The 72,089-nt window shown below is 37.9% G+C and overlaps 2 protein-coding genes and 1 non-coding gene across 3 annotated transcripts; 1 reads left to right on the top strand and 2 right to left on the bottom strand.

The window, feature by feature from the left end:
* Positions 1 to 12,131: 12,131 nt before the first annotated feature.
* Positions 12,132 to 66,492, bottom strand: IL23R (interleukin 23 receptor). Its single transcript, XM_006735428.3, has 11 exons — positions 66,351 to 66,492; positions 64,927 to 65,029; positions 61,649 to 61,945; positions 56,606 to 56,729; positions 43,250 to 43,410; positions 38,851 to 38,996; positions 35,803 to 35,959; positions 23,216 to 23,305; positions 20,191 to 20,296; positions 17,410 to 17,500; positions 12,132 to 13,691 (listed from the first exon to the last, which is right to left on the bottom strand). Exons 2-11 carry the CDS (start codon positions 64,994 to 64,996, stop codon positions 13,038 to 13,040), a joined length of 1,896 nt encoding a protein of 631 aa, XP_006735491.1. The 5' UTR covers positions 64,997 to 65,029; positions 66,351 to 66,492; the 3' UTR covers positions 12,132 to 13,037.
* Positions 46,472 to 46,582, bottom strand: LOC115941620 (U6 spliceosomal RNA). The gene has a single exon (XR_004076358.1). It is a non-coding gene; the product is annotated as a U6 spliceosomal RNA (small nuclear RNA).
* Positions 48,208 to 48,809, top strand: LOC102741079 (large ribosomal subunit protein eL42-like). Its single transcript, XM_031030318.2, has one exon. It carries the CDS (start codon positions 48,325 to 48,327, stop codon positions 48,667 to 48,669), a length of 345 nt encoding a protein of 114 aa, XP_030886178.2. The 5' UTR covers positions 48,208 to 48,324; the 3' UTR covers positions 48,670 to 48,809.
* Positions 66,493 to 72,089: the final 5,597 nt, after the last annotated feature.

Raw genomic sequence — 72,089 nt, 5'->3', positions numbered from 1 at the left:
CCCTGTGCTGTGCCTTTTATTCCCATGACTTATTCATTCCATAACTGGAAGCCTGTTTGTTATAATTTCTTTCCTAAGCCATCTAAGAGAGGTTGTTTGCATATATTATGTCCCTTTAGCTATACTCCAGCGTGTTTTCATATAGATAAAGATACATTTTTAAGTATTCATATTACAGGTATCAAATGCAGGAAATTTAACATTGATACAGCATCTTAAAAATAATCTACAGTTTGTATTAAGATTTTGTTGAATGTTCTAATAATAATCTTGACAGCAAATCTCCCCTCTTACTTGCCTTTGATATAGGATTCAATTCAGGATCATCTGATGCATTTAGTGGTCAAGCCTAGATTTTAAATGATTATTATTGCTGAATCTGAAAATATTTCATGGGTGTGCCTTTTGTAATTCCTCTACTACACATATCTGCTGACTTTAATATATTCTTGGTGTAACTGCTATATTCTTTGTGCTGTACACATTATTATTACCAAGAAGATTCTAGCCTTGCATGGCAAATGTTAATTTAAAGAAACAATTTAAACAGCACCTCCCATATGTTGAGGAATTCATACTAGGACACAGTGCTAAATGAGGGACATGGTGGGAGTGAGGTGACCTATGTTCAGAAGCTAGATACAAGATGCAGGATCTCTCTGACTCAGTCTCCTCAGCTGTAAAATGGTGATGATAATGCCTCACAATTTGTTGGGAAGTTATGTAAGGCATGGGAAGCACCTGATATGAATTTGTAGAACTCACTTATGGCAGATACTTTTTTTCAGTTTGTGCACTGAGATTTAGTGTTATGGCAACTAGTAGCCCTTAAGTCTATTCACACTAGGAGACATGAGAGGTGACAGGTCATTTCTTCCCCAGTTTATGACAAAGTTACCTGGTTCCTGTGCAAACACAGATAAAGTGCTTTCTCTTTTATATGTTATACCACATAAAACTTGGTTCCGTGCAAAAGATTTTTGTTTATGTCGGCATAGAAAAGGAAATTTGCATCACTTCACTTGAACATTTTGGTTAGCCATGCTTTACTTACATTCTGAAATTCAGTCATGTAATTTATTTATTTATTTTATTTTTTTTTAAAGATTTTAAAATCTTTTTTTTTTTTTAAAGATTTTATTTATTTATTTGAGACAGAGAGAATGAGATAGAGAGAGCATGAGAGGGAGGAGGGTCAGAGGGAGAAGCAGACTCCCTGCCGAGCAGGGACCCGATGCGGGACTCGATCCCGGGACTCCAGGATCATGACCTGAGCTGAAGGCAGTCGCCCAACCGACTGAGCCACTCAGGCGCCCCTAAAATCTTTAAAAGAGGTAGAGAGAGCACAAGTAGGCGGAGAGGCAGGCAGAGGGAGAGGGAGAAGCAGGCTCTCAGCTGAGCAGGGAGCCCGACATGGGGCTCAATCCCAGGACCCGGGGACCATGACCTGAGCCAACTGAGCTACCCAGGTGCCCCTTAGTCATGTAATTTAAAGGGATTTTCCTCTTCTCAGATAACGTGCAATATCTTTATCGAGACATAATTATTGAGATGGAAAGATAACAATTATATACATTTATAAAAACAAAAACATTAGAACTTGGTTTCTATTTTAGTCTTCCAAATAGGATGCAAAATGAATTGATAATGCAATCTAGTGGTCCTTCATAGGCTTTTAAAATTTATGGTGTTTTCTTTCAGCTGAATTGCATTTATTGCCAATTCCTCTGTCTGTAATTGCAAAAAAATTGATGTAGCGAGAAGTTGTCAGGATAGCTTGAGATTTAACCCCAGTAACAATTTACTGAAAACAACATCAAATACATCTTTGTGTGATAGTCCCTATTCAATACCAGGTAAATTAGGATTCAAGATAAAACAAACGCCATCATTGCTAATCATCACTAAAAAAAGTGATATAGATTCTAGGAGCAAAATACAATGCTCTTTTCTTTTGAATTCTAGGGGATTATAATAGGACTCTCAATCATAAATAACAGAAATACAACTCTAGGAAGCTTAAGCAAAAAGACTGTATGATAAATGTTTCTCATATATTATAAGTCATGAAGATGATTGAACCTTATTAAAATTAAAACCAGGGATTCAGGTGCATTTAGGGTTCCCATTCCATCTCTCTTTGCCCTTTTCTGTTCATCAGTTTATTCTTTTTGCTCTGTCTGCAGACCATCCTCCTTTTATTCTGGCCACACAGAGAAGAACGTGACCGACAACAGCTTCTGAACTTTGCATCTAAAAGACTCTCTGTTTTTTTCCAAAATTCCTGAGGAGAGCCTTTGATTGGTCCAGCTTAGGTCAAGTGTGCACCTCTAGCCCAATTGTTATGACCAGAGGCAAGTCCTGGGGCAGGACTCATCCACACTGAATGAGGATACCTCATACCAATCAACTGCAGCCAGCTGACCAAGGTGACACCAAAGGAACACGTGGAGAAAGAAAGGGGTAGTTTCCAGAAAGGGGAACTGGGGATACAATATATGATCACCATAGGAGTATACTCCATCCATTCTTTGAAAAAATAGTTTTTGATGGCCTATTGCATCCATTATGATTAATTCAGATATGGATAGCAAGACCAACAATAATAGTCATTTAAAAACATTATTCTCAGGGTGCCTGGCTGGCTCAGTCTGAGGAGCATGTAACTTTTGACCTCGGGGTCATGAGTTTGAGCCCCATAGTCAGTGTAGAGATTACTTAAATAAATAAATCTGTAAACAAACAAACAAACAAACAAATAAAAATATTAGTCTCATCTAAAAGTAAGAGATAAGTGCTCCAGGACAGCTCCTCAAAATCATCTGGGACATGGCCTTCTTCCATCTTTCTGCTCCACTATCCCCAGTGCATGGCTTCTATCTCCAGGTCACCTTATGGTCCCAGATGGCTGCAGGAGCTCTAGCTATTATGCCCAATTTCCAGTCAGGAAGGAGAAAGGGGGAGGGAGAAGGGGGGTAAAGATTTATCCATTTGTCTCCCTCCCCCTTTAAAAAACCTTCTTGGAAATCCTTCTAACAGCTTCTATATATATTTCATTGAACAGAACTCAGTCACATGGCCACACCTAGTGGCAAAGGAGGCTGGAAAATGTATCTTTTAGGGGGGTGCATTGTTGCTTCATTACTGGAGGAGTTCTGTTAGTAAGAATGTGAGAATGGATGTTGAATAGACACTTCGAAGTCTCTACCACATTTACTATGAGACAGATACTGCTGAATGGGAACAAGATGAGTATGATATGTAAATCTATGCCCATAGCCAGTCCCTAAGGAGGCACAAGATGAGGGGAAGAGTCCAGTGCTAGGTGGAGACATCAGCCTGACCAGGGAACTATGTACCTCTTTTGTTTTATGGAACCAAAGGAGAGAAGATGGGTGAAAGCAAGTTTGTAGCTAGTGTATAGTGAGGTGTCTGATTGATCCACAATCTGTTGTGTCTGAGAAGAAGAGGTGATGGAAGAATCGCTGCTAAATAATAATGAACAAATGCAAAAAGTTCTTTTTATAAGAAGGAACAATTAAGTGGGTGGTTCTCAACCCTGGCAGCACATAAAATACCCCTGATGAAAAAGTATCAATGAGGATGGAATGGTGAGCAGGCTTTGGTAGTTTGCTGTTGTTGTTTTTGTTTTTTAAGTTCTCCAGGTGATTCTAATATTTAGGTAAATGAGAACCACTGGTCCATTTCTTTTTTTTTTTAAAGATTTTATTTATTTATTTGAGAGAGAGAATGAAAGCACAAGAGGGGGGAGGGTCAGAGGGAGAAGCAGACTCCCTGCTGAGCAGGGAGCCCGATGCGGGACTCGATCCAGGGACTCCAGGATCATGACCTGAGCCGAAGGCAGTCGCTCAACCAACTGAGCCACCCAGGCGCCCGACCACTGGCCCATTTCTAAACAGCTAATTTCCTGTAGGTTGTAAAAGAGATCTGGACTAGGAGTCAGGAAAGTGAGAATTGTCCCCTGCACACACCAAGCCAACCCCAGCTTCATTTAGAAAATGAAGATTTTCTAGATTGAAACACAATTACATGGCATTTGAAACAACAAATAAATGAATAGGTACATTCTATGCATTATCTCTACTTGGCTATTTTAGGTAGAATTTACTGACATTTCCTTAAGCCAAAGTCCCTATCAACTATGAGAATGCCCAGTCTTTTGGAATTCAGCTGTTGTTTTTTACGAGCAAGCTATTTAATTAATGTTCTGTAAGGTGAAACCCCTGTTTGCTCATTTTCTTTAATACATCACGCAATTCATCTGTCCCCGATTATCAGCCAGAGAGCTGTCTAATTAGTGTGGTGGCCTGAAACCTTTCCTCCTGAAGAAATGAAAGATACTGTTTGCTCACTGAGGTGTTGTTAACTCTGCCATATACATCTCTTTGAAATAACAGTTTCAGTCAAAAGTAAAAAAGGTGGTTGAAAAAACTGTCATGTTGAAATGATCTAAGGAATAAAAGAAAACTGCATAGTCGAAAGGAAAAATGCTTATGTTTACATCATATTATTGCTTTCTCATCAATTAACACAGTGGCAGTTTAGAGAGAAGCAACAATGATGGTGATAAAATAATAGAGTGTTATGGAAGAGCTTCAGAAAATACATTGAGGTCTGAAAGTTCTTGGACACCTTTGTGTAATATTGATTTCCTTCTCATGTGAAGCAGATGGAATTAATAGATTAGACCATTCTTAATTTATTTATTCTTTTAACAAACATTTGTTGAGCATCCCACTGCTTGGCAGGCACTGTTCTAAGCATTAAAGATTTATGGGGAGAAAAAGAAGACAAAATTCCTGCCCTCTTGGATCTTATATTGTAGGTGACAGTGAACAGATTAATGTCTAAAAAGTGCAGCGTACTTGATTTTAAGTGGTGGCGAGTGCTTTGATGAAGGAAAAGCAAAGGAAAATAGGAAATATGGGCTGGGGGGGTGGGGGGTTGCAATTTTAGATAAAAGTGACCAGGGAAGGCCTAAAGGTAGTGTGTTCATGAGCACTGCAACAATCTTGGGGAAGAGCATTCCAGGAAGAAGGAATAGCAAAAGCAAAGGCCCTGAGGTACTTGCTAGGTGGCCAGTGGGACAGACAGAGGTAAACTAGGTAGGGCCTCGTAGGTCACTATAGTGACTTAGACTGCTGTTGTTTATGGGATAGGAAGCTATTGGCAGGTTTTAAAAAGACAAGTGTTGTTTCAGCAGGATCATCTAGGTACCTACAGTTGTGCTATTGAAGATGGACTTTAGAAGACTTTTGCAATAACCCAGGCAAGGGATAATAGTGATTGAACTAGGGTGATCAAGTTGAGGTGGTAAGAAGTGATTTAATTTCTGGATATGTTTTGAAGGTAGGGTGGATAGGATTTCCTGACAGAATAGACATGAAGAATGAGAACAAAGTCAAGGATAATACCTAGATTTGTGAGCACTGGAAAAATGGCAATACTATTTACTGAGATGGGGATGTCTGTGAGAACAGAAGGCTTGGAAGGTCATCTCATATGGGTGTGAGGCCACGAGGATGTGCAAATGGATATGTCAGACAGACAGTTGAAGAGTCTGGAATTCAGAATAGAGGCCGTTCTAATCTGTTGTCATGATGTGTAGATAGATAGTGCTTAAAGCCACAGGAATTGATGAGGTCACCCAAGGAGAAAGTAAGGCCTGAGCTGTGGGGTCTCCAATGTTTATGTGACAGAGATACTAGGGGAAAGCAAGAAAGGAGGCTGAGAATGAGTAGTCAGAGGAAGAGGTCATGGGCTTGTGGTGTCCTTGGAGTGAAGTGAAGAAAGTATTGCAGGAGGCAGAGAGGGTCAGCTAATCGCATCTTTTTTAGCAAGGTACACCAAGGTCAGTATCCCTGTCCCAGAAAATTAGACAAGGAGAGAACACCTGAAACTCCAGTGATTGCCCAAAGTCACAGAGTTGGCATGGGGTAGATCTGAAATTCAAAAACCCTGATTGTTTGACCTTAATCCAAGGGAAAATAAAAGGAGAAAATAAAGGGAAAATAAAAGGAGAAGGTTTAGTCCAACTGCAGGTATATTTGTAGTTCTACATGTGTTTTTGCAAATTTTTTGCTAAATGAGGATTTCCATTGCTTAGTAAAACAAAAGAAACAAAGTGGAAATTTAAAAAAAACACAAGACTTTTAAAGAGGTTTTTAAAAATGAACATTTCATTGAAGTGCTGAAGATAGGTTGAATCTATCATGTATTGTGTTTCCAAAGCGCTTCTGGGTTTGTCTCCACCCCCCCACCCCCCCCACCCCTCTGCATTACAATTGCTTTTCTGCATTGCTCTGGGCTTTAGCACGCTCCCTCCCATCCCTCACAGGGTTCTGCATAGGCTGCCTGTGTTCAATCAAATGCAGTCTCCAAAGTAGCACATTGAAGGGAATGTGCAATGAATACTAAAAAAGGAAACATGAACCTGCAAATACGTGGCAAGCTGGCAGCTTCTTAAAATCCTAATCTCCTCATTTAATGAAATACAAGTGATTTTCAATTTCAACAACTAAGACAAAATAAATCTTCTACATTGACTACCAAAGTAAAATGAGGGCCGAACTTCATTTAAATCCAGATAAGAAGAGGTTTGGGATAAGTATCACATCATCTAGTATCCAGTGAATATCAAATTCTGCATGTTTACTAGGAAGTCCTGAACACAAGCAAGAGTAGGGTGGGAATTGAGGGTCAGTGCTATTTACTAGGTGGACAAGACTGGTCCTGCACTACCTAACAGTGCATCTTTGCAGGTTCTCTAGTGCTCTTTCCTCACCTCCTCTTTACTCCATACATCTACCGCCTACCAACATTCCCTGCTTCTTTCTCCTCTCGTGTACCTCATATTCCCATACTTGCTGCGTCCATTTAGGCAGCTATCCCTCCCCCCACCATTCTTATGTGTGTGTAAGGATCATCTATACAAAAGGAATTATTACAGGAATGGGTTTAATAATGAAAAATTGTAAACAATCTAAATGTCCGTAAACAGAATAGGAAAATATATTAAAACACATTTATTCTATGAAATACTATTTAACTGCTGAGAGGAATAAGATAAAGCTATATATAACAACAAATGAAGATTTCCAACACATATTGCTAGGTGAAAATAGCAAGTCACAGAGCAATACCATATGTTAACCATTTGGGTTAAAAAAAATGGGAAAGAAAGACATTAACTTGTTGAGAGTCACTACTTTAGATGATGGGGGTGAGGTACAGGAAGCAGCGGTGTGAAGAGGTACTGTCACTTTTCACTCCATTCACATTGGTATTACTTAGATTTTTTAAAGTGTTTTTTCATGAATTAGTGTGTAGCTTAAAAATTAACTTTAAAAACGTCAATGTTGTATTCTTTCTCACTTCTAATAATATTCTCAAGGAGGATATGAACAGAAAGAAAACAGTCAGGTTTATTGACTTCCGTATCTCACACTTGGGCTCCGTGTTTGACTAGGATTTCCTTCCTGTGCTCTGACAGTCACTAATTTTAGGTATGCCTTTATGGTTAGAAACTGCATTTTGTTTTGCTTGAATTTTTGAACCAGTAATCTCAGGAAAGAACTATGTTTCTGTAATACTTGTGTAGTATAGTGTTGTTTTTTTTTTCCTTTTCATAAAGCTAGGCCAGAATCCTCTTACCATCCCAAATAAAAAGAGACCATTTAAGAATAAGTTCCTGGGGCGCCTGGGTGGCTCAGTCGTTAAGCGTCTGCCTTCGGCTCAGGTCACGATCCCAGGGTCCTGGGATCGAGTTCCACATCGGGCTCCCTGCTCGGCAGGAAGCCTGCTTCTCGCTCTCCCACTCCCCCTGCTTGTGTTCCTGCTCTCGCTATCTCTCTCTCTGTCAAATAAATAAATAAAATCTTTAAAAAAAAAAAAAAAAAGAATAAGTTCCTAATTTGTCGTTAAATGCTAATTATGAGAATTAGACAATAAGTTGTTTTCCTGAATATAAGCATAAAGGAAATGCATCTTCAGAAAATTGATGGAAATACTAGATATAAAAGATGCAGAGTGTTTATCCTAAATTAAGTTGAAAAATGAAATTAGCAAAATGGCTAAAGGAGTTTTAACATGAAACATTAATTGGGATTTAATGGTATAATTTTAGCAGTGGGAAAGAGACATAATAACATTCTATCAATCCTTTGTTGGAGTTCCTTGTAATATTGCCTTAACTGGGGCACCTGGGTGGCTCAGTCGGTTAAGCGACTGCCTTCGGCTCAGGTCATGATCCCAGGGTCCTGGGATCGAGTCCCGCATCGGGCTCCCAGCTCTGCGGGGAGCCTGCTTCTCCTTCTCCCACTCCCCCTGCTTGTGTTCCCTCTCTCGCTGTGTCTCTCTCTGTCAAATAAATAAATAAAATCTTAAAAAAAAAAAAATATTGCCTTAACTGTAGCTTCCAAGAATATGTTACACAATCCACTCTATGAATCAGAATCCAATTATTTTATATTGGTTTTTCATGCTTTTACCCAAGAGAAGTTCATAAATTGTTTTTAATCACTTCTTTTATTTTAAATCAGTAGTGTCTGCCTAGTGGATAACATTTCCCATTAAAACATCACCTCCTATAATTGGTATAATTACTTTGTAAAAAGATAAACCGCAACACAATTTGACAATCTTTGGGTTTATAAAATCTAATTATGTTCACTACACAATATTTTATTCTCAGTGATCACAAAAAGAGCAAAATCTTGAACAAAACCCAAACATTTATGATAAAGTAATTGGAAAGAAACAAGTTAATTATTGCATATAGAACTGCCTCTATGAGCAGTCTTTGAGAGAGAGATCATTTTTATGCAGCTGTTCAGGAAGTAAGGAGGTTTGAGGGTGTTCTGGTCCCCTTCACCTGGGCTGACAGTCTTCTGGCTGGAGATGGAGGGTTTGGTACAATCCCCAAATACAGGTTTTTCAAGGAGGGCCAGGACCCAGGTCACGCAGGTTTGGAAGAGAGAATCCCCAGCCTGGGATTTTCATCCTGCAGGCATAGGCTGATGCAGAAGAGGGTTGTTGGAGACAGGCATGACCTTCAACATCTGTTTCAGCAATTGCTTTCATCTATTTTAAATTTTGGGCTTCTGCAACAGATTTCATTTGGAGAAAGGGTATCAGTTGCTAAAATTTATTTTTGAAAACCTCTGCTCTATGCCACGGTCACTTGCTGCCTCTATGTCAAAGGGAGAATGACTGGAAATATAAGAAAAGAAAAAAAGCTGGGAAAATGCTTTGATTGAACCAGGAGGGCAAACAGTAACCCACATTACATGAGAACCACATGCTAAAACTCATAAGCCTTTTTATATCATCAATTGTATATCTAACTCTGGTAAAAACACATTCCTAATTTAAAAAATGATAAAACACACACACACATACACCAAGAAAACAACCCCAAACTATACTTCACTTGTGCCTCCCCCTATTGCTTTTATATAAGAAAAGGGAGGTAAAGTGTGAGGAAGATTCTAGAACAGGAGGAAATTGGATGTCCCTTAATCAGCTTTAGTATTGTCTGGAACTGGGGTTCCATTTTCCTTCAGCATTACTGAAAATTAATCTGCTTTTCTGTTTTTGTATTTCTCTCCCCTTCTTCCCTTTCAGTGGTATGTTGAGAGACTTTTTCTGCCTCTTTCTTTCTTCCTCCTGCTCCTTAACCCATACCAATAAGCGTGACATCTCCATTTAGGAAGCGGCAACTTACAAACATTGTGAGACTCAGAGAAAGAAAGTTAATAATAAGCCAGATGGAAAGATAAAAAGATATACATTTGTCCCCAAAATCTACAGAAGATTCTGGCTGAGAATGGAGAGGTGGCAAGGGGGTGGAATTAGGGCCAACTTGTACAGGAGACAAAGAAGTAGAGATATTAGCCACTGGAGAATTTTTCAATAGAAGGAATTTAAAGTGGCAAGCTGATTCTCACACACTGGCTCCTACCTGTGATTCAGACGGCAACGTCAGTGTCCTTCCCTGGGAGAGAGCTTCCCTGACTGCCCAGCAAAAAGTGGCCATCAAATCACTCTCCACTATTTTACCTCATTTTACCTCTCTACACAACATTTATTATTATCTGGAATTTTTCTTCTTTATTTTTTCTGCCTCTCTCCAGCCCTATCCTTATCCCCTTCCCGACTAAAATGTAAGCTCCTTGAAGGGCATATATTGTCTGTTTCTTGCCCCTAGAATATAAGCCTCAAGGCTGCAGGGACTTGGCTGGTTTTGTTGACATCTGTTTTGCTCAAAGAGCCTTGCACATTCAATACTTCAGGGGATAGTTGTTGAATAAAAGAATCACGGAAAGAAAACCGTTTCTTACTGACAAGGTTGCATTGTGATGAAACAATTGAAACTTTCCCTGAGTTGGAGCAATGGCAGGTACGTTGCCTCCATTATAGGTATAGCCTCCGTGTTTAATCCATTGGGACCAACAAGGGCTAATGGCAGAGATGGAACTAGAAGTATCTTCTCTGTGCTAAACAGTGATGTGGGTATGGAAGAGACACCATAGGAAGAGAAAGGAACCTCCTTCTCACTCCAGGGGATAAGAAGAAGTTCTAAAGGAAGCGCTCACTACAGTGGAAGCATACGTAGATCAAATAATGCTGCAGTCCCTTAAGCTTGACAAAAGCTTTTTTGATGTGTGGCAGATTACAATTATACTGAAATACACTATGAAAATATTCTTCCTATGTTAACTGATGTCTTCATCAGGTTGGTAAACATCAAAGATTTGTCTCAGTCTTTTGCTATTTCTATCCCAAGTACGACCTGCCTTTTTGCTTCATTATATTCTCCCTTCGAAGAAGAATAAAGGAAAGGCATATGATCATTTACAAGTCATGCTTAATATTAGCATTTCATTAGTGATTTAAAATATATTCCTTTTAGAATATGTAAAGTACAACAAATATACACATATTTTAGGATAAATAGAATAGAAATTCATAGCAAGGGATACGTTTTTTACATTGTGAATAGTAATGTTCCATTTTGGAGCAAATGGCTTTAGTACATGATATAAAGTAAAAGAAAGATTGTCAATACAAAAAAAAGTGAATTATAACAAATTGCTTATATGCTGGACATTAAAGTATTCATAGACAGAGCAACCATATGATTTATCCTCCATATGGGATGCTTCTAAGAGTGAAAGGGTGCACTGGTCATAATTAACACTGGGGCAACAGACCATAAACCAGCATAAACCAGGGAGTATGGTCATCTTCCTCATGGGGACACTTAATGACAACACAACTGCTTTTAGGGTTTTTTTTTTAATTAAAAAAAAAGCCAAAACAAAACAAAATAGCTTGTTCATGTGCTAAACACACAGTAGGCAACTGGTCCTTTTTTTTGATTAACTGCTCAATTTGTTATAATAAAATTAAACTATTTAATCTGAATATAAATTTTTATTGTTGACAACTGTTTAGAAGAAAAAGAGAAACTCAGTGCATAATCTACCCTATTTTCAAATTACTCTGATCATTAGAACATTTTTTCCTTGGACCATAAAAATTAATCAGAATAGAGAAGTCTGCGGGAGGCCTGGGTGGCTCAATCCGTTAAGTGACCGACTCTTGACTTTGGCTCAGGTCATGATCTCAGCGTCTTGAGATTGAGCCCCATATTGGACTCCTCACTAAGTGTGGAGCCTGCTTGTGATTGTCTCTCTCCCTCTGTCCCTCCGCACCTTGCTCACGCACTCTCTTAAAAAAAAAAAAAAATAGAGAAGTCTGCTGAGTACCATTTTCCGCTGAAAATATGCATTTCATATTTTAAGATCACCTATCCCTCAGTATTGACCTGGGTGGCAGATACAGTTCACTTCCAGTCCTAGACCTTATTGAGTGTAGCTGTCAGGAGCACCATGTTGAGAGGATTCTGAGGTTACCTTAAGGCTTAGCAGAAAGGCTTGTGGTAATCAGTTAGTGATGTCTGCAGGAGACATGGGCTATGGGGCAATGGTAGGTGTGGCAAGAATTGCCATCCCAGATTTGGACAAATACTTGTTTTAACAATAATTTTCTGACATATATCTTATGTCATATAAGTTGACATATATATATATATATATATATATATATATAGTTGATTACAAAAGGAATAATTACACCTTGCTGATACTGCATCTGCTACTTCAGTTCTGCCATAGTGTAATTAATACACCAACTACACCACAGGACAACAGTGCCATCACGCTTAACTTGAATGAAGGCAACAGTTTCATCATGTCATCACATCATTGTTTTATAACTCTTAGTCCAAAATCAAAATAAAGAAAAATCAAATCCCTAATACCTGAAAAGAAAGTAGTAGAAAAAAATAATACAACAAACATGCTAATTAATGCTCTCTGATTCTATTCTTATTTTGTTGTTGGGGACTATATTTTTACCTACCCAAGAGAATTTTAAGCCATAAAATGAAAATTAAACTTGCTTTTCCCCTTGCAAACAAACACTAATGTCTCAATTTTTTTTTTAAAGATTTTATTTACTTATTTGACAGAGAGAGACATAGCAAGAGAGGGAACACAAGCAGGGGGAGTGGGAGAGGGAGAAGCAGGCTTCCCGCGGAGCAGGGAGCCCCATGTGGGGCTCGATCCCAGGACCCTGGGATCACGACCTGAGTCGAAGGCAGACACTTAACGACTGAGCCACCCAGGCACCCCATAATATCTCAATTTTTAAGAACAATTTTCAATGTTTATTTCACCACCACATATCTTGTATTATTTATACTTCGTACAATAGAGAGATCTGTTCTGTGCCTTGCAATGAGGGGAAATAAAAAGGATATAATTGTTGATACTTTTTTAAAAATACAGAAGGTGTACCTAATATTGGTGCTTCCTTTGTGACTATGAAGTATGTTCCATCTTTGGATCTTAACTCTCTAACTTTAAAAAGTAGGGCAGAATTAAACTAAAGAGGAGACCCAACTTCAGATTGCAAGGCAGCTTTCCTATATTAACTTTGACTATGCAGCTCTATTTTTCCAAGAGTGAAATCGTATTGAAGTGGTTTTCCAAAATATTTTGTGGAAAATAAGAATTAATAGATGGCAACTCCTCATTCATGACCCCCAAACAGGAAACAAATTCATCGGGCAACAGGGTCTGTTCTGGAATAGTTTCATCGGGTGAAGCATTTTCCAAAAGCATGGCAGTTTCTCCCTCAACTGAGTTTTGTATGTCCAGAGGACTGCATTCTCCTTGATTTAAAATGAGGCTTAATTCTTCAAGAAATAGTGTGTTGCTTAGCGAATTCCTACTTGAGACAGAAAAAGCAAAATTAGGGTATCTTTTAAACCTGGCATTTTCCCCCAGGTCTAAGGTATCAGCCGGTGGTTTGAGAGTTGAGGAAGATGTGTCATCATTTTTGCTGAGATGGTTTCCTCCAGTGAGAAAATTTGAAATCTGGGGTTTATACCCAGTGCTGAGACCAGGAATATACACAACTGTAGTGTTGGTGAGTAGTGACTTCTGCAGGCAGTCTCTTGTCTCCAGGGATCCCGTATTCTTTTCTGTCTTGTAGTCTGTCGGCTTGTTTTCTTCTGGGAGAAAGATTTCTATCTCTGTAATCACTGGATCAACATATAGGACCTGCTCGCTGGAATTATTATTCATAAATTCACTTTTTTCCTAGGAAGAAAGATTTTATTTTTATTTTACAAAAGGCATTTAAAGGAGCTAACTGGATAATTAAATAAGGACTGGACTCCTGCTTTCCCTCAGCTTTCCTTTCCCCTCCCTCTTCTGATATTGTTTCTCTTCCCATACAGTTTCCTCCTTTTGTTATCCTCCTCTATTCCAAGTCTTTATTAAATTCTCCCACGAAGAGACTGAAGAAAGGAATAATAAAAATAATCCCTGTTTTGCGCACATGTCTTGGTTTAAAAATTTTAAAGAGAAAGATGTATCTTGCATATTAACTTGCATATGATTTCAGGGCCTTTTAATATTTGGAAGTTTAATGTGTTGGAATATTTCTTAATATCATGGAGCATTACTACAAGAAAATATCTCGTTGCTTAAATAAAAGAAAGGAAGGTGGGAGAATCCTGTTTTGCTTCTATTTTCAAATAAGGTAGTAATAAATGCTTTGTGCTGAGGTTCTAAAGATGTGCAGCTACTTACAATTCAGACAGGAACAGGAGGGTCAGTGAAGAAGGTTTTCATTTGTGTAAAAGCCTGATGACTCTTCTGGGTAAGAAAATGACTCGAGGCCTCACACCTGATGGCTGGCTTCTGAAGGCAAATAACTCCCACCCAATGCTGTTATAAAATTATAGCCACTTGCTATCGACTGAATATTCATGTTCCTACAGAATTCATGTTGAAGCCCTAATCCCTAGTGTGATGATACTAAGGGGTGGGGCCTTTGGTGGGTAATTAGGTCATGAGTATGGAGCTCTCATGAATAGAATCAGTGCCCTTATAAGAAGAGACATGAGACTGTGATCTCTCCTTCTGCCCTGTGAGGATACTGCAAGATGGTGGCTATCTTCAGGAGAGCTCTTACCAGGAACTCAGCCTCCTGGTGTCTTAATCTTGGATTTACCAGCCTCCAGGTCTGTGAGAAATAATGTTTGTTGTTTAAGCCATCCAGTCTATGGTATTCTGTGATAGCATTGCAAGCTGAGTAGAACACTACCCCTTAGTCTTTTGGCAGAAAACAAAACTTCATCTGAAGGTTTCTTTCTAATTCCAGGAGCCCAGAATGGGAAGGAACTCTGGCAAAAAGAAAGACCTTGAATAAAGCAGCATGAAGTGTCATTCAAATTTTCTTCAGGCTCAGCCTCCTTAGGGAACATGCCAGGTTTGGGTTGGGAAGGGCAGACATGTAGTCAAAGGTCTGATGAAAGTCAAAGAAACTAGACATGCAATAAGAAACGAAGAATGCAAGGTGGCTGTGTTCCGTAGAAGGAGGTATTTTCCTTACTTCAGGCTGGCAACTGAGTGATGTGGGTGGGAGTCAGACTGTAGTGAAGGACACAGAAGAGCAACAGGGACCATTCCAGAATGAAGGCAATAAAGGAAGAAGAGGACCTGACCACAACAAGGTCAGGGACAATTCTCTGAGCCACAGAAAATCCGCAGTCCCCTTGGATAATAATTAGTGGAGGACAAGATAGAACTACCAAGTGGAAGGAATACAAGATTACAGTATTTATTATCTGTAGTTTGATGAACGTATGCTTGTCCTTCAGTTACTTGTTAACTATGTACTTCGTCACATATGTGGGTTCAATTGTTCTAAATCACCCCTCCACTATTAGGCAACATTACCTCCTTCAAAATCAGACATGTGCACACCCTTTCTCACCTTCAAGTATCCAGAGACAGGAATCCTCCCTTCTGCCTAAGGCGAACCTTTCCATCTCACCCCTTTAGACCATCCCCTCCCCTCCTCTTCACAGTCTTGTTTGATCAATATTCCCTCTTTCTCTGTAATAGTCCCTCTTAAGCCTGTCCAATTTAGTATAAACATGCTTCTGACTCACGTCCCTCTGAACCTACTGTTGTTCATTCACTGCACAAGGATATGAGAGCTGACCACGTGTCAGCATAGCTCCTTTCTCTACTCCCTTTTAGAAGATTGTCTTCATTCTCAACCTCTGCTTCTTCACTTCCTAATCACTTCTCAACTCACCAGTCCTCCCCCTTGCCACGTTCCATGGAATGTTATAGACCTTCTACAAAGTGGTCAGCACCATGGGTCCTTGCTTCTTGACGCTTTGCTCTTAACCTCATGATGCTCATTCTCTGACCTTCCTCTTCTGCTTCTCTCCTAGGACCTTGTCTATTCCAATGGAAAAGGCCTTAGTTACTCCTCATTGTCTTTAGCAGTAGTTTTCAACCCCTTAACAGTGTTCTCAACCTCAGCTGCATAGTGGAATCACTTGGGAAGCTTTGGATAATACTGATGCCTGGGTCTCTCCATGCCCTCCCTCTCTCGGAGATCCTGGGATGTAGCCCAGGCATCAGGATTCCAATATGTAACCAAGGCTGAAAACTACTACCTTGGGGACTTCTCTGGGGTTGGGTAAGGAGTTGATTAATGGGCTCATAAGAGTGCCAAACAAAGCCACTTTTATTTGTTTTATAAATACTTGTCGTCCTCACATCTTTAGAACAAACTGTTTCTAGGGGTGTTTGGGTGGCTCAGTCAGTTAAGTGTCCAACACTTGGTTTCGGCTCAGGTCATGATCTCAGGGTTGTGAGATCAAGCCCCGTGTTGGGATCTGTGCTGAGCATGGAGCCTGCTTAAGATTCTCTCCCTCTCTCAATCTCTCTCTCTCTGCCCCTCCCCCTCCACTCGTAAAAAAAGAAAGAAAAGAACAAAGGGTTTCTAGGGCAAAATTAATTTTTTTTTTAAAGTTTGAACGTTGTTGTCAACAGAATGAAGTCTGAGTTCTATAACAGGACCTTCTATGATCTGATCCGAGTCACCATTCCAGCAATATACCAACCACTCCTCACATCAAGCTTTTCAATAAAGCAACACCTAACAAGCTCTTCTCACTCTGTGCTTTTGTTCATGCTGTCCTCTCTATTTTGAATATTTTCTGTTTCTCCTAAGCAACTCCTTCTCATCTTTCCATGTGCTTCCTGTATACCCCCATCATGTTTGGTCTCATTTCTGTCACTGCACTTACGTCGATGCACTGCAATACTTGGATGATATGTCTGTCCCATCAGCTGGGTTTTGAGCCCCTTACTGGTGGAACCAGACTGCCAAAAAGTAGAAGGAGCACACATAGCAGAATCTTTTCCCTTCTCCATAATCAGCAGCAGTTCCTCCATAATTGGCAAAGTCCCCTATAGTCTCCGGGTCTTCCCAGCACACCTTTCTCTTCTTTTTGAGATGGAAACCTGGCCCAGCCCTGGTGACACCATCTCCCACAGTCCTCTCACATCTATTTTCTCAAATCCATTGGACCTCAGGAGTGAAGCGGATCTCACCTGCTTCTCCAATTTCATGTAAAACAGAAGCCTCTTTGTGTCTTTGAGCCTCATTTCATTGAGCTTTTCTACCCTTCTCCTTTTGTCCCCAAAGTCATCTATCAACTATTGGCCACCAGGTGACTGACACCTGGCCCACAAGCTTCCTCTTCTCTTTTCTCTTTTGAATAGCGTTGTTTCTTTCTTCCTTCTCTCTTTCCTTCCCCTAACTTCATGCCCTCATCTCTCTTAAGTATAATTTGAAATATGTATAATTCTGCCTTGACATACGTTTATACGATTATGCTAAAATGTACACACATTTATATATTTGAACAGAAATTCTATTCTAATTATTGGATTGCACTTTTACTCTTAGCCACCACTTAGTTTTTATTTGATGGTATTTGGTTACCTGTAGCATTTTTACAACATTACTGTTTTCCATATTAGGAATATCTTCATGAAGCCACTTTGGTATTAGCAATAAGATTCTTCTTTTAATTCTAGGAAATAAAAATGACACATTAGAAAAAGCATTTTACTTAAAGATTGGTGCAGGCCATCACATAGGAGTCCAGGAAATCAACTGGAATGGAATGCATAAAACTTCCTGATGCAGATTTCCATCTCCTACTTTAGAAAGTTAAGTGGGAAGTTGATTCAGTATCTTTTCAGATTTCCTCCTCCCTCTATTGCTCTGCTTTTCTCTAATGAGCCAGAACATTTCAAAACACTCATACTAGATTCAATAAGTGGGAGAACCACCCTGGAAGTAAAACTGTACGCATGTTAAATATGGTTAACCATTATAAGTAGATATCAGTGTGGAAAGGTTTGGAAAATGTAAGGGATATTTTGCAGAGCTTTCCAAGTTGACCATAGCCACAGAAAAATATTGAAGAAGAGAATGCTATATAATAAAAAGGTATAATTCTAGCTCCTCTAATTCTGAATTTGTACCGATTCCATATAGGGTTGAGGTGATAGGGGTGTGTCCAAACGTTGTTTATGTGGATAGAGTAGGAGGCTGAAGAAGTTGTCTTGCAGTTGTGTGGGACAGTGAGAACACTGGTTTTTCCTTGGGCTGTGTGCTTATTAAGGACCACTGGGGTGGGGTGATGGAAAGAAAAGGGAGAAGCTGTGAACACGCCACCTCTTCCCCAAGCTACCCTTGGCCCTGCCACTGTGTCAGAAGCACTTTCTGTATTTATAGTACAAATTGACTTGAGCGGAGGTTGCAACAGGAACTTAGACTAAACTGATCTCTAGCACATTTTTACCTGTAAACAAAGTACCTGTTAGCAACAGGTCAGACTTGTTTATCTGTTTCAGCAGGTTTTCTAAGGACTTCTACTGAGTAACAACCAAAATGCTGAATGAACTTTGCTCACTCGATTTGACCTTGAACTGTAGGGTACAAATAATTTCTTTACACATATTTATATAATGTTTTATGATTCAGCTTTTTTACTAGTTCACACTCTCTTTCTATACTTAAAATTAGAACAGATTAGTAAGTTCATGCTATTACAGAAAAGTTTTTATACAGCCTGCTGATAACAGTGAGAACATCTATATATATGTGTGTGTATATATACACACACACACACACACATACATACATATACACATATATATATTTACCCATTTTTGGTTTCAGTTTAAAATGTTTTCCAGTTTTGTTTCTGAAGTAAGGCTTTTATAAGTAATGTATAGTTATAGTAAATAACAGTGTCTGTTTATATATAAAATAGTTGTATTGAAATGGTCTCGTTTCATTTATCTTTTTAAAAGGAATACTTATTTAAATAATTAAATCAGCAAAGAATTGTCCTATTTTCTTATTTGTAATTGCCAACTGGAAATTAATTTTTAGGTTATTATAACAAGCTTAATGCTATTTAAAATTTCACAGTATCTTTGGACAATAACATAAATACTAATATTTTTATGTCATACAAGTTCAAACATTAAGAGGGGCTTTATAATCAAGTATGTTTTTAAAACTACCTGAAACAAAGTTTTATATTAGTTTGCCCACCTCATAATGATATCAGGGATATATTTATTAATGGGTAATTTAAATTTTGAAATATCACTAACTTCTGAAGAAAAGCCTACGTAAATTTAAAAAATCACAAGTGCACCTTACTTAGAATAGCTCATTCTAAATCTTCCTACTGCCTTTTGATTATAAATTTAAAAGAAAGAAAAATAATCTCATGAAGCAAGTGATGGCAAGAAAGATAAACTCAGTGCCATCAGTTAAAGAACATTCGTACGGTTAAAATTTGTGAGCTGTTAGCTGTACAGGGAGACTGCCACATCAAACAACTGTCTATTCACAGATTAGAAATACTCAACACATCTAGTAAAATTTAGAAAATGGAAGGCTTTGCTTTCCTCAAAGCCTCATTTATCCATAACTAGGCATTGATCTTTACTAATTCCATATTGGAAAACAGTGATTGAAGGCCAAGGAGAATGGTCATGGGAGCTGGTTGCTAACACACCAACACAACTGGTATCAAAGTGATGAATTCAGATGTTGCCACACTTCTCTTCACACTGATTCAGAGGATTTGTTTGGGTAGGATTTGAGGCAGGTTATGACCTAACCACTTTAAAGAATCCAGGCACAGTGAGCAGGCTGTGTAGCAAAGGAGAGAACGTGGGTTGTGATGTCAGCCGGGTCTGGGCTCTTGACTTAATGCTTAGTGACCTTGGGCCAACCACTTAACCTCTTGAAGCCTAAAGTTAGTGATCTGTAAAATAAGCCTTTGGGTTTTCCCAGCAGGGTCATCGTGAGGATTAAATGAATGACATGTGTCAAGAGTTTGGCATGGGTTGGTAATCATTAAACACTGCTCATTTTATTTTTTTCTTTCTCTGACTAAAAATGTTGATGGGTTGGGGCGCCTGGGTGGCTCAGTTGGTTAAGTGACTGCCTTCGGCTCAGGTCATGATCCTGGAGTCCTGGGATCGAGTCCCGCATCGGGCTCCCTGCTCGGCAGGGAGTCTGCTTCTCCCTCTGACCCTCCCCCCCTCCATGCTCTCTCTATCTCATTCTCTCTCTCAAATAAATAAATAAAATCTTAAAAAATGTTGATGGGTTTTCCTAGTAAATAACTGAATTGACTAGGTTTGCTATATATGGTCTAAATCAGAAAATAGAAATTCTACAGAAACCTACCCAGTTCGGAGTGATTTGTTAAATATCCCAATCAAAGAAAGAATTGACAACATAACAGCAAAGAAGACCATTCCTGATAAAAGTCCAATGTCTTGTTGCCTGTTGTCTGAAAGAAAGAAAAAATAACTTTAGCTAAGCATTAGTGTCCATGCGATGTCAGAATCATTGTTCTCTCTACTCTGTGCAAAGCAAAATTCATTGATCTCAAAGGAAAAAGGGAAGGGGAGAACAAAATTAACTTTTACCTTGGGCTGTGTGTATAGTGACTGTCCTTCCAAAATGCACGACAATACCTTTTTTTCTGAGAAAATTGGGCCGCACATATCTGGTATCAGTGGGTTTCTAGAAGTGCATCTCTGGCAGATGTGGTCAGCATTAGACATTTTTTCTGAGCTTGTGCATGCATATTTTATAAAAGGGTTTAGTGATGAACCTCATTTGTTTTGTCTGACACAAGTGAGAATTCCCAATTGCTGGTAACAGAGTCTAAAGCTGGCCACAATCACAACTGAGGTTTATTGGGTTTTCTTTTTAACCTTTCGAGCAAGACAGAAGTTACGTAGAACTTGTCACCATTCTTCAAAATGTATTGTTCATGAATTTTTTCTGCCGAGAAAGGACATTTGCTCTACTTAAAACAATATATGAGAAAGAAATTCAAGTTGCTATATATCTTGCGCTCACATTTTATCTTAAAAACAATGCTTTTCTTGCGTTTTGAAGCATTGCTTAATCACCCCAAATCTTTAAGTAATTAATATGATATATTCAACATACGTTACCTACTAGGCTCATCACATTTTCTCCCTAGTTTATAAAAAAAATCCTGTTTTCTATTTTTTTTTAAAGATTTTATTTATTTGTCAGAGATAGAGAGGGAGAGCACAAGCAGGGGGAGTAGAAGGCAGAGGGAGAAGCAGCCTCCCCGCTGAGCAAGGAGCCTGATGTGGGACTTGATCCCAGGACCCTGGGATCATGACCTGAGCTGAAGGCAGACGCTTAACCAACTGAGCCACCCAGGTGTTCCTTGTTTTCTATTTTCAAATATAAACTATCATTGAGACATGACTATCACACTGGAGTTCTGAGTGATGATGGATATTGGCCTCCTTTCCATCTCTCATTCCTTCCTTCCTCATTCCCTTTAGCAAATATTTATCAGATACTTACTATGTGGCAGACACTTCACTGGCCCTGCCCTCATTATTTCCCAGCTGCACCTGACATGCACCTGGGGGTCTCCAGGCTGCCTGGTCCCTCTCCTAAAGCCAACTGGTGAGCAGGGGCCAGGCCAGTATAGCTTAGCTTACTCCAAAGTCCTGGGGGTGGGGGTGGGGGATTCTGGGTGGCTCAGTCGGTTAAGCATCCGACTTTGGCTCAGGTCATGATCCCAGGGTCCTGGGATTGAGCACTGGGACCGTCCTGTGTTGGGCCCTGTACGGTGGGCTCCCTGCTCAGTGGGGAGTCGGCTTGAGGATTCTCTCTCGCCCTCTGCCCCTCCCCCAGCTTGCATGTGCACGTGCTCTCTCTCTCTCTCAAATAAATACGTCTTAAAAAAAACCAACAACAACCACCGCCCCCCCCCCCCGCCAAATCCCAAGGGAGATATGGAATTAGTGTTTTTCTTGGACTAAAACTCTATTGCTGAAGATTTCATACAACTAATGGAGCCACATACCTTTGGGCATTAGTGCCTGGGAGAGAATAAAGAAGTCCCACAATAAGTGGGGCCAGGCTGCCAGGCATAGGGGTCTAAGGATATAGCAGAGTCATCAAGAGACAACCGGAGGTATGTGGGTTCATATTGGGCTCTGCCTCTTACCAGCCCTGTAACCTCAAGGCATAATTATAAACTCACTGAAACTCAAGTGCTCTGTAACATAACTTCTGTAAAATAGGGATCATAACACCTATCTCTTCTGTAAAATAGGGATCATAACACCTATCTAATAGGGCTGCTGTGAGCTCCTGGCCTCCCCAGTTCCCACAGAAATATCAAGGTGCAGACCTGGTAGGTGTCTGTATGGGGCCTAAGCACTTTGCTCATTGATTTACATGTACACATTCAGAGTGGCCTCACCTTGCTTCATGTTTCTTTATAATACTCAACTGCCACCTGACTCTTCTCTTGTTGTTGTTCTGTTTATTGTTTTTCTCCCCATCTGTCCAAAATGGAAGCTCCATGAAGACAGGGCCTGTGTTCATTTTTTTTACTGCTGATTCCCTACCCAGGACAGTACCTGGCACATAGTAGTTGCTTAATGAATATTTGTTGACTAAGTGAATGAAAGTCCCAAGAATGTCAATGTAACCTGCAAAAATTCTCATACTATTCCTGCCAGATTTCTATGCAGGGAGATAAGTGGTCTACCAGTGGTCAGAGGTGAAATAGTTATGCCTAAAGTTTTTCAATTTGAAATTTCTATTTAGAGTTATATTTGTCCATTGCACAACCTGATCTCATAAATTTTTATGCCTAAAACATTTAGGTAAGCTAATCAAAGGAAAATACTGAGTCATACTAACAAAACGGGAGCTGGTTTATACAAGAGAAAGAGCACAGATTTCAGGATTTGAAAAATAGGATTTGAATTTTAGTGTCACTTAGTGTGACCTTGGACAAGTTCCTTAGCCTCTCTGAGCTCCAGTTTTCCCATCTATAAAATAGATATATGACACTTGTCACATCTGATTGTTTTGAAGATTGAATAAATGATTTATACAACCTCCTAGCACATGGTAGACACTCAAAAAATGTTTTTTTAAGAAGGAGTTTAGGGGTCTTGAGCCCCAGCACCCATTGAAATGAAAATGTATTCAACCCATAGCAAAAGCTGGCAAAGTCCGCCTAAATCATTCTTTAAATTCAGTTTTAAGTGGATCTTTATTGATTATTTTCCTATAGAAATCATATAGCATATCTTATAATCAAGAAATTTATGCCTGACACATGATTTTTCAGTTGGAGGATTCAAATGGATGATTAATAAAGACTACCCAAAAAACCCAAGTAGTATTTTCTTACCAGAAGTAAGGTGTCCTTTAAAGATGGACGCAATTAGATGCCCAGAATTCTGAGTATCATGTTGGAATGATTTCTGTGTGACCTGGGGAACTTCAATAAAACGAAAATAGGGTGAGCTTCTTACATTTTGCATTCACGTTACCCACATTCTTATAAGAGTTTCTTCACTTGTTTGGAGATGATTAAAGTACACTTTAATAGGCTTGAAAGTTGAATAAAAGCAAAGGCCTTCAAGTATGTGTTGTGTCTTTTCTTCTCCTTTTTATTTAACTGGGCAAATCCTAAAGAAGGAAACACTGAAAGGACAATAAAAACTACCTAGGGTTTATAAAACTTCAAGGTGTGTCCTCTAATTTCATGAGGCTTCTAGGCAACAAATACCAAGGAGCTTTATTTAGTTCACTGACCAAAAAATGCACAATAACTGGTCTCTACTTGATTCCTTCCAACAGATGATGCAATAAAGTTTAGGTTTACTAAAGAGACTCCAAGATGTGTCACTTTTGTCTTTGCACAATCTTTGACATACTGTTGGTGAACAGTATCTTGGCTCCATAGAAGAAGCCCAATTTTGATTAGCAGACACTTTGAGGTTATAACACAGGGGTGGAATGCTATTAATGACTTCCCTCTGCTCCTTTCCCACTGGCTAAGATCCTGGCCAGCCCTGTCTAGTCATAAAGACTGTCAGGACACGGCTAATGAAAGCTTCTGACTGGGGTGTGGTGAGCAGCCTTGGCAGCTAACTCACTTTCAGTCTGAACCCAAAAGAGTCCTGGAGCTTTCTTACTCATCTCCTCCCTCCTGAGAATTAAAAGCTTCCAGAGGTGACTTCAAGGACACTATTCTTCCAGCTGACAGAGACATTCCTGAAAATGGTTCTAAGCTCTGGATTCCCAAGAGTGCCTCAAGCCCTATTTATTCAGTTATTGTGATTTTAGTGTTCAGATTTTTCTTTTTGAAGAATTACTCATGGGGCCAGGGAGAAATCACAACTTGAGGCAGCTTTAACTGCCACCATGATATCACAGGCTTGTATAACAAGCTAAGTGGCCCAGACAGCTCTCTTTGAGAAAAATATCATGGAGTTTCAATAAAAAGATTCCTATGGTCTTTGGAAATTTTTGAAAAAGGTTGACCTGGGTGCAGGCACGGGCTCAGTAGTTTTCTAAGAACAATGGGTAGGGAATTTTAGAAGATGAAAACATCAGAAGAGCCAAAAGTTCTTTTCTGTGTTTTTATTCTGTCTTCTCTACAGTGAGAGGAAAATGTTGCACTGTGAATTGTGACAAATCAGAAATTCTTTTTGGCTTCTCAATGCTTCACTAAGTCTCTTTTGTTTCCAAGTATGCGGTTCCATCAAACTCTGGGAGCAAGGTTATGCCCCAATGGTCCCCAGCCAGGTTTATTCATCTAAATTAGTATTTTGTAGGCTGATGTTCAGTCTTCGGGAGCCCAAGCAGGAGTCTGCATCGACATTATTTTGAAATTTTAAGACTAGACATATTACATTAAAATGTAACGCAGTTTTCAACTTGGCAAGATCATGGGTTTATAGCATATGTTGCTAGATTATTTTTGTTTTCACTTTCATTATTTTATAATTAGCATTTTTATTTAAAAGTAATATGTGGTGCTGTGGCTTTTAATGCAGGTTAACTTAATTCTGTTGTATAAAGTACAGGTGATTATTTAGCAGTGAAACTTCAGTTATTAACTTGTTTCACATAAACATAATGTTCATATCTAACTAGGGATTTATTAGCCCTGATAGGTAGAATAAACACAATCATCCTTTAGGGTCTTTTTGTTATCATAGTTTCAAATCAACCAGGTGCATTCATTTAAATTAGATTAAAGTCATTTAAAAGAGATGATTAATTATCAGAGGGTAATTTCACAAAGAATCAGATATCTGAAGTAAGACAATTTACAAACAAGATTGTCAGAGAAGAAATCAAGCCAATGACATAATTTTTAAGCATAGGACTGAAATGAAGCTGTATATTGTATATTTTTCATGGTATACTGCCACCAAGTGGCTAGGGTCATTTCTTTTAAATCATACCTAATACTTAACATTATAAAAGCAGTAACCTTAATAGAAGAATTTTAAGAGGAAAAATAAAAGGGAGAGAAAAAGAACCATCCCTGATCCTATCCTCTTAATCCACTTGCCGTGAGTATTTTATAGTATTTCCAAGTATTTTGACGCAGAAAGCATTCGCAGACGCAGAATGATGTACACACACACACACAGAAACTTTGTAACTAAAAAACATTTATGTCTATCAGCTCTAATCATCAGTGTGTTGCCTAATGTGCTAGAAAAATCTCATGATATTTTCATTATTAATTTAATATCTATGGTGCTATATTCATAATGAGACAATTCTGTCCCTGCTTGTTTCCCTCCCAGCACATGCCTGAGTATACTCAGAAACTCAAATTATCTCTAATTTGGTAAGAATTTTTATACATCTTATACAAACCGGTATCAGACTTTAGAATTAGTCTTGCCAAAGACAGTGCGTTTCAACAAAATTTAGAGAGAAGTTAGAGTAGTTTTTAAACAAAAAAATGTAGTCTCCTATTCTTGAACAAGACTAGAAACATATAACATAGCTACATTCTGTACCCTATCAAATGCCAGCCTGTTTTAATCAGATCTACTCAAATGTGCTTGGTTTTAGTCATAATGTATTTCGTCTGTATCTGAGGGATGACACCAAATCCGTCTCCTGAGTCTTTTCACTCTATGTTTATACCGTGGGGCAAAGTGTATTTTATTATTCTTTTTAAGTGACCATTCATTGAGTACTGAATATTCTCCAGGTAATGTACTAGACTTTACATGCTTTTTCTCATTTAATCCTTACAACAACCTAATCAGGCAGAAAATATTATTGTCCTCATTTCACGGATGAAGAAACAAAGGTGTAAACAGGATAGATGGCTTAACTGAAGTCACCTAGGTAGCGGTCAAAGAGTGAAAATTCCCATCCAGTCCTGTCACGTAGTTTGTGCCGGTCACTGGCTCCATTAATTAATAACCTCACTTCCACAGCAGGATGGCTCTGGATGGGGCAGCTCGGTCAGTCCTGCTACAGCTGCCCCCATGCTGAGACTTACCCATTGCTCCTCTGGGGGCTGCCACGGTTTGTTAGAGCTGCTTGGCCTTTTAAGACTCCAGCCCACACCACAATGGGCTCTGGTTGGGCTGACCCATGCAGCATGGATTCCTAGAATCTTCCAGCCTACAGTTACTTCCCTTCTGAAAGCCAACTATTTTCTTTGATTATACAAGCAAGGCACACTAATTGTAGGATGCTTGAAGAGTATGGAAGAGTATGGAGAAGAAAGTACAATTTTATATTTGTTCACAGACTAGAAGCAATCATTTTTTAAAAAAAAAAATATTTGTTAACAGTCTTTTGTGTATCTCTGTACCCTGGTGAAGATCATTCTCTTTACTAAGTGTTGTGTCTTGTTTTTTTCTTTCTTTCAATATTATGTCATGAACATTTCCTCATTTTATTAAAAATTGTTCAAAACTGTCATGCTAATAACGATTTAATATTTCATCATGTTTGTACTGTATTTATTCAGTCATTGCCCTGTTGAGAAACTGTCTGGCTTGGTGGTTTCAAATGCCATCTTTGGATTCAGACAAAACTCACTTCAAATCCTGGCTCCACCACCGGGAGGTGCATGGCTCTGGGTAAGTTGCTTAACCCCTCTGTGACCAGTGTCTTCATTTGTAAAACGGGATAATAACAGCACTTCAACCCTGAGATCTATGGGATAGTTCATATCAAGCACTTAGTACCGTGCCTTACACAGATTGGAAGCTTAATAAGCATTAGCTATTGCTATTATTGGACTTCTAGATTGTTTCCAAATTTTTCTTATATAATTAGTTTTTGGATAAATATCATTGTACATAAATCTTTTTTCTATATCTCTCCTTATTTCCTTTTTTTTTTAAGATTTTATTTATTTATTTGTCAGAGAGAGAGAGAGAGAGCACAAGCAGGACAAGCTGCAGGCAGAGGGAGAAGCAGGCTCCCCACTGAACAAGGAGCCCGATGTGGGACTCAACCTCAGGACCCTGAGATCATGACCTGAGTGGAAGGCAGATGCTTAACTGACTGAGCCACTCAGGTGTCTCTCTCTTTATTTCCTAAGGCTAGATTTCTGTTAGCGGAATTACTGGTCCAAAGGGTATGGACATTTATAAGTCTCCTTTATTTACTTTTGCCTTTGCCAATCTTGGTGTCAAAGCCATGCTACCTGAGGCCTATATCTTAAAGGCTTTGACCAGAGCTGACACAAGAACCTTTCTAGATCCTTCTTTCAGTAAGTTCTAGATATAAGAGGTGTCATATTAATAGAGACAACGGGTGTTTTTCAAATTATTTTTCTTAAAAACAAACATCTCTTTTTGTGTTCTCTCTTTCTAATCTCCTTCTTCTAATAATCTCAGCTGTTTCACAGTGTTTACGTGCTATTTCCCCAGGCCAGTTTAGTTCTAGGGTTGGAATTCAACATTATTGGGCTAAGGGTAAGGATAAGGATTTGACACTAGTCTGAGTCAGTTGGCAAAGCAGAAGACAATGGGCAGACCTATCGAATAGGCACCAGAAGCACAAGGCAGGGAAAATCATATGTCAGAACAAACTCATTACCACACCTAGAAAAATAAGTCAAACGATGAATCATTTAATGAGTTACAGTGTCATCCTTCTGTATTAAGGATAGGAGGGTGTGCTTAGATGTATTCAAGGGATTATCTTCATGCTTATGTTCCTAGGCTCTAAGTACTTGGTATGTATAGGGAGAAGAAGGTAAGAAAGAGGAATATATGTATTGTGATCACATGTTTAAAGAAAAAGATTAAGAAGAGGAAAAAGTAAAAAGCAGTGGCAAACCCAGGAAATTTTCATAAGTGACATGGAATACACAGAGGCATGGGTCTGATGTCAACGTGTAACAAAACTCTATGTGCAGGAATGGGCAGCTTCCAAGTCTTACTCAGTAGTTTAAGACTCTTCAAAAGTGCAACCTAGCACGTGCCTATTCCTGAGTCTGAATAGTCTAGTGGACATTTATCATTTTTTAGTTGCCCAGCACCTGGACGTACTTCTTTGTGGGCATCCTAAAATAGGTAAGAAGCAGGTAAGGCTTCCCACTGTGGAAGCCTCAATGGAACAAAGACTCCCTCTTCCCATTGCCAGCAAGTAGCTACAAGCAGATGACCTAAACCTACCCGATCAGATGCTTTCCTCCCTCCACTGGCACAGAACACTCAGCTCCAAGAAATTTCTTATAGCAGCATCTATGTTCAAGGTCTGGTAACAGTAACACCATGGGGAGTCCAAGCAAGGCACAGGGCAGGCAGTGGCCATGTGCCAGCTGCAGGGTCCTCACCAGATTCTTCATGGGCTGCAGTTTTGGCTGTGGTTCTGGCTCCTGCTCTCCCTTGTATCCTACTTAGTACCATTTTGCCCGCCCGTCTACTGATTTCTAGCTATCTTTCCAATAATTCCTTTTCTGTTGAGAGAATCAATTTATTCATTATTATTATTATTATTATTTTGCTGGCATCAAATCACAGTGACAGTAAAAATTGCAGTAATAGGTGCTGGGGTTAGATAGGTGAGGAGATGTGGTAGGACAAATAGTGATCATCCTACATCCCCCAAAATGTCCATGTCCCAATCCTTGGAACTTTTGAGTTTATATATATATTTATATAATTTATGTAGCAAATATTTATTTGTTATATTTATATTTAGCTATATTTATAATTATTTTCTGTGGTTATATTAAATATTTATAAATAAATATATATTATATAATTTATATAGCAAATATACATTTATATAATTTATATAGCAAAAGGGACTTGAGATTGGGAAATTATCTTAGATTGTAGGGGTGGGTCCAAATGAAATCACAAGAGTCCTTACAAGAAGAAGGCAGGAGGTTCAGAGAGAAAGAGATTGGAAGACACTATGCTTCTGGCTTTGAAGATGGAAGATGGGGCCACAAGCCAAGAAATGAGGGCAGCCTTTAGAATCTGGAAAAGACGGTGAAACTGATTCTCTCCTAGAGCCTCCAGAAAGAACATAGCCTTGCTGATATCTTGACTTTAGCCCAGTGATACTGATTTTAGATTTCTCACCTCCAGAATTATAAAATGGTAAATTTGTATTGTTTTAAGCCACATAGCATGTGGCTTATGTTTGTAATAACTTGCTAAACAGCAATAGGAAACTGATACAGAAGATTATTACTTCCTCATAGAAAAGCATAATCTTTATTCTTTATTAGTGGATATCGTGAACCTCAGAGAGATTGTAAAACTCTTATGCATTATTTTTTCTATTCTACAGAACTCTGATTCTTTATTAGGAATAGGACATGAAGAAGATTAAATAAATCCAGATGATTAAACTGATAGTATTTCAGGGAACACTGTGTGTCTGTTTAACCTGGTTTAGTAATCATCAATCTATACATTTATAATCCATCTCAATGTGAATGAATCCGAAACCTCTAATTACAAGTAACAGAATTTTTGAAAAAGTACAATTCTGTGTACCAGCCTCTAATCTGCGTTCTATTTAATATCACTTATATTTAGTTCCATTGACATAATTTTTGTTTCTTTTTCCTCTTGTAGTCCCTAAAAGTTCTGAAAAATTAATGAGACTCTTTAAGGAGTCATTAGTAATGCAACAACCAATGGTGTTGGGTGAGAACAAAACACAGTGTGGTTTAATATCTTGCTCATACTTGCCTTCCTCTGGAGAATTGTCAAAAAAAGAATAATATGATTTCTCTGGGAAACTTTCCTACTTCAAGTAGCAGTTCAAGCAAGTTAATTAATCATTATGAAATATGACTGCCCTTCCCTCAGGCCTCTGACTTGTCATTAAAGGGATTATGGATCCTGTGCCTTTCCTTCATTGCAAAGAGACTTTATACAGCAGAGTTGGACAACACTTCTGCTCAAAAGTCATCTGTTCACCTTTTTTTTTTTTTTTAATCAGTATTATTGAATTTAGGGAATTGACTTCCACATTTTCAGTGTTGGCTTTCTACACTCACAGATGATCTTTTCCCCTTTGGGGCTCTTTCTGTACTGCTTAAAGACCCCAGGAATTTTTTATAGTGACTTTCCAGGTTGGTAGTCTAGAAGCTCCAACTTCAGCAGCCCTCAGTGGTTCTCAGAGCTTCAACCAAAGCTTCACATCCAGAGGCAGGGCAGGGTCTGGGCAGAGGGGGTAGCATGGGACATGATGGTTCAGTGGCACAACGGTCCTGCATCCTGTGCTTCTGGGGATCCTGGGCTGCCCAGGTGGGCTGGGGTGCTCAGTAACTCAGGAAGCAGTGGGCAGGAGGAAGAGGAAGCAGAGAGGTGACCAGATAGTACTAGAGATAATGGCCTGAAATTCTCATGTACCCACCCTGCTCTGACCCCCAAAACCACTATTACTAAGGCAGTAGCTTGGGCAATCAGGTCTCCCCGTTTCTGTCCACATTTCCTGCCCACACCCTACGTCATTTTTCATGATGCTTCTCTCTCTTAAAGGGTGTGTCTAACCCCTAGAGCAGTGGTCCTTACACTTCACTGCAGAAGTATCACTTGGCTAGAGGCTCAGCAATCTGCATTTTAAACTCGTACCCAAGCATTTCCAGTGCAGATCGTCCGCAGACTCCACTCTAAGAACCACTGCTTTCTAGACATTTTATTGGACCAGGACCAGCTGGAAAAACACATTATGAATTGTCCATGGAGGTCCTGTCTTTAAGAGAACCACTTTTTCCACCTATACTATGTCTTTATCTCAGACTGCTCCATCCTATTCCCTATCCTCCAGGTTCCTGGAGTCCTGTGGTTTCATTTTCATTGCCATAACACAAACCTGCGTCCACATCTTGTATTCAGGCCAATATAGAATTAGTCGATAGCATCCTGTGGTTCCCTCTTCTCTCATGTATTTGCATTTTCATAACAAACATTACATTAAAAGTGAACTTCTCCTGGCATTGTCTTATTTTTAGCTAATGTATAGAGGAGGATTTCGTTCAGTGGCTGAGGGGAGGAGGTTGACACAGGACACTCTTAGGTCTCTGAGGAAGACCAGCAAAGCTATAGTGCGGGTGCTGGAATTGCCCTGGCTTTACTGTTACCAGCTTTATAATGTTTGGCAAAACTGCTTAACCTCCCTGGGCCTCATCTTCATCTGTACGATTGAAATAAAACTTTTATAGGGCTTTAGTGATAAGTAAAGGACAATTCATATGTAAAATGCTTACCACAGTACCAAACACATGGTAAGCATCCAATAGATGTTAACTATTATCTATTTATGTTATATTATTTATATTTATATATTTTGTAGATAATATAATGCAATTTATGTATTATATATAATTTATATTTATATCTTATAATTCACATATACTATATATAAATTATATAATATATAAGTTATATTATACTATTTTATTTTCTATTATTTGCATACACTATTTATCACCAGGATAAAAAATATGCATCTCCAATCTAGAGAAACTTCTCCTGTGTGTTTGCTAAACACACAGGAGTGTGTTTAGCAAACGTGTGATATTATATTCTGAGGTTTATTTATTTCTTTTTTAGTATAAGACTTTGCTTTCCATCAAAGTCCAAATACACGTGGTGCCTGGGTGGCTCAGTTGGTTAAGTGTCTGCCTTCAGCTTAGGTCATGATCCTGGGGTCCTGGGATGGAGCCCCACAAGGAGCCCCACATGGAGTCCCCGCATCCAGCTCCTTGCTCAGCAGGGAGCCTGCTTCTCCCTCTCCCTCCGTCTGCTGCTCCCCCTGCTTGTGTTCTCTCTCTCTGTCAAATAAATAAATAAAATCTTAAAAAAAAATAAAGTCCAAATACTCTAAGGAAGAAAAAGAAAATAAGGCTAATAAACCATTTAACTCTTACTATAAATGAGTTTGTTTGTTTGTTTGGAGACTAGGTTTTTAAAGACCAAGGAAAGTGATACAGAAGAATGCTGGGGGGTTTGCAGGACAAGCCATATCTACTGCATGATTTGCCCTGCAGTACCATCTCAGCATAACTTTGAAAACACATTGCTTTGAGATAAATCACCTCAGTGATACATACATAAGGATTTTAGAAAGTAAAATAACAAATTCCTACAGAAGGATCATTATTGTCTGAGCTTTCTTCATAAATAAATGAACCTTTAATTAGTGGGAAAACTGGCTGGTCAAAAAACCCCATTATCAAACAGGTTGGTTACTTAAAGTATTCCAGAAATTGTATCTTTTAATTTTTTCAATTGTGAAGCAATTCAAACTTCAGTTGTGAGGTTTGATTCTTACTGCTTTTATTTATAAGGTATTTATAGTGCTGTGTAATTTATTTTTTTATGATCGTTTTTACTGTCTTCTCTAAAAGTCAGAGATCTTTGTCTCCTTTGTTCACGGAGATTCTGCAAGTACATAGCAAGTGGCTGGTGCATGGTAGAGGCTATTTGAATATTTCATGAATGACTAAATGAACGACTGTCTTTTCCTAGATATCTTTTTAAAGATTTTTTATTTATTTATTTGAGAGAGAGAGAATGAGAGACAGAGAGCATGAGAGGGAGGAGGGTCAGAGGGAGAAGCAGACTCCCTGCCTAGCAGGGAGCCCGATGCGGGACTCATCCAGGGACTCCAGGATCATGACCTGAGCCGAAGGCAGTCGCTTAACCAACTGAGCCACCCAGGCGCCCCCTAGATATCTTTTTAAAAAGCAATTAATATTAAAGAGTTATTAAAAAGCAATTTGGCAACTTGCATCAAGCATCTTAAAATGTGCTTAAGTCTTGATACAATAAAATCTAAACACATAAGGAGAGTTTATATAAAGAGCTATTCCAAGAAGTTTATTGATAATGGAAAAATTGGAATAACCTAGATATTGTTGAAATAGGGAAAGGATTCAATGTATTATAGTACATCCATACACTGAGTGGCCATTAAATAGATTTTTTTAACTTAACAAGGGAGACTAAGTAAGAAAATCGGGATATAAAACAATATATACACCACAACACCAATCATTTAAAAAATGACAAGAGAAAGACACATACCTATGATTTTACTTATATGTGGAATATAAAAAACACAACAAATGAACAAACAAACTCTCTCTTAAATACAAAGAACTGGTGGTTGCCAGAGGGGAGGTGGGGGGGGCGGATGGGTAAAATAGATAAAGGAATTAAGAGGTACAAACTTCCAGTTATACAATAAATAAGTCATGAAGATGAAAATTACAGCATAGGGGATATAGTAAATAATATTATAAGGATGTTGTATGATGACAGATGGTGACTACACTTATGGTGATTAATGTGTAGAATTGTTGAATCAATGCCATACACCTAAAATTAATGTATCATTGTATGTTAATTATACTTCAATAATAAAAATATGTGCACAGGAAAAACATTAGCTAAAAAAATGTAAACAGCAGTTATTTCTAGGTTGTAGATTACAATAAATTTGCATTGCTTTTGCTAACAACAAAAAAAAGAAATTTCGAAAAGATTTAATATTAGCACTTTCCCTACACATAGTCACCGTTTTTCATTTAATGTGTCTTAGAAGAAATTTGTACCAGAAGAAGTTTATGGTTCCTCTTAGCTACGTATTAAATTGGATAGATGCAGGTTTTCAGGGATATTTAATTTTAACTAGCATTTTTGCCTCTTAAGTGATTTTTTTTTTCCCATTAGGAAACAAAGACTTTACATCTAGACTCATTGTAGGGTGGCTGTGGTTTCTATTTTCTTCCACCTGAGATTTAGGACCTTTGCCTTTAAAGGAGAACATTTGTGGTCCTATATTTAACTTGAAGAATATTTTAATAAGCTGTTCCTTTACTTTGATGTAATCAGTTAAAGAAAGAAATTGATGAAATTGCTGAGAGCTGGTGATGACTAAGAAAACGTGCGTTCTTGTTTAGGCACTATTAGTCACTAGCAATGTGCTATTTAGCAAGTCATGCCTCAGTTTTCTCATTTGTAAAATGGTGCCAAGTTGACTACCAAATATGGCTGGTGTAAAGATGAGACAAGCTTATACATAGTAGTACTTTGCAAGTGGTAAGTAAATATTAGTTATGAATTTGAATCATCTTGATGGACAATTCTAAATTTCATTTAAAAATAACTGAGTTATCAACTAAATTCTCACTGTTATAAAATGGCACCTAAAGTCCTAAGAACTTTTAGCAATATAAATTTTAAAAAGAATATTTAATTTAAAAACTAACTTTTAAAAAGGAACTGATAGAGCGCCTGGGTGGCTCAGTCGGTTAACCATTTGCCTTCAGCTCAGCTCATGATCCGTGCGTCCTGGGATCGAGTCCCACATCAGGCTCCCTGCTCATCAGGGAGCCTCCTTCTCCCTCCCCCTCTGCCGCTCCCCCTTGCTTGTACTCTCTTTCTCTTACTCTCTCTCTCTCAAATAAGTAAATAAAATCTTTAATAAAAAATAAAAATAAAAAGGAACTGATAGCATTGCAAATTATTCCCTTGATAATGCATTTCTAAGATTTGGGCATTAGGGGGCGCCAAAAGAATTGTTTAGTCTGCCATTTCATTCCCTCTGCTGATGTGGAAGCCATCAACGTTTATAATGTATGCCAAAGTGCTTAAAAAAAAAAACCAAAAACCTCAGTTCTAAGATGCTATATTATTATAATAAAGATGGTATTAACAATCCTGTGATTATAATTAAGTGCTTCAGCTCTGAAAAGAAAAATTTCAATCTAAGATATAAGCTCCCTACAATAAACATCATGAGGTTAATGGGAGCCATTATGGAGTATTATGACACTTAACAATAGATTCACTTTGTTTGCTTACTATTGAAGTCTATTTAGCCAAGATTTTATTGAATGACATGTGTAAATGGATGGAAAATTAAACTAATCATATTAAGAGCAGGGAAATATCTAAACAATAGGTCAGCTAGATTTTGCTGAGAAGAGAATTAAATAATCCCATTAACTTTCTGATTACTTTGCACACAGTAGGTAATCAATATTTATTGATATGATTTGATTTGTGTCTCTCTTAGGAGAATATATTTCATCAGAGTGGTCTGAAGAGTTTAACGTAACTCTTAATAATGTGTTTCAAAACAAAGTCTTAGATAATTACATGCTTCATAGTCAGTCCAGATGTTTGTAAGAAATGCTTACTCTTGAGCACCCCCACCCACCCACTCCCTTAGACTGGTAGACACAGACCCTCTGGGAGCAGGGACAATGAACATTCATACCAGGTGGTTTTAATTGGGTTTTATGCCCAAGAATGTTTGAGAACCATTACATAAATTGTAGTCAGCCTTAACAAAATCAAAACAAAATGACAATTTAAATGTAACCACCTGCCTGACAATAGTTTTGTCAATTTTGTTATGTCAAGAAGAAAGTATATATATATATACATATATATATATAGAAAAGACAGAGGTCAAAAGAAAAGCCTAAGAGATTAAATATATAAATACACTCACCTGTTTCAGCTGTTTTATGAGAAAAGGGTGAACTCCAGGGCTGCCAATATTTTTTACCTGTTTCTTGGCATCTCACTTGAAATATATAATTAATATTTGACTCCAAGGAGAACTCTGACTGTTGCTCATATGTAAAATTGGTGTCAAATTCTTTAACCTAAAATGAATGAATAACAACGATGAAAAATACAGTGTGCTTTGAAAACAAGCAATTATTGCATTCAGACAGAAATGTATGGAGCACCTATTATGTTCCAGGCATTCCTTTGGACCCTGGGAAAACAAAGAAGAGGGCACTTTATATAAAACATGACCATAAATAATCAAATACATGTTATTTAACATTAAAAGTGAAATACACATTGCTTTGTGTTTGACGGTGCTCTCAAGCTTTTAAAGCTCAAGTCAAATCCAAAATGTAATATATTCTTAGTTTTGGAGTAGCTGATTTTAATGGGATGGAAGAAGTGGGGGACCTAAGAGCAATTGTTTGAATCTAGACTCTCTTTCACCCTGCCCCTCAATCTCTCTCTCTCATTCCCTCTGCAGTTGGATATTTACATCAATAATTCTTCATGAATGATGAAATAATTTCACTTTCTAGTGATGACTTTTGGAAAAAATTATTCATAAACTAAGCTGTTAAATTGGTCCTTATTGTAGACTTTTGTTGATTCTATAGAGCCTATTATTATATATATATATGTTTGTGTGAGAGAGAAAATAAAACATTTAAGAATGTTGAGCTATGAAAACCCAGGGGAAGATAGTCATGAACATAGCTGAGGTCTAAACTTACAAATCATTTTCTGGGGCACTATGGTTTGCTATAAAATGTAATGAAAGACAACCCCTTAACAAGCTGGTTCAAATAGGAGAGAGAAACCAGGGTATTTACATATCTTCCGTATGTTGTGATAAGTAGATTGACTGAAAAAAAGTAAAGCACGATTGAAACTAACCATAAAATATGTCTAGAAATGCACTTAGGCAACAACCAGGAGGCAACAGTTACCAGACACTCATGAAAAAGAAAGTTGAAACTGTCAAGATTTAAAAAAAAAAAAAAAAGAGCAAACTATCAACCCTACTGAGGGATTCTTCTGTGAAAACCCAATCTTTTTTTTTAAGACAATTCTTTTTTTTTTTTTTTTTAAGATTTTATTTCTTTATTTGACAGAGAAACGAGAGAGGGAACACAAGCAGGGGGAGTGGGAGAGGGAGAAGCAGGCTTCCCGCTGAGCAGGGAGCCCGATGCGGGGCTAGATCCCAGGACCCTGTGATCATGACCTGAGCCGAAGGCAGACGCTAAACGACTGAGCCACCCAGGCGCCCCTACTTTCTATTTTCTAAACATTCTCATAGCCTATAATCTCCTCCTAATTATGCCAAATAAGGGAGTTTTGTATTATCAATATCATCCTATGATCATGACACTAAACAAAAGGCCCCAGGTGTCCTATTAGAATAAAATCCTATTGACTCAATATCTAAGACTCAGAGGATTTCAGTTGGGTTGTTTTCAAATTTACCTAAATTCCACATTTGCAAGAAGATTGACTGTGGAGTTGTGTTTTGTTTTTATACCGCTTGTCCCAGGCTTTCAGCACGGGCTTGCTGGGCACGCAGATGCCACAGCTGTTTAGTCAGTGAGTCCAGCGGGATCTTCACTTGGTAATTGGCCAAATGATGCAGAACATGGGCTCACATCTAAATGTAATCTAAACTGTAAAGTTCATACCACTTTTCTGATTTAAATGAAGGGTGGTAAATAAACAAGTTGATGTCAGGGATTTACTTTTAGAGAATAGTCTTTAAAGTATGTCATGAAATCAGTATAGTTTTACCTTCACCTTCTTGACACTCTAAACACAGTGCTCTGCAGCAAAACTGATGGTTAGCATGACTCCAAAGATTAGTATTAAATATATACCATTTTTTTAACTCCCTGAAAACAGATGAAGTCAAACATGTTACATAACTCTTAATTAAACAAAGCTAGAAACTCCACTCCTTAATTAGTTTGACTAAATGGCAGTTTATTGTACTTAAAAATAATAAAAGGGCATTTCTTTTAAAATACACCAGAATTGGAGCTTTTTCCTCAGACTAGTGTTCTTCCATAGTTCAAATTAGTTTTTATTATAACGTTCACAGGTGCTGTTGCGTGACGTGATTTCATTCATGAACCTTGTACCTATGCCTCTCCTAAGTCAATTGGTAACTTACCATTGGTATTTAAGGATAGTTAGTTTGTCTAGACATTCACTTTTTACCTTAGCCTCATATAAGACTGAGGCCTATATTAGTAACAAATCTTACATTTTGAGTTGCATTTTTAATTTAAAAAGAGACTCTCATAAATCTGAAGTCCTTTTTTTTGAAGTTATTACTGGAGATGCCTTTAAATTTCAGCATGGAATGCTTACATCTTATGTATCATCACTGATGGAAATTTCACTCTAGGAGGCATGGAATTACAAAGAGCCAAATAGATCCCTCTTAGTTGGACACTTGTCTATTTAGCAACTTTAAAAAGGTAAGAGGACATTTTTAGGAAACATCTCTCCCTTTGGAAGCATACGGAAATGATTATTAAAACTAGAGTGGTTTAGGGCCCCTGGGTGGTTCATTCGGTTGAGCCTTGGCTCTTGGTTTTGGCTCAGGTCATGATCTCGGAGTCGTGGGATCTAGCCCCGAGTCGGGCTCGCACTCAGCGCAGAGTCAGCTGCAGAGTCTCTCTCTCCCTCTGCCCCTCCCCCTCTTCCTCTCTCTCTCAAATAAATTAAATAAAATTAAAAAAAAAATAAAACTAGAGTGGTTTAAGGAGCACCTGGCTGGCTATCGGTAGAGCATGCAGCTCTTGTTCTCGGGGCCATGAGTTCGAGCCCCATGTTGGACGTAGAGATTACTGAAAAAAAAAAACAAACCAACAAGCTAGAGTGGTTTGAGTATCAGACAAACAGATAAAAACATGTAAAATAGATCATGTGGGTTGGCTTTTCTTTCATTCACTTACGGGCTAAAGAATAGTGGAAGTTAGCTTACCTTCCAAGTTTGGTTTGTTGTAGTCCTGTATCTCATTTCACAGGAAACCTTTTCAATTTTTGTTTGACTATGCCAGTGAATTACAGTCTTAGGCACTGTAGTATTTATATCCTCAGCCCTGGAAATGATGGATGCAGAAGGTATCACTAGAAAAATAAATAAATAAATACTCAGCAGTTTAAAACTTGCCTTGGGAGAGATCAGTATCTTTTCATCAATATATAGACATGTTAAAACTAAACAATTTCATGATCTAATTAACAATTAATGAATTTTTTCTTGTTTTCTAAGCTATTATGTAGGAGAAAGCTTGTTAAGTGAAATTCTATTCAACCTATTTTCCATTTCTTTTAAGTGGCACTCTTATAGTCCACCTTTCCCCCATCCCCTATTCCCTTCTAATCCTAACTAATGAAATTCCAAAGCCTGGACTTATTAACAAAAGAGAGTGAAAAAGAGATAAAGGAGATATCTCTTTCTTCCTGCATCTGTTTAGGGAAAAATGATGTTTTGCCTTCTAAATTTAGTTCAGAGAATCTGATTTGATAAGATATTAAATTGAGACCTTTCACAATATTTTTATTCTCTTGTGTCATAGGGAAACTTATATGAATAATTAAATCTATTGCTAACTTATTTTGGTCCCTCTTAAAATAAATCTGTACTTGAAAGTATGATTTGAACAAAGCAAGTCTCCTAAGACTCTAAGACTTTACAAATTATTGCCATGCTCTGTGATAATAATTTTCAAAAGGAAACTAAAATTCTGATGGGTTATATTACTATCATTTTGTTGTACTAGGAGTAATGGTGTAACTGGAATCTCTGTATTTCTAAACTGTATTAATTCTTATACATTTGTTCTGTCTGAACAGAATGAAATCACTGGCATTTCCCATTTCTCCTATGGCACCACAGAATGATGAAAACCTATGGTTTTGTTAGACATATTATTTAACAAAGAACTGAAGAGCCTACGTATGTGTTTTTAAGGACCATTATTATAGCTTAATATTCTCTATGGATTAGTTTCCTTTTCATTTACTCTAGATGTATAAAGTATTCTTTGGGAATATGATTGTTTTATTATTAATGATTTATTATCTAAAATTATATGCCCTGGTATATGATTTATAGAGAAATATAAAAATTAAAGATTTTCTGTTTAGTAGCACAGTGCTATAATAAAATCCTTGGGCTAAAGCTAACATAGGAAGGAAGTAGCAAAATCAGTCTAATTAAAGAGCTTACTGTACTTAACTTCTATTATCTGAATGCCACAGTTGATTTCCTTTTGGTAGTGTAGGCTTCTTGTAATAAGGATCAGTATTTGCAGATTTCTATAGTCAGGGAAGTGTTTCCCAGGGCTCTGAGACCACTTGGGACCATTTAAGCACCCTGAGGCTAAATTACCCACCCAATCTTCTCTCTCATCTCTGAGTCAGGCCTGCTCTTGGTAGAGTAGCACAAGCATTCCTGAGACCCTTCTGCAGAAAGAAATACTCTGGGGACGAAGCAAAAGTCTGTTTAGTCTTATGAGAAATGCAGATGGAATAGTAAGTCCTGTTTAGGATAGAGTCTTAGCACAGGGCAGGTCAATGCAGTAGAGAACTAAGCTTTAAGTTTGCATGACCTCATATGTTTTCAAATAAACATGCTATATAATAAATACTTGACTATGTACTTTGTTAAATGACTCAAATGTTGAATGTTTGCTCTCATTGCTTAGGTTTCAAATGTTCCCATCATATCTTAGGTTTTTAAAAAACTGTCAAATCCATCATAGATGCCATGTGTTTAGTTTTCACTTGTATTGAAATGAAGAACCAGATTTATAGTTGTTTGGTATCTTCCCAACGGCACATATTTACCTACATGAGAATTAACGTTCACAAATGGCAGCTGGAAGACACTGCGGGCCATTTATTTCTCCACAGGAGAAGCTGAAGCATCCCTCTCACAGTCACTTAGGCACAGTGTTACTGCGCTATGAGCTCGGGACTGCCTTTCAGCACAGCCTCCCTAACTTAATTAAAACCCAATCCTGTAGCTGTTATGTGAAAATTGTTCTCAGGAGAGTCCTCTGTCCCCAGCTTCATAGAACAGTTCATTTATCTAACGTGCAATGTCTCATTCTTAAAAGTGTCACAAATGAGTATAGCTCATTTATTATATAGCATGTTTATTTATCTGGTGGCTTTGTTGGGTGGAACATCCTACACAATCAACCTGTTTTTCCACCTGAGTTTTGAAGAGTCTGTTTTGAGGTTTAGAAAAGAAAAAAAAGCAGGTGGAAGAACAACTCCAAACAAGAAGCTCCCTGGTTCTCAGTGTGAGAAGTCAGATTTGGAGGTGGTGGCCAGATGAGATTTTCCCTTTGTGGGAGGCGGGGTGGTGATTAACCTTATTCGCAAGTCAGCAAGTCTGCAAGGAAATCTGGCTGTCCTCCTTACTAGCTGTGGCACCTTGAGCAAATTATTTTATCTCTTTCTTTATCTGTAAAATGGGCACAGTAGTACCATGTATGATTGTCTCCAGAATTAAGTGTGATTTGCATGCTAATTGTCTGGAACACTGTAGGTGTTTAATAAATTGATTGATGATAGTAAGATCATAAGATCACAATGGTAATAATAGCAGTAATACTACTACTAATACATTAGTTCTAAAAAATGATATTGCCAAAATGATACAGAACATGGTAGCCTTTAAACATCATTAATCCACTGAGGGGAATCTGTTTTAAGAAAAGGACATTTTATGGCATCCTACCTCTAATGGTAAATTTACAAAAACATGTGCACCATGGTCAAGAGAACTATACATGGAGGAATATATCATCATAGTGAGCAGTGTTTGTTTTCAAATCCAATATTCAGAGCATAAGGACAGACTTTTAGGCCAATCCTGTTAGCTGGAATAGTTGAGTTTGGTTGAGGCAGAAGTTGAGAAGTTGAGATATTAGTTCCAATGAAAGACCCCAGTGGTCCCCAAAGGATACCCAAGAAAGTGTCACATCCCCTAGATCACTAATCAGCAGGGAAGTTGTCAGACACATCGCATGCTTTTAAATAAAGATTGAGGATAGAAGATGAGGATTTGGAATTAGAGCTTCCTAGCTCCACAGTCTCAAAATTTTTAATGTCACCTAGCCTTGGTTCCCTCAAGTAGAAATTACAATCTCTTCTACTAGGGTTGTTGTGGGAGGTTAAATGAGGTAATTTATGTAAAAGCAGGTAGCACTGAAAAAATGCTCCATAAACGTGAGCTTAACTGAAATCATCCTTAATAATAAAAACAGAAATAATTGGTACTAGGATGTCCAAACAAAGGGTGATTCACTTGGTGCTCTTTGGCTGAACTTTGGCTTTAGGACTGGGATGTAGCTGTAAAAGGCTCAGGGGCAATTACATTTTGGAATTTATCTTAAGGAAAAAGAAAACAGGGGTGCCTGGGTGGCTCAGTTGGTTGAGCAGTTGCCTTTGGCTCAGGTCATGATTTCAGGGTCCTGGGATGGAGCTGCATTGGGCTCCCTGCTCAGTGGGGAGTCTGCTCCTCCCTCTCCCTCTACCCCTCCCCCCCATGCTCATAGGCACTCTCCCTCTCTCTCTCTCAAATAAATAAATAAATAAAATCTTTTTAAAAAAAAAAGGAAAAAGAAAACAACTACTATGAAAAAATTTATCCAAAAGGTTGTTTATGGCAGTATAGTTTATAATGGTGAAAATTTGAAAACAGCCTAAATCTCCAACAATAAGGGACTAATTAAAGACATTCATTAAAAATTATACTGTAGATTAAATCAATAGAAGTATTTATTCTATAAGTTTTAGAAGGCAAGGTCTAAAATATCTGAAGCAAAAATGTTAACATTGTAAAATCTGGCTGGTAAAAACAGAGATGTCCGCATAATTCACCATTTTTTATGATTTTTGTAAAATTAAAAAAAAAAAAGCCCATAACTTCCAAAATAGTATGTTCAGTAGAATCATTTATTATGCTGTACTTCTCACAATGTAAGACTCATCACAGTTTATTATAATCCTTGTTTCTTTCCATCTTCCCTGGTAGATTTGCAAGATATTTAGGGCAGCAGATACCTTGCTTATCTTACTCTCCCTAGCCCTTAGAACAATGCTTGAACATAAGAACTTCTCGATAAATATGTGTAAAACCACAGGCACCCCTGTAGAAATAAGACTGGAAGGATATACAACAAAATGGTAGCAGTACTTATCTTTGAGTTGTTTTGGGCTGGTCAATTATGGGTAATTCTTGTTTTCTATATCATGACCTGCAGGAACTTCAGGGGAACTCCTTTCAGATCTAGACTTCATTCGTCTAGGTCAGCACAAATAAATTGTTTAGTTGTAAAGACATACTATTTCTCATCCTTTACCTATATCATCCAGATTAATTTGCAGTTGTTTTGACTTCTCCGTGCCCAGTGCATTTGCAGCTTGGACCCAAACCAAATATTTCTTGCCACCTTGCAATGAATCAGTGGAGATGTTAATATAACTTGAAGAAAGATATTGTTGCTCTTCTTCTGTCTCTAAACTTAAAAAAAAAAAAAAGATTATGATGACCAGTTACATTTGGTTTGAATGAGTTATTCCTCAATTTTTTATGCTACTCTTTTAGCCTGCTTTCAGAATACAAAAATTATTTCATTTTGAAAATTTTAAAAAATAAATTCAAGACTGTTCAGAGTCACACTATGACTTTCATGGGCCCTAAGTCGTTTTGCCTTTACGGACTCATTCTTCCATCAAGAGAAAAATAGTATATATGTGTGTGGGTGTGTGTATGTTTATATAGATACATATATATGTTCATATAGATTATGTTTTACAACAGTTGATATAAAAGCAAATATATTAATATTACATCTTAAACATTTTCTTTGACCTAATGGTTTATTTTTTCTTCTGATTTTATTTTATTTATTTTTTAAGATTTTATTTATTTACTTGACACAGGGGAGGGGAGAGAGCAAGCACAAACGGGGGGAGCGGGAGCGGCAAGCAGAGGGAGAAGCAGGCTCGCCGCTGAGCAAGAGCCCGATGTGGGGCTTGATCCCAGGACTCTGGGATCACGACCCAAGCTGAAGGCAGCCACTTAGCCAACTGAGCCACCCAGGTGCCCCTTTTCTTCTGATTTTAAATTAAATTAAGCATTTTCATGGACTCCTGAAAGTATCATGGGCCCTGGGCACTGTGCCCACTATGCCTACTAGATAAGTCGACTCTAGACAGAGCTTGAAATAAATGAGTACCCTCTGGGAAGGAGCAATGCATAGGAACTCAGTACAAGGGCTTTGAGTCAGACATTTCTACCAGGTGTAGAGTGAGGGTTAAGAATGGCAAGAAGGATCAGGATAGGGTGAGAGATCTGGATGGGGTAGAGAAAGACCGATCTTCTGGGGGAAAACAACAACAACATCAACAACAACCCCCCCCCGGCATGTTCTAAAATGAATAAATGAAGTGGCATGCCATTTTCAAGGAAGTTCAGAAAGTTCATCCTCTGGAGCATGAATGTGCAAGAAGTAACTTGAAGTAGAGCAGACAAGATCAAAAAGACTTCCTGTGGACTTTGAAACCAGAGCTGACCAGATCTGGGGGCTGATTAGGTAAGGGGAAAGGAAGTCATTTGCTGCCAAAGAGGATGGAGAAGATAGAGGGGAGAGGCACAGTTTGGAGTGAGAGATAGAGCTACTAAATCATCACTTCAAATTATGTTCATTTAAGTTTTTATCATTGAATGAGTGAGGATCTCTAATCAGCCAGTTTAGCTTAGTGAAATTTCAAATGTCATTGTTAAGGCTAAAATTTTAAATTTTATTAATTTCCATTGACTTTGGTTAGCAAGTTTGAGCCTCTTTGTAAGTCTGTTAAAAATTTCTGGGGCACCTGGCTGGCTCAGTCAGTAGAGCATGCAACTCTTGATCTGGGGGTCCTGAGTTGGAGCCCCATGTTGGGTGGAGAGATTACTTAATCAGTCTTAAAAATTTCTACTCCACAGTATTTTTAGGGGGTAGGGGCTGGAGGTAGTGGTGAGGGGAGTATTGGGAAATGTTTCTTCCATCCTTTTCTGGTTTCTGGTTTCTGTGAGGAGAAACTGTCCTCAAAACTCCTCTGTTCTGTCTTGTCCCTCCCTCTCTCATCCCTCTTGAAGGTGGGCATGATTCTACTTATGAAGAACTGGACTGCATACCTCACAGTCCCTTCCTCTCTCCCGTTTTCCCTTGGGAGTCAGAAGACCACAGAAATGACCTTTTCTGGTCTTCTCCAATAAGCTGTAAGATTTAGAGGAGTTGGCCCTCAAGTGGGGATGTGCAGCTGTCTAATACTGGCTGTGATTGAGGGCAAGGGCAGTAAATCTGTTTAGTCTGGGAAGATCAGTATTAGAAAGTTCACTGTTGCCACATACCAAAACCATGCCCTCCATTAACAAGCTTCTTCAGTAATAAATATTATAAAATATTTTAAATGTTTAGTTATTTAAATATATATTTTAAAATATTTAAACATAACTATTTTTATATTTCTATTTTCACCTATTGGCTTTTTGATTTCTCTCAGTTGGTTTAGAACTCATGAGGAAAATCTGCAGAGATAAATATTGAGCCACCTCAGACTCTTATACACCATTACCTATAGTCAGATCCATTCATAACATGAAAGTGGTTTTCACTAGACTTCACTAAGTTTGCATTTCTTGAACCCTTTGAACTACCAACTCCTTTTATTTCCTTTTCTTAAGCTTCTCAGTCAGATTTTCTACATCCCTGGTAACTACATCCAAATTACCATTTCCACTTGTTCTTTAAGCTTTTTGTTGTGATTTCTGCCTTCACTTTTCCCATGAAACTACTCTTCTAAAATGGCATCCTTTCCAAGGTGAAGTCCCCTGAATCCTCTTTGTAGCATCCATCCCTCTTGATAACTTACAAGTCTTCCTTCCCTTGGCTACCCAGACCCTGTCTTCTGGGTGAGAGAGCCTACATCTTTTTCTCACACTTGCTTAGTGATATCTTTCCTCCTCCAACCCTCCACTTGGGTTGCCCTCCCTACTCCTCTAACCCCACCATAGTGAGGGTCAGCTCTTAGTGCTTGCCTTTTCCCTCAGCTCACTCATCTTCCTGGTTTCAATCACAACAATGGACAAAACATTCCACACATACAGCTACTGAGTATCTGCACTCTCACTGGGAGCTGCATTTGGAGATCTGCCTGAGACCAGAACTGTAGCATATTTACAACTTGTAAATTCTTCTTCTTGCCCGTTTCTCTCTTGTTGTCAACAGCATGCTGCCTTTCTGATGTCCTCAGTTTACCATTTTTAACAACTTTTCCTCCATCACTTAAGAGCGAACCAAAGAAGGTGAAGTATTTCCTTAGCTATTATTTTCTTATCTTTTGTTCCTGCTTTGATAGCTGTGGCCATGGTCTAAGCCCTAGCTCTATATTATCTGTTCGGTATATTACTTGTAGATTCCTACGTTAATTGTATTACATCGTGAAACCTAACTTAGTATACATCTACTAACTTGGAGGGAAATAACCTTGGAATTTGAACAAAAGTGAAAAGACAAGTACCCTAAATTCTTACATTTAACAAACAGAAACGCTTCACTAATTTGTATGTCATCTTTGATTAGGGGTCATGTTCATTTTCTCTGCACTGTTACAATTATATATAGTATTTGTGCTGCTGAGGCAAGCACTGCTCGGTTTCTTTATCTAATACCATCAACTTTTTTCTGTCCTGGGGGACTGACTTGATAGGATTTATGGGAAAGGAAGAGTTGAAAAATCACAATCATTTCATCTCTACAGCTGCACTTCAGGTCCTGTTACTACTATGCATCTATTTAGCAATGGCCCGAATTTCTCCAGCCCCACAATACCCCAGCCCGGATTATAACTTGCTGGCCACTATGATCTGTTAGAATCCAAAGTGGCATGCTTGCTGAGACACAGAACTCCAGGGGGGGGAAGAGGAACCAGCCTCACTCTACCAAGCAATAAATGCATTTATGAATCAAAATACTACAGAATTTACACATCTGTATTTTAAACTTATTGCCACCACCAGAGCAGGATAATCTCAGCAGGCAACCAAGGAATCTCTCTAAGGCTGACAGGGATACGTGGATAGGGGTGAGGGGTCTACCTGGAATGAAGGTGGCAGCTGCTACTCTAGTTCAGCGTAGGTTTTTAACCCTCAGTGCCTATTTTCCAGTGCTGCCTCTTTCCTCTCAACAGCAGGGAGATCACTATGAACACCAGGAGAGGACAAGGACATATCATAGTGATGAAAAGCAGAGGGCTTGGGTTTTAGAAAAAAAACCTAGGTTCAAATCCCAGCTCTGCCCCTCAATAAAATGTGGGACTTGGAGCCAGTTACTTAACCTCTATGTACTTCAGTTGACTCATCCATACAACAGAAAGAATAACATCGATGTAATCATGAGTAAATAGGATAAGTGAGTGAGATAAGGAAGCATGGAGCCGATGGCTTAACAACAATAAAGGGCTTATTAAACACACAATTATTACTGTGGATTAAAAGGTATTTATGATAAGACTTTTACACATTCTAAAGAATACAAATGAAACCTTAAAAGTTGTTATATTTCAACAAGCAAAATTTCTTTTATATTACTTGTATCTGAAATCAAATCCTTCCATTAAATTCAGGTGTTTGCATAGTTCCCTTATATATTTTTTTGAAATAAGATGGAATGTAAATAAATTACGGAGAGTTTGTTTTAAGGTATGCTAAACTCATGCTCAATAAGATTTCAAATGTGAAAATAAGAAAATGGCAAATATGGGTTAAGTAGCAAGTAGGGCATCTCTGAGTATTTTCCAGTTAGAGAAAACCACATGCGTGTCCTTGGTTTGTGGCTAATTCTTTTATCTTTTATATTGAGACCACAGTCAAAATGGAAATATATTCTTAAACCAACATTAACCATAGTTATTAGGTAATTTAATTCTGCTTTTAAAGTCTAACTTCATGTTAGCACCTAGATCACAAACACTGTTTTAGATGAAGAATCAGTAATAATGAATGAATGACTATAACTTTGGGGCTATTTTAATATAAACCCATATATTACAAAGTTTTCAAATTTCTTATTTCTATTTCTGGTTTCGGTATGCTTACTAATACATACCAGATTATTTTTTGAAGGGAGTCAGCATGATTTATATGTCTCTGAAGTTTCCCATGCATCTCACCCTAGTTGTTTTTAATAGATTTTCAATAAACACTGACAATTTATGATGATAATGGTGAATAGTGTTTTCCATTTATTTAGCCACTCATTCAACAGATATTTATTTAACATCCACTATGGTCCAAGCGCTACTTTAGACACTGGGAATACAACAATGGACAAAACAGATAAAAGTCCCACTCTTTCTTTCTGAGCCCATAGCGCTCTCACAAGCATGGTGAATGGCGAGAACATTCACCATTCAAAACATGGTGAATGTTCCTAAAACCCGCCGGACTTTCTGCAAGTGTGGCAAGGACCAACCCCACAAAGTGACACAGTACAAGAAAGGCAAAGATTCTCTTTATGCCCAGGGAAAGCAGTGTTATGACAGGAAGCAGAGTGGCTATGGTGGGCAGACTAAGCCGATTTTCTGGAAAAAGCCTAAAACTACAAAGAAGATTGTGCTGAGGTTTGAATGTGTTGAGCCCAACTGCAGATCTAAGAGAATGCTGGCTATTAAGAGATGCAAGCATTTTGAATTGGGAGGATATGAGAAAAGAAAGGGCCAAGTGATCCAGTTCTAAGCTTCATATTTTGTTATATCATGAAGACAATAAAATCTTGAGGTTATTTTTACTTCATTTGGTTGCAGTTGGTCTTTTAAGAGGGAAATAAACTAGTGCCATCAATAAAATTCCCCTTGTGGGGCAGTTTATGCTTGAAAAAACAAAAACAAAAACAAAACAGATAAAGTCCCAACCTTCATGGAGCACACATTCTGGTGGAAACAAATAAATATATGATATACCATGTGGTGATAAATGTTTAGAAAAAAATAAAGCAAAAAGGGGTTAGGAAGTGCTAGAAGTAGGAGTGGGGATTTTTTTTTTTTTTAAGGAAGATGAAGATGAGGAAGGCCTGTCTAAGAAGGTGACTTTCCTTCTCTCTGGAGGAAGAGCTTTCTAGAGATATGCAAAGACCCTGAGGCAGAATCTTGCTTGTCCTGTTCAAAGAACAGCAAGGACATCAGTGATGTTTTTTGGTGTAGGTGAGGCAGATAGAAAGGGATTAAAGATGAGATCAGAGAGTCTGGAGGAGGGAGAGATTTCAAAGTTATTATAAGGTCACACCATTGAAGGACTCTGGCTTTGATCTGTGAGAGAAATGGGAGGTGTTGAGCAGAGGAGTGACATGATCTGAGCTGCATGTGAAAAGAATTACTCTGGCTACTTGCATATAATAATAACTGTAGGAAGGCAAAAGTGGAGGGTAGGGCACCAGTTAGGAAGTTTTTACTAACCCGGATGAGAAATGATATGGTTTGGCTCAGGACTGCAAAGTGGATAGTGAGAAGAGGTCAAATACAATAGGTTTTGCTGATTAATTTTGTTAAGGGCATGGTGGGGAGGAATCTAGGAGGACTCCAGTGATTTTGACCTAAATACTACAAAGATGGAGTTGCCATTTACTGACAAGGGGAATGCAGTGTAGGTAAAAGAAACAGGGTGTTTCGTTTTGAACATGTTAGCTTTGAGATATCTTTTGGATGTCTAAGAGAGTGCTGAATAAGATGTTAGATATATGGTAGCTGTGGGCAGGGGAGATGTCTAGACTCAAGGTAGATAAATTAGGAAGTTTTACACTATAAATTTGCATTATGTCTTTTAGGTAATGAGTATAGATAGAAATAAAAGGAGATCCTAGGAATAAAGCTATGGGACCTATTACTTTACTAGAAATGAAGAGGCATCAGCTAAAGAGTCTGAGAAAAAAGCATCCAGGAAAGTTGGAGGAGTGGTGTCCTCCAAGCCAAAAGAAGGAAGTGAAAAGCTTAATTAAATGCTCCTGATAGGAAGATAAGGACTGAGAGAAACCACTGAATTTGCTAATGGGGAAGTCGTCAGTGACACTGATGAGACCTGTCTCAGTGTACAGCAAAAAATTGACTAAACTAGATTCAAGAAAAGATGAGAGAGGAAGTAGAGACAAAAAGCACAGACAACTCTTGAGTTTTGCCATAAAGAGGAGCAGAGAAATAGGATAGTGGAGAGAGGAAGGACCAAGGGATTTTGCATTTTTCAAGAGGGCAGATGCTGCAGGTTGTTTGAAAGTTGGTGGGAATGATCCAGTAAAGATAGAAGAGGTGATCATGCAGAAAAGAGAGGAGCATTGTTGGAGCAATTTTCTCCAGGAGACAGGAGGGGTAAGATCTAGCACACAAAGTAGAGAGTTGGCCTCAGGGCAACTGTAGTTCATCCACAGTAGCAGAAAGGAAGACCAAGTATATGGGTACAGATATCAATGCATCAGTAGATGGGGGAGGCTTATGGTCTTATTGCTTCTGTTTTCTCAGTGAAATTAGAAAGCAGGTCATCAATAGAGAATGAGGAGGGAGAAAAGCCCGCAGGAGACCAGAAATGAGAGAACAAGTAATGAAATAATTATTGGCTTAGTGGAGGAATGACTTGGCCAGTGATAGGTGGCAGGATACTGGGTGGCTATCTGGGCCCCAGTGAGATTAATGGTTATGGATATAAAGTCGCATCAGTTAGTAAGTCTATGTTTGTCCCCAGCCAGAATTAGCTTTCCTAGTATAGGTGCAGAATCAGTGAGGACATGGATTTAAAAATATGAACTGCTTAAGTCCTAGAAGAATTATTGAAATATAACATCACAGCCTTAAAAATATTTGGAATCATGCCAAAGAACTCTTTCTGATTATTAGGAATATGCATATAGAGGAGAAGAAGAAATGGCAAAAACAAACAGGTCATATGAATTGACAGAATAGGCAATTGACCTTAGGGGGTCTAAAATGATATCTCATCTAAAAATAATTGCCCTACTGGCCTTTCACAGTGCCTGAAAATCCCATCATTGGTGTTATTCTAATAACTTTATGACCTTGTCATGCACAGAGATGGTGCCTATCCACAAAAAAATCTCTAGAGTTTAACATAGTAACAAGAACGCACAAAATGTTAAATAAATATTTGCTAAATTGGCTTGAATGGAATAGAATGAAGGGCCATCATGCATTCATTTTTATCCAGCAAGTATTTATTGAGTAGAAGACACACAACAGACATTGCAAGAATTTCTAAGAAAGAACATATTTACATGAAGCTGTTGAGGTAATAGACAATAGTCAGTAGATGTTTATTAGCAGAGTTTCTTCTTTGGTTTCTCCTATCACCACTTATTGTATAAGTATATATATATATACACATATATATATATAGCAAAATACAGAGGGTAGAGGAAGGTATGTGAATGGCCATGCAGCTCTGCTGGTGGGGTCACCACAAGATACTAGGGGGAAAGAAAGCTCTTGAAGCAACACAGATAAATTCCTCTGTTTTACAACTTCAACCCAACACCAGAAGGGAAGCCCTGATGATCTGTAGGCTGCAATAGAGGGAATGCCACCTTTCTGTCACGAGTGGAACAAATGGGTGGACTGAGGTAAAATACCTCTCCTGTATATGTGATTTTACTGGAAAACAGAACCACATGGGTTGGAAGTGAAACCTTGCAAATGCTGATCTCTATACCTATCTGCCAAAGTGGAAAATACCCTAAGAGCCAAGGATCCAGAATAACCTTTTTAAACTACCTCAACCACAAACTTTTTCCTGGGGGGGAAAGACCTTTTTGATAGTTAGAAAAATTAACTTTCTTTTCTCTACTTTTTTCAACTCATTGTGTGTTTTTAATTAATTTTAAGATGAACAGATGTTTATTCCCTTTTCCAATTTGTGCCTCTATGAGCTCATTCTTTGAATTTGCTACAGGAGAACATTCGCTTTTATGCTAATCCTTCACAACTTTTAGGTCCTTTTTAAAATATGATAAAATTCCATTACTCTGGACTTAATTCAGAATTTGAGTTAGGTTTGTCTGAGTTTGACTATAATTTACTGTTGGATTTTAGAAAATACAGTGAAAAAGTTTTTCTAATGGGTAAGACTTTGTATTATTATTATTTTACTAGACTGTGAAGGGAGAATGTGGGAAATGTCTATTTCTACTTATCAGAGTAATCACTCAATAAATATTAATTGAGCAGTTACAATGCACCAGGCCTCATTCTAGGCTCAAGTGATACAGCAGTGAACAAAATAAAAATTCTTGCCCATATTGAGTTTACATTTCTAGTCTGAATGAATGAGTTTACTATTGACATATGCACAACTGCTAAAAAATTAGTCTTATTTGCATTTTTTTAGTTTATTTTTCTCCAGGAAAGTCTTGCTTTTAGAGCACATTTAACATCTCTTTCTAGATAGTCATCTGCTTAAAGTTACTGTTACTTGAAAATAATGTAGTAAAATTATTGTTTATAATATCCTGTAAATGATCATTTTTTAATGGCCTTATGTTAATGTCCTCACCCAAATCAGTCAGGTTTTGATGTAAGAACAAATCAAAATCAAACAAGCCTAGGATGTCAGCCTTGAGTGTCACCATAATACTCTGCCTTTTTGTTGTTGTTTTTAAACATTTCCTATTTGCAAGTCATTTTTTATAGCTTATGTCGTATAAGCTTTGGAACACCCAGTATGGTATTATCCTCATTTCATAGGAAGCTACGGCTTGGCAAAGCTAAATAACTTTTCCAACATCACACAGGTAGAAATTATGCCAGATACTGTTAGATGACAGTGCTAGATTCTATCAACAATGCCCTTCTCCTAGGTTCCCATCCAGATAGAGTAGACATGTAACCCAGTTCTGGCCAATGAGATGCCAGTGGAAGTCCGAGGGGGGACGTTCTTTTTCCTTCACCACTTTTCCTGCCTGGGACTTGGATGAGAAGCCTAGAGGTGCAGCTTCTGAGGATTAAGGCCAACACACTAAAGCTTATAGAGGAGAAAGGTGGAAAAAGCCTTTGGGATATCAGTGAGTAATCATGCCAGCTCTGTAATTCCTACCACTATGGCTTGATACAAGTAAAGCCCCATCTGTTTAAGTCACTGCACTTAGGTTTTCTGATATTTGCATGATAAAAAACACCTAATGGATAAATTTCAGAACTGGAAATCAAAAGTAAAACTCAACACAGCCCCCCCCCCCCCATTCTTTCCAATGGATAGTTCTGGAAGCATGCTCTTTTATAAATGTATTCTTAATACTTTCAAGGTGACTTTTTGAGTACTGAGAACAATCTCAACACTCATAACTACTACAGGTATTTCTCACTTTATAAGCTAGATGTATTTCTCAAAAAAGCCACGTGTAAATAATTTAAACATATGTAACTGAATGCATTAATGGATTTTAAGAAAAATCTATAATAAATAGGCAAAATACTTGGAGAACATTTTTTTTTATGATACTAAATAGGAAATTAGGTGGTGGTTGGCAAGTTTTTGTTTAACAAATATATCTTCTCAAATTGTGGTATGCCTGTTCCAAATTTATAATGCAATTTTATTGTCAGGAACTTGAGACAGCAAGTAAGTGGCACCTGAAAGAATTAACTCATACCCACTAGATTGGCAATAACCAATAAGATAATAATAAGTGTTGGCAAGAACGTGGAGAAGTTGGAATCTTCATATACTTCTGGTAGGAATGTAAAATAGTGCAGTTGTTTTAGAAAACAGTATGGTAGTTCCTCAAAAGGTTAAACAGAATTACGTATGACCCAGCAATTCTATTCCTAAGTATATGCCCAAGAGAAATGAAAACCTGTGTCTACCGAAAATCTTGTACATGAATATCTCAGAAGCATTACTCATAATAACCAAAAAGTAGAAACAACCTGAATGTCCATCAGCTAATGAATGGATAAAGTAAATGTGATATATTCATACATTATTTGGCCATAAAAAGGAATGAAGTACTTATATATGCTAGACTAAGGATGAAACTTGAAATCCTTGTGCTAAGTGAAAGAGACAGTCACAAGAGACCACGTATTATATAACTCCTTTTATAAGAAGTGTCCAGAGCAGGCAAATGCCCAGAGGATGCCGCAGGATGGGAAAGTTGAGGCAAATGGAGTTATTCCTAATGGATACAATTTACTTTTGGCATAAGAAAATGTTCTAAAATTGTGGTGTTGGTTGCACAACTCTGTGAATATACTAAAATCATTGAATGCTATACTTCAAATAAGGCGAATCGTTTGGTATGTGAATTATACTCTATAAAGCTGTTATATTAAAAAGAAAGAAAAAAACCAACCAGTAAGGATCAGTGGGCCCATGAGGTAGTAAAAGTTCCAGGAGATAGTAAAATCCTCAAGGTACCATGCTTTCTCTGTCAATCTGGCACTATCTAGCTTTTCTGTGAGCTTCCATTGTGGGAGTTGCTTCCATACTGCTTTCATTTTCAAAACTAAAGTTGACTTTATAAGGAGACTCTTAAGTTTTCTTGTCCTCTTTTCATCTCAAAAGGACTACTTTGCCCTAGAAACAGAGGGTAAAGGTTAAGTCTCTGACCTGTGTTAGAACCCTGGCTTCCTTACCATCTTAGCTAAGTCACTTGGGAGAGGTAATATGAGCACTGTAAAATGGGGACAGTAATGATAGTTATTTCACAAGGTGGAGTTGAGGACTGAAGCTGTAGTGCACATGACAACATAACCTATGCCTAATCTCCATGTTTCCATCATCTCTTTGATACCCGACCTTGCCTCTGTGTGACCCCTGCTTAGAATGAAAGGTGTGAGCGTCTTGCCCATGGCATATAGCTGGTGACTGCAGGCTTAGCAATGTATTCGTAAAATCTGCCCCCGGGCGCCTGGGTGGCTCGGTTGGTTAAGCGACTGCCTTCGGCTCAGGTCATGATCCTGGAGTCCCAGGATCAAGTCCCGCATCGGGCTCCCTGCTCAGCAGGGAGTCTGCTTCTCCTTCTGACCCTTCCCCCTCTCATGCTCTCTCTCTATCTCATTCTCTCTCTCAAATAAATAAATAAAATCTTTAAAAAAAAAATCTGCCCTGTTTTTACACAGAATTTCTTGAATGGAGAAGTGTTACCTTTTATATTTCAATCAAAATTATTCTGAGTATGCCACAGGTGGAGAGAGAGAGCACGATTGGAAGATTATTCTCTTCTACTGTGATGAGACCTGGTTATCATCTTTCAAACATGCTCTGTGATCTGGTTCCCATGCCACATCAGCAAAAAATAACTAAATTGGGAAGAAGGCAGTCAGGCCAGCCCAATTTCAAATCCCACCTCACCCTCTCTGTAGCTATGTGGCCCTGGACGTATCGCCTAACCCCATCGAGCCTCAGTCACTTTGTCTACAAAAATCAGAAAAATAATCATATATACCTCACAAGATTGTGTAAGGGATTAAATGAAGTAACACATATAAAGCTTTTGGCTGAATACTTGGCAAATAGTAAGGGTCCCATACATGCTTTTTAAAAAATAAGTAGTTTGGGAAATTTTTTGAGAGTTACAAACAGAAAAAAGTATACTTCAAATACACCATTGAAAGCATTCTTAAAAAAAAAAATAAACTAAACAAAATGAGAAACATGGATGGGTGACCAACTTAACCTTTTTTTTTTTAATTGACGGTTTTATTTCCAACTTTAACACTAAAAGAGGATTCCAAAACAGACTAATATATGTGAGAATAGTTTAAATGTAACAAAGAAAGAATTCAGCTATGTACATTGGAGGGAAAGGGATTTTTTCATATCAACCTCTTCCGATTTTGCTGTTTCTGAACAAGTATACATGTTTTCCCAATTTAATTTAGTACAAAGTAGTACAACTTTGATGACCAACGATTTTTCTGTAAGCATAAAACTTAAGAGATTTTGGCTGTGTGGTCATCTTGGCTCCTGAAGTCTGGTTATTGTAAGAATGTGACAAAAGAGTATTTCCTCAAAGCCCTTCTGGACTCCAAGTAGAAAATTATCATTTTCACTCAGTTATTACTTTCACTTTTAAAACTGAAAGTCCTGTGTCCTGGGAACTTCCTTTAGTCTCAGACAAACCAGAAGAGATGGTCAGTCTGTACAGACACCAAATTTAAGATTTCGAGATCATTATTAATAACTAATGGATTCCATGAATTTTGTGCTAATGGTGGACATGGCGCTGTGCTACATGCTTTAAAAACCAAATTCCACTGAAATAATTAGAATAAATCTGTGCCTTAGGTTCTATTCTTATGCCCATTTTCAAGATAAAAGAAAGGCAATTTGGAGAGGTTGACTAAGTTGCCTAAACCCTAGAAAGAGGAGAGAGCTGAGATGAAAGCAAAGGTCCTTTTAAAACTATTCTGTGCTATATTCCCATTAGGTTTCTGCCCCCAGTTACATACCAATGAATCAAAGGACAGAAAGTTTATAGAACGCATTGTCCCAGAGAGTGAAAATATGAGTGGCCCTAAAAGGGTTTGGGTAGCTTCACTGATGATAAGTAGGGAATTGGGGGAAATCAGTGTGTACATTTACTGTTTATGGTTCATTTTTTTGGATCCCTGCTGGAGGCAGAACACTGGCTGGACTGGAATAGAACTGCTCATGTTAAACTGTTGTAGGAACCTACCTCTTCACATACACCACATACTTTGTGCCTATGTAGGTGGGCTTCCCGGAATTCCAGGTACAAGTCATGTTGCCTGAGTATTCATAAATGACACAGGTTACCTTGTCAGGAACATCTGGTGGATCTGCAACAAAATGTATCACTTAGAAGCCACCCTAGAAACATAAAGTTCTTTATCAAGTAGTTAGTTGATAAACTTTCCATTTTATTTAGGAAACCAGCCCAATCAGCACTCAGCACCTCCCTCATTCCATCCCGTTCACCTCACCTTACTACCTACTTTGCCATCAGGCATCGCTACTCTCCTTTGTAATACTTTACTGTATTCTCCACGCCTCTGGGGATACTAATATGATCAAGTTTCTCCCATCCCCCCCACAAAAAAAATCACTCCTCAAATCCTCTATCCTCATCTACCACTATATTTCCTTTTCTTAACAGCTAAACTAAGGGTCCTATATTATACTGGTCTTTTACTTCATCTCCCATTTGCTCTTGAACCCCAGACAATCAAGATTCAGACCTACAATTCCATCAAAACCCTGTTGCTAAGGTCATTAATGACTTTCTAAACAACGAATTCCAAGATATCTGTGCAATCACCATTGAGCTTGACTTCTGCAGCATATGTAAGTAAACTATAATACACTCTTAAAATACATCCCCCAAAAAAGTTGTAGATGATAATTTAAGTATCTACCCTCTGGAAAGCACTAGAAATATGTTTAATTAAGGAAGTTCTGGCCATATGATAAAGTGAAAAATGCAGGTTGCAAAATAGTGTAATATAGTGATCTCATTTGAGAGAGAGACAGAGAGAGAGAGGGGTTGGGAAGGAGGAGAGAGAGGGAGAAAGGGAAGAGAGAGAGAGAAACTAAAACTTGAAAGACATATTTCAAATTATTAAAGCGGGGTTGTTAGTAGTGAGATTATGGGATTATAGAGATAACGGGTATTTCCTTTCTGCTGGTCTAAATTTTTAAAAACTTTTATGTTGTATGCAATTTGATTTTATAATTAAAAAACAATTTCAAGCAGTAAGAACATACTAAAGTACTTTAAAACATTTTGATGAGTTGTAGCATTGTGTTACAATGGGGAGAAACTGGACTCCAAATAATTGAAAAGAAATACTTAAGTTTTATTTGAGTCTTAAAGGAGGTAGGTCTGGAAACATAAATTTAAGTCATTTTGAATATTGACTGAGTTGTGGTCCCTCACTGATTACAGTGATTTGTGCTGAAGTTATTTTTCCCTTCTGGTTTTAGACAGAGTACAATTGATTTGGCCATCATAAAAGACAATGGTCAATCTTTTGGGCTATGTTATTCCACAGCATTCTATATAAAGTGAATGCTCAGGGTTATAAATGACTCGTGGTTAATTAACTTTGCAAAAGATCAAATAGATTATATACTCACATGCGAATAAGTGCAATATTTGTTAATGTGAAATATATAAAGATGGGAGTATGATTAGTTATGAGAGTAAGACCGGGTTGTTGTTAATCTCATTGCCAGTTTATCCAACGTCAAGGAGAAAAACCCGCTATCCAGCCAGGTATCAGAGAATACTCTGAAATATACAAGGATGAGGCTTATGTGTTTGTTTTTTTCTACCAATCCCACCCCTCCCCTATTATTGGAGCACTTACTAATCACAGGCCAGATTTCTTGTTAATTCAGTCTAGCCAAGGATCATTTTCTACTGAGAGTTTCTTGAAGGTAGAATCCCTCTTCTTTGAATTTCTAGCATTTAAGACATTTTTGGTGCATGGCAACCACTCAGTAAAGTTTTTCTCATAATTTGATTGGCTTGATTAATAAAATGATAATGAGGAGAATTTAAAATGAACAGAGGCACAGTGCTTCTGGCAAAGATCACTGCAATTCTTTTCCCAAGAAGAGCACAGGCCAGCCTAATTGTGCCAGGAATGATACTAGATAGCAATGTTAAAGACAAATATTCAGGGACTTTTATTGGATAAAAAGTATGCTTTCCTCACAATAAGTAGAAATCAAAGATGGTCAAAATTTAAGTCAAAGATATTTAAACTTTTAAATAAATGATTAAGTGGAAACAGATTGTTCCATGTATGGTTTACTTTAATTTGGTATTTTTAAATGAATAAAGACATCTTATAATATTTTATCCCATGATTGGTGTGAAACTGATAAAACAAAATTCCCATAATATGTGTGCATTTAATCACAGATGAGATTCTCGGAAGTGTTTAAAATGATGACTAAAAATGGAAATTGTGATAGTAATAGTTTATATTTCACAGATTACATATTAAAGTACAGAAGCTTTTAAATATATTTGGATTTCTTTTCAGGGAAAGCACTGACTCATTTATTTTCTCTCTCTTTTATGCTTTGTTTCCAGTCTAAAAAAAAATACACAGAATCATTTTATTCAAAACAGTGATGATAAGTTAGCATAGTAAAGCTCACAGGACAAATATCCTGTGATCAAAGTAACCCAGTGAAAGCAATGTGATTTCTAGAGTACCACAAAAACCCTCAAAAACCTTTTTTTGACTTACTTAAACAGGAAGTTTTGTTTGCTAAGAATGCAGAGCCCAAGAACATAGGGGCTCTTGGGTCCAAGAGTTAGAGTAAATTCTTACCTGGCAGTTACAGTGTCACACTCATAACCAGAGCCCTATGTAAGAAGTTACAACTCACAAAGTAAATAAATGGAAAGAGTGATGTTCTTTCTAAGCAGCCAGCAGCAGAGAATCTAAATTCTTCTATGATGTCGTCCCAGAAGGGGAGCAAAGGCTGTTCCCTGACCCTAAACATGGCCTGGTGGTTGTGTTTGGGGGCAACACTAGAAGAAGCTGTTGGGGGTAATTTGTGACTCAAATTGCAACTTAAGGAAGGAGGCCATACTTCTTTTGCCTCCTTTCTTCCTCTGGCTCAAATTAAAAGCTAACCTTTGCCCATAACTGTGAAAATTGCTTTGCCCTCCAAAGAAATTGTATCTTCTCTCAACACCCCACCTCCACCCACCAAAGGATAAATAGTAAAATATTTAAGCATTAAGTGTTTATGTTTCCTGAGGATGTGGACAAGCTAAGGAGTCCTCATACATCAGATAAGATGTCCGCCTATGCCTTCAATTCCCATAATTTAGGGCAAGTTTAGTATGCTATTATAAGTGTAAGTCATGAGTTGGCCAACTTTATTCTTTGACCCCAGAAGTTACTGCGGTCCTTCCTCAGTTCACCTCTACCACCTCCCATACCTCTTCTTTCTTTTGAAAATCATGCAAGATCAGGTTCCCAGAATTAAGTACAACAGTGGCCTTATTTAGAACAAGGAAGCCTCTTGCTTCTCAGGTCTTCACTCTAGGGGCAAGTGGTGACCACCAGGTGGTCTTGCTCTTGCTAGTTAAGGTCTGGAGATGAGGAAGAATAAGAACTCATGTTTGATTGTCAAAAGTATGGATGAAGGGAACATGACAAAGACCCCAAAGCCCTCTATCGTTCTTCACTGAAGTTGGGTCCAGATGCTCTAGGGAATGAATCTCTGGGTTAAAACAGTGCTGAATTTATTGATCTATTTCTCATAATACTAGAACCAAGAATTAAGTATATAACTATACAAGTGAGCTCATATTACTATGATAACTTACACATCTTCAGAATACTATAAATACAAATTGAATTTAGCAATTATTTTTAAGATGAACGTGATTTTTTTCTTTTTTTTTAAAGATTTTATTTATTTATTTGAGAAAGAGAGAGAAAGCCTGTGTGCATGTACATACTGGAGCAGGGGGAGGGGCAGAAGGAGAGGGAGAAGCAGATTCCCCGCTGAGCAGGGAGTCTGATGCAAGGGCTCTATCCCAGGACCCTGAGATCATGACCTGAGCCGAAGGCAGCCGCTTAACCGACTGAACCACCCAGGCGCCCCCTAATTTTTTTTTCAATAATCACAGTTACAAAAAATGATTCACATTTGAGGCAGTGGGACTAGGAGCAGGGAATTATATCAGAATCTCTTCATGTTTTATCAAAAGCATGCAATTTTAAGTGCATTTAACACACTGGTGTTGTACTTTAAAGTGTATAATATGCTTTCAAATAGTTTATTAAAATTTGGTGCTTACTACAGCTGGAATAATTGGCCTCATTTTACAGACATGGAATCAAGGCTCAGACAGATTAACCGTCCCAAGGTCACATAGCTCATAAGAAGTATAGCAGGAACACAAAGCTAGTTTTGCAACTATTTTTTTCTCCCTAAATCTTAGTTAGCCTCAAAATTTCTTGATGGGATCTGCTTCAAGGCAGATGACGTTAGTTTGGAAAGCAAATAAACAAAAAATATAAGTGTAGAGCCGATGAAAAGTACAACACTTAAAATCATGTATGCTGCTTGGACAGGCTAGTGTTAAAATTTTGTTTTTTGAATGCATCAGCAACATTTAAAAGTTAGTAGAGTTGATATTGAAAGTTTATATTTTTGTCTTCTTTCAAAGACTCAAAAGATTTAGGAATACAAGATCCTCATAAATGATGGAGTTGGGCAGTGGCTGTCCCCAGTAGACCATTTATGTGCTTTCCTCTCTGCATAGATCCCATTAGCCTCCTTGACTCGTATTTTACCAACCTAGCCCCTGGAAGCATTTGGGTTTGCTATTCCTATATTAAACTAATGAAAGAAGTAAACTATATTAATTTGTCTCTAATTTTAGACAAGATTTTATTTTTTTATTATTTTTTAAGATTTTATTTATTTATTTATTTATTTGACAGAGAGAGAGTGTGCACAAGCAGGCGGAGCGGCAGGCAAAGAAAGAGGAAGAAGCAGGCCCCCTGCTGAGCAGGGAACCTAACCTCCCCGCTGAGCAGGGAGCCCAGCTGATCAGGGAGCCTGATGAGGGGCTCAATCCCAGGACCCTGGGATAATGACCTGAGCCAAAGGCAGACACCCAACCAACCAACTGAGCCACCCAGGCACCCCGACAAGATTTTAGGCTAGTTTGCTAGATGAGCTTTGATTTGAATTTTGAATGCACCCCAACACTTACATCCAGAAGAAATGTCTTTTCCACATATCAGTGTCTCTTGAAAATATCCAGGACATTCAGCAGTGCAGTACATAGAGGCATGTGGCTCCAGAAAGTTGTTATACCAAAGCCGAGCTGTCGTTTTATTAATTCTTGTGATTTGAAATCTTTCTTTAATGCCATTTTTATAAAAATAAAGTTTCCTTGGTTGGCAGTTCTTAATTGCTGCTTGACAGTATATAGAGATATTCATACCCATCTTAAAAATTGTGGCTGGTTCTACCCAGATGTGGCCAGAGCAGTTTATATTTGTAATTCCTGGAAACAGATAAAATTTTAAAAATTCCATGTAAAACATTAAAACAAGAGATTCAAAAGAATATACTGTTGCATTTAAATTTATTCTTTTCTATTAACTAAATGATTTTCATTGGAAAAAAGTTTTAGGGTTAACTGTATCTATTAACTGATTAGTTTATTATAATGTGCTTTTTACCATGCTTCTGTTGATGCTCAGCAACATGATACAAAACTAGAATGAGCCTTTAAGCCACTCTGTCTAAAGAGCAAATATAATTAGCTCTCCTATTTTAAAGTAGAGAGCTGAGGCATTATGAGGCTATGCCATTTTTCAAAGGTAAGATTAGAAATAACACTTGGCACTGCAGAATCCAAACCCCATTCTCAAGCTACTCAATCAATCTTTCATTGTTCTGTAGATAATGGCTACTTTATCAGAAAATTAGGAGTTTAGGGGAGCCTGGGTGGTTCAATTGGTTAAGTGTCTGCCTTCAGCTCAGGTCATGATCTCAGGGTCCTGGGATAGATTCCCCAACGAGGCTCCTGCTCAGTGGGGAGCCTGCTTCTCCCTCTCCCTCTGCTGCTCCCCCTGCCTGTGCTCTCTCCCTCTCTCAAATAAATAGAACTTAAAAAAAAGAAAATTATGAGTTTAATGAATAAAATCATACTCTTACTAATGACAAAAATCTATTGCTTGATAACCACTTAAAATTCATCATTAATTGAATAATATGGGAAAATGTTCAGAATATATTTTGTTAAAAAGCAAATTGCAGAACAACATATTTAATATAGGCTCAATATCAGAAATAGAAGAATGAATGAAAAGAAATACACTAAGATATTAACATTGATAATCTCTGTGTGTTAGACTAATTTTTTCATTTTTAATTTCATTTTTCTGTGTTTTAAAAATTATATAGTGAATGTAATTACTTTTATAACCCAGAATAATAATTCAAAGTCATTTTCATAAGCTCAAATGACAGTGCAATGCAGTATCAGTTAAATTAAATTCACATTAAGGAAAATTTATTATTGTCTTTTTCTGGAAATACTTGCATTAAAATATCTTAAAATCTTATCAAAATAGTGATAAAGGTAAGTATTTGATTTTAAAAGGTCCTATCTTTAGACTTCAATACTTAAAGAATTAACTTGTTGTATAATACAAATGTAATTGAATATTTCCATTTACATAATGAACATTATGTATAAATTATAAGTATTTAAATACTGAAGTACTGATAAAATAATTCCATCATTATTAAGAGGATATTGAAGCCAAAGACATGAAAAGGAAGTTTTATGAAAGCATCTGACTGCTTTAAATAAGGTCAACAATTCAATTTTAGACAAACTGAATCCCCAGGACTTTAAAAAAATATGTGAATACTATCATGGAATTATTATGAGTAGTGTTTGAAAAAAATAGAAAATATGAAAAATGTCAGAAGACTTCAGATTTGGACAAATGGTGTCCTGGTTTTCAAAAATAGAATAAAGAAGAACCCCAGAAACTTTGGACCACTGAGCTTTACTACATTCAGGAAAAAATTAGTAAGTCAATGATTTCTCAGTACCTAAAAAAAAATCAGTAGTCAGTGGGAATCAACACAGATTGTGTAAGAATAAGTTATACAAATATGTTAATTTCTTTTTTTTAATAGGGTTAGTAGATTGATCAGAGGAATGTTAAACTTTTAAAAAATTTTTTTTTAAATTTCAGCAGAGATATTGAAAAGGGTGAACTTGAAAAAAATGTAGTCTGGATGATATTAAAATTATTCATAGATTGAACAATACATAAAATAATTTCTTTTCTCTTTTTTAAAGTTTTTTTTTTATTTATTTGAGAGAGAGAGAGAGAGAGCACACAAGCAGGATGAAGGGCAGAGGGAGAAGCAGACTCCCTCCTGAGCGGGGAGCCCGATGCAGGGCTCAATCCCAGGACTCCGGGATTATGACCTGAGCTGAAGGCAGATGCTTAACCAGCTGAGCCACCCAGGTGTCCCTATAAAATAATTTCTAAGGAACAGCTTGAGGGTCTCTAATGCCATATCAGAGGGGATTGACTCATTTCTCTACACTCTATATTAGTTACTTGAATGTATAAACACAAGTCCTACTTATTTGCATATTTCAAGAAGCTGGAAAAAGTTAGCTAGTGACCTGTTTCTTCTAAATCTTCTTGGATTGCTGTGGTCTGACTCTGGGAGTGTCTGATACCTGCTGGAGGGATTCTAGTTCTGATGATAGGGCTACCTCTACATCTCCAATATAATCGTGTTTCAACCTGCAGAAGACAGTTTCCTTTTGTCATTATTCTGAGTAACTTGCATGATTTGCAAAGCTTTCTTCAAGGTCTAGAAGCCTACCTTGGTGTTGCTTGTCTCCCAATAAATGAATTTCTGCCACCTGCCCAGGACACAAAACCCAGTTGAAACTCTCAAATGCCAAAGTTATCCTGCCTGAATTTCTGATGATCCCCCTCCTGGATTCCTCAAAGCTGCTTATGCCTATATCTGTAATAATGCCAGATGTTTGTGTGAATTATAAGATGGGAAGAATAATAGCACAATACCATTGCACAAAGTTGTGAAGAATAAAAGGCTTAGCACAGTGCCTGATACATAGTAACTGTCAACAAATGGTTTGTGGAGTTGAATTAAATTCAAATGTTTGATGGATTATCATGTAACAGTTATAACAGTTCAAAGATAGAACATGCCAACTCAGAATAATTAGCTTCTTCATGGAAATGTTCATATATGAGTTAGAGGTTTGTTCCTTAGGGATGCTTGAGAAAGGAATCCTGCCATTAAGAGGGAGGTTGGATTCTTTTATTTCATTCATGCATATAATTTTTATGTGCATATAGTTTTTCCCAATCTAATAATTTTTGATTCTTCAGCGATCTTAGAATAATGCCTTGAAAATAATAAACACTCAACATTTTTTTGAATAAAAGATAACAATAGGTACTAAAAATACTATACCTCCATGACACCAATTGAAGAATATGTAAAGAGCAATTACCACATCCCATTGAATTGTGACCTGATTCATTCCTGAAAGCAAGAAAAAGCTCTTTGTTGCCCTCTAGGAAAGAAAAAATATGAAAATTGTTTAAATTATAATATTTTAATAAAATAACAATAATAAAAGACATTCCATTTTTTCCTAACAGTTATTATTGCCTTTAATGAGACCATTTCAATATGAAGAAACTAAGGAAGGAGGGAAGGAAAAAAAGAAGGGGAGAACAGAAGGGAAGAGGAAACAGGGCAAAGAAAAGTCAGTGGTGTGTGAAGAGGTATAATACAGATGGAGAAATAAAGTGAAAGAATGGCCTTTTATACCCTTCAAATCACTATGAATTACCTTAGTAGGACATTTTGACCCTTGATAAAATACACTTTCTTTTAATCTTGTCTCTCTCATCAGAAACCTCTGCTCTAACTCCTGATGATAAATTCTCCTGGCCAGATTTCTGTCCCTAAGAAGCTCCAGAAGTATCAGTCTTCGATGAGTTAAACTTGGGAAAAGCCAAAAATTGCAGAACTTCCAGAAAGCATTCAAAATGACGAAAGATGAAGTGAGACAAAGTCATAGGTGCTCTCACCAGTTAAATTTATAAAAAAGCCTTTTCATCGGTAGACAGTTCAAAAGAAACACATTATATAAATTCCAAACAGTATTGCCATAAGTTTACAGTTAAAGTTGCATTATTTAATTGGTTACCGACATTATTGAGTAATCAGTTACTCAATGACCAACATTATCTAGTTATTTTTATCTGTTTAATAAAACCTGAGCTTTTCATATAAAACAGCAAAACAAAATCATGACTCGTCTTACAGCATAAAATATCTGATAGCATTTTTTTCTTAAAGATTTTATTTATTTATTTGAGAGAGAGAGAGCACGAGCAGGGGGAGGAGCAGAGGGAGAGGGAGAAGCAGACTCCATGCAGAGCGCGGAGCCCGACATGGGGCTCGATCCCAGGACCCTGAGATCACAACCTGAGCCGAAATCAAGAGTCAGGTGCTCAACAGACTGAGCCACCCAGGCACCCCATATGTGATAACATTTTTAAAAACTAGGGTCCCCATGACCCCCATGAATATAGGAATCCCTTTCATAATTTGTTAGCAATATTAGGCCTTCTTTTTATAAATAATAATAATAAAAAAAAGCCTAAAATGTTCCTGGTTAGAAGTTAACTACTCATCCAATAGAATATATGCAATAATTATTATTTAAAGTGATGTGCTATCAGACAGTATTTTAGATTCAGCTTTCATCAGTAACCACTATATGAAATATCACAAGAACCTATAAGAAAAAACAACCTGGCCCATATATTTCCAAAATAAAATATAGCTGTTTTTAAGTATTTGGGTGATCATTGTCTCTTTACCTTTCAACTTGCTGGAAGCACATAATTCCACTTCAGAGCCAGGTTGCTATCTTGTGGCCTGTGTCATGTCCTCCTTCCCCACTGCCTGCTTGCCAATAATCACTTCAGATTTTCAGCAACGAGGCAAATGGAAATGTCAGCAAAGCCCTGACCTACATTTCAGATTCTTGAAGAGGAACTCAAAAACTGTCCAATTTGAAATGACTGGCTCACATGTCAGTATTTGGGAAAACCCAGATTACTGAAAGTGAACTGCTTTGTCAGTACTTTTTTTCTCATTTTAATTTAAAATGATCTGTCTCATCCAAGAAGTAGAGCACATACGTAGGCTCTATCTGTCAAAATATAACACCAAAATATACAAAAATATAATGCTTAGTTTTAATTTGCAATTGACATAGATATTTATTAGGAACCAGTTTCTTAAGGCAGTTTAAATGCTACTGTTGACCATTTATTTATTTACCAAGCGTTTTGAGTATCTAATATATGTCAGGTATTGTTCTGGGCATTAAAGATATAATGATGATTAATTACTGAACAGCTCTTTTGTTGTATTGTTTAACTATCACCCATGCTTTAACAGGATTCTACAAGCAAATAAAAAATTACCAAATATTTGGTGTGTTTATAGTCGGCGTCACCAAAGGCTTTTCCCGGCCTACTCTTTCCTCCCACATCCTTTATTGCTTCTATGTGAATCTCTTTTTACTCTATTTCTTTTTACTGTAAATGACAGTTAAGTTACTTGTTTCAATGAAATTCTTTTTTAAAAAAATTTTTTATTATGTTATGTTAGTCACCATACAGTACATCATGAGTGTTTGATATAGTGTTCCATGATTCATTATTTGCATATAACACCCAGTGCTCATTACAACATGTGCCTTCCTTAATACCCATCACCTGGTTACCCCATCCCCTCACCCCCCTCGCTTCTGTAACCCTCAGATTGTTTCCCAGAATCCACAGTCTCTCATGGTTCATATCCCCCTCTGATTTCCCCCCCTTCAATTTTCCCTTCCTTCCCCTAATGTCCTCTGTGCTATTCCTTATGTTTCACATATGAGTGAAACCATATGATAATTGTCTTTCTCTGCTTGACTTATTTCACTTAGCATAATCCCCTCCTGTTCCATCAATGAAATTCTTAAAACCAGAAACTCCATCCTGCCTTTTAAATGTTTATATCTTTGGTATCCAGCACATTAGAATACTCTGGGGAAACATCTGAAACATTTCTATGCTCAGATTTATTCTAGACAATGAAAATTAAAATTTTTGTGGGTGAAGGCTGGGCATCGATTTTTTTAATCCTAAGTGATTATAATGAAGAGTCAGGGTAGAGAACTACTGGAATATAAGAATAAGAGTGTCTTTGAAGACCACACAGAAGAAAGGACTGTCACCTGGGTTTCAATGATTAGTAACAATTTTCCAAGCTGTAAAGGAGAGGGTGTGGGAAACATTTCACATACAGGAACAGAATGTGCAAGTAATAGAGATGTTTTGGGACTGGCTAGTTGTTTCTTCAGGTTGAAGGGAGTAGGATATGAGCTGGAAAACTAAGGTCAGTGGCAGAATGTAATTAATTACTGGGCCTTGTATTCCTGCTAAGTAGTTTAACCTTTGTCTTGAAGTCAGTCAGAGATAGCCAAGATTGGTAAGCAGAGAAATAACATAATCAGATTGGATTTTTAGAAGATAATTCTAATTATTGTGTGGAGAATTGAATGAAGATGAAGAGCCCAGTTAGGAGGCTATTGAAAAGCAAAAGCTAGGGGCGCCTGGGTGGCTCAGTCGTTAAGCATCTGCCTTCGGCTCAGGTCATGATCCCAGGGTCCTGGGATCGAGCCCCCGCGTCGGGCTCTCCGCTCCGCAGGAAGCCTGCTTCTCCCTCTCCCACTCCCCCTGCTTGTGTTCCCTCTCTCGCTGTGTCTCTCTCTGTCAAATAAATAAATAAAAAATCTTTAAAAAAAGCAAAAGCTAATGCGGGTCCAAAGCAAAGCCGAGGCAGCCAGAACTGAGAGGAAAAATGGAACTGAGAGCTATGTGGAGGAAGATTGGACAGGCCATTTTGACGAGTAAGGGAATGGAAACCCCTGGAGTTATGTAGGAAAACACATGTGTGTATGGGGGGGTAAGAATTCAGGAGCATGAAGAGTGACTCTGGTGGTGATTTTTGTTGACCCAGTAGATAACAACGTTAACTGAGCATGCAAATGGAGGAGTCGTGGGGAAGTGATGAGTTTGATTCTGGTTATGTTGATTTGGAGGAGCTTACAATATGTTCAGAGAGAACTGTCTGGTGGGCCATTGTAGATACAGATAAACTTGGGAGAGAAGTTTGAGCTGGAGATCTAAATTTGGAAGATTTCAGCATGTCAATGGTATTAAAACTAAGATTAGAATAAGAAAACTGAGAGAGCACATCCAGAATGATAAGGGAAGGAAATAGGTGACGAGAACCAGAAAATCTTACCAAAGGACAAGGAGAGATACAAGGAGTGTGTGGCCAACATCAAATGGTCAGAGATTAAATATGATAAGAACTAAAAGAAAGTATTGGATTTGACAGTAGTCTTCCCTTAGAACAGTTTCAGAAAAGAAATGGAGGTAGAAAGGGGATTGAAGTGAGTTAGAATAAAAAATAAAGAGGATATTGGCTAATCTTTCGGGAATTTGAACAGTGAAGATGAGATTGATAGAGAGCTCAATGCAAATGAGGATTCATTTATTTTTTTAGTGGGGACCAGTGGTGGTTCTTCTTTGGTGAGCAGTCTGTTCTCATCTTTAATCCGTTTCATTGGTTCGTTGTTTTTCTTACTATTGAGTTTTGAGAGTTCTTTACACGGTTTGGAAACCAGTCCTTTATCATATATATTTTACAAATATTTTGTCCTAGTCTGTGGCTTATCTTTTCATTTTCTTACCAATGTATTTTTTTTAAAGATTTTATTTATTCATTTGAGACACAGAGATACAGAGAGAGAGAGCATGAGCAGGGAGAGAGGCAGAGGGAGAAGGAGAAGCAGGCTCCCCGCTGAGCCAGGAGCCCGATGTGGGGCTCTATCCCAGGACCCTGGGATCATGACCTGAGCCGAAGGCAGATGTTTAACCATCTGAGCCATCCAGGCGCCCCACCAATGTCTTTTGATATCAGAAATTTTTTAATTTTGATCAAGTCTAATTCATTATTTTATTGTTTCATTTGTTTTGTCCTGCTTACATTTTCATCAACGGATTAATACATAATTTTGTCTTATGTATGTTTCTGTTTAAAGACACCTTACTTAATCTATATTGTTGATTAACATTGAACTCAGGGCCAACAACACTATAATTCATGCCTGAACAAAGCTCATCTAACACATGAAGTTTCTTTGTAATGTACATTGTGGCCTTATTGTACTTATGAACACTAGATGGTACTTCAGGACTATGCTTGGGGGTCATTTTGAACAGTGAAATCACCAAAAAAAGTACAAAATGGGGGGAAATGTGGCACTAAGAAGACCTCCCAAAAGACACTTGTTTATAGTACGAGAGCTGAAACAAGTATTATTAGCTGGGAACTTGCACATTGGGTGACTCAAATTTTTCACCACTCTACACATGTCTGCAAATTACTGACAAATGCTACAAGTATTGATTTGGGGGTTACAAGTAAATTTTAGCTGGTCAAAGAATTAACAAGTGTGGAATCAGGGAATGATGAGGATCAACTATATCAAATCTCATATGTAAGTGGTTTGGCTTCATTTGCTAATCAAAGACCCACTGTCTTGGCTTTTTCACCATAGACAAGATTGCCATCTGGGCATACCAGGACAGTTTAATTTAAACGTGTCCCAGGTTATTATAAAGAACACTCCATTTTATTTTCAAAATTATTCTAGTTTAGAAGATATATTGTCACTCTTTTATAGGCCTACAAGTAATAGACTTTGTTTCCTAAAACTATTTTGAGTTTTCTCTGGTATTTGGTAAAAGTTTGGAATAGTTGTTGGCTGAGGGCAATGAAAAGGGCGATTGAGTATAAAATGCATGATCCTGAAAACATCATATTAAATTAGTAATCATATTTTGAGTTAGCACATCATCAAGGCAAATACATCATAATGGAACATTTAAGATTTTTTCCCAAATTTTAAAAAATCCTCTTTAGGGCACCTAAGGCTAGAACAGAAGAAAACAGCTAGAACTGTAGTACTTATGTAATTGTGCTTTTCTATAAATTGACCTGCCTATTGTGGATTGAAAATATCTCCAGTTTCCCTATCCAGAGGCAACAAACATTGTCATAAACTAACTGGCTACTAGAAGGAACTCCTTGAAGTAGTTAGGATCTCCCAGTTTAAGTAGTATAGCTGGACCAAGACCTGGAATGTTAAACTGGTTGCCCAGCAACACTGGTCTTCCCATTGAGGAGCAGGCCTAGAGGGCTCTACCTTGCCTCAGGACACAGATGCCATATGTTGGTGGGAATGAGCAGAACAGGGAGTGGACTGTTGACCCCTGAAATGGGAACCTAGTGACTTTTGACTCTGAAGAGAGATGGAAAACCTACCACCTCTATATGGGGAAGTGATACAGCAGCCCTCACGTTTTTAATAGGGCTGGTAATCTGGTTAGAGAAGGGGAGTAGGAAACTAGTCCTGAGTTTGTGCTTGCATAGAGGGTACACTGTTTTTACTTAGATTACAGCATTTCTTTGTGGTAGCTTTAGTAGGAGTGTTTACACACGATAATTCAGTCTCTCACCCCTGAATATTATCGTGTGTAAAGCTCCTCAGACATTCCATTGGAGGCACCAGTAAATTAGCAGATCCCATTAGATAGACTTAATTTGGGAGGCTTAAGATTTTGTAGAGTGATCTAGTAATTCTGTATGAAATAAAGAAATCAATATCATGGAAGGGTAGGGAAACTGATGGTGATGGGTGGTTGGATGAGTTGGTTTTTGAAGCAGAGAAGATGGCAACAGCTACTCATAGGGGCCAGAAGAAGTCCCTTGATATATGGGTATGCTCGGGTAAGATACTTTGTACATATCTGCCCAATTCTTGGTAGGGAGGGTGCAGTGGTACAGCCTAGGCTGTCTCTATACCTGGGTGAAAAATAGGGGTCCCCGTTTGAGAAGGCTTACAGTACTATAATGGGTAAAGTGTGACTGCATCTGCATGGGTGGGTCCCCAGAAATTGAGGAAAAAAGCAGAAAAGCCCACTGTGAACTGTGGATGGACATGTACAGTGAGTCACCCTTCATAGCCTAGTTAAGATCATTTCTGTATATACTGCATTAAGGGGCTTGATCCTGGGGTAAAGAACTCTTCCGCGCTCTCCTATATACTATAGACCGTATGTGTAATTGAAGTGAAGACTTATTTTGCTAATTTATTGTGACATCCTGCCTTTCTGTTGTTATAGGCCCAATGAAAGGGCTGCATATTCCTGAGTGCCTTCCATGTACCAGCATACACGGTACTTGGGGCTGTGACTACAGAGAGGATGATAATGGCTTTCAAGGACCCTTCAGTGGGAAAGAAGATTGTATTTAAAAATTAAAATGCAAAAGAATAAAATGCTAATGGGAAGATATGAAAACAGTTGAGGGAGCAGAGAAGAATATACAGCAGCCTCAGGTCCACACTTTTGCAAGCTTCAGGCCTGAATGCCAGCTCCTGTAGGATACAATTTACCTGACCTGGGTCAAGGACTCAGGCTGCTTCTTGCATG

Source organism: Leptonychotes weddellii, chromosome 4 (assembly GCF_054177405.1).
Source record: "Leptonychotes weddellii isolate Sample4059 chromosome 4, ASM5417740v2, whole genome shotgun sequence".
In the NCBI taxonomy this organism is placed as follows: domain Eukaryota; kingdom Metazoa; phylum Chordata; class Mammalia; order Carnivora; family Phocidae; genus Leptonychotes; species Leptonychotes weddellii.
This window is presented reverse-complemented; position numbering and strand designations above follow the sequence as displayed.

Bases quoted from the DNA above. Each gene is read 5' to 3' on its own strand.
- LOC102741079 (XM_031030318.2), top strand. From the start codon at position 48,325: ATGGCGAGAACATTCACCATTCAAAACATGGTGAATGTTCCTAAAACC.
- IL23R (XM_006735428.3), bottom strand. From the start codon at position 64,996: ATGAATCAGGTCACAATTCAATGGGATGTGGTAATTGCTCTTTACATA. The intron at 23,306-35,802 runs GTGAGTGTATTT...GTTTTATTGAAG, and splicing joins TCATAAAACAGCTGAAACAG to TTCCCCAGGTCACACAGAAA. The intron at 13,692-17,409 runs GTAACCAAATAC...CTTTCTTCCTAG, and splicing joins ATGTTGTAAAAATGCTACAG to GAAAAAAGTGAATTTATGAA.